The sequence below is a fragment of the Telopea speciosissima genome, chromosome 5 (assembly GCF_018873765.1).
Source record: "Telopea speciosissima isolate NSW1024214 ecotype Mountain lineage chromosome 5, Tspe_v1, whole genome shotgun sequence".
NCBI lineage: Eukaryota > Viridiplantae > Streptophyta > Magnoliopsida > Proteales > Proteaceae > Telopea > Telopea speciosissima.
This window is the reverse complement of record NC_057920.1, coordinates 3948159-4020247: the sequence shown is the minus strand read 5'-3', so window position 1 is coordinate 4020247 and position 72089 is coordinate 3948159. Positions and strand designations below refer to the sequence as shown.

The following is a 72089-nucleotide window of genomic DNA, read 5'->3' as shown; positions in this document are numbered from 1 at the left end:
TGCCTTGTGCATTCAAAGGAGCCATCAAGCCTGCATCACCCACAGAGGTCTTCCCATCAGCAAGCTGCTGCTTGTCTTTCTCCAACGCCTTCTCCTTCTCTTTCTCCTTGGACTTGTCTTTTTCACGATCTTTCAACAGTATAATATATGGCCTTTCACCAACCATTTCAACTTGACATACAGACAGAGCAGCTTGCATGAAAATTACCGGATCTCTAGAGATGACAGATGCCAAATTTATGAGGAAATTACGTGGAGTAAGCCTTCCATTAGAGTGTCTATTTGTGGCAGCCACAAGGCTGTGCTTGATCTCAGATTCCATTGCTTGCTGTAGAGTCTGTGGATCTTCAAGAATATGACGGACTATAGTAGCAGCAACATTGTCAAATCCAGAAAACAGACTAGTTGTTGGTAAAGACAACAGAGATGGCAAACCACCAGCATCAAGAAATGCAACAGCAACAGAATGAGTTCTAGTAAGCGTAGCACATAACTGAAGGACAACATGCATAGTGTCAGAAGGTATCTGATTCTTTATACATCTACAGGCAATCTCAATAAGTCGCTTCTGATCATGCTCATCTATATAGCGTAAAGGGGAGCCCAAGGTGGCTTGCAAATTCTTCTGCTTATCCCCATCAATGGTGACAGCAGCCTCAAGGCTACTAGCATCATCTTTTTTCAGTTGCTCTGAGGTATCTGAATTTAGCTTTGGATCCACCTGCAGCAGTCTATCTATTGCAAGAAAAGCAGTGGTCACCCACTTTGGAACTTGGACTTGCTGTCCATCATGCATGCTAAGATCCCACTGAGCGAGTAAATCTGAAGCAATCTTAACCAGCCCATTTTGGGATGCAGCTTCTCGGGCAGCTGTGTCTTCATGAAGAATTAATGCAAGAACATGAAATAGAGCAGATAGCATGGCACTGTTTCCACTATTCGAAATTGAACTGCAAAGCTTAACATGTTCAATAACAAAGGAAATAACTTTTGACCTGTATTGACCATCATGTTGGGAGCATAACATCACAAGCAGGTCCCGAACTGGAAAAGCTAGTGGTTCCTTCATCTGCAAAAGCCTAGTAGATGTAGCTAACAAATCATCAACCGGGGGAAGCTGGAATATTTCTTCTTCCTGATCCACATTACTTGCATTTCCATCAACATCTTCCTTCTGGGATGTCCCAGAGTTACCTAGAGACATGGCGAGAGCACGAGCAAGTTCATCATCTTCTGGGGCTTCCTCTGGATGTGAAAAAAGCCACTCCATCGCCATCTCTACACTATTGGTTCCCACTTGCCTCAGAGCTTCTTCAGCCCTAGACCTGGAAAAGCCCATCTCCACAATCATAGAAATAGTAGATTCATTTGGAGGAGGGCCTACCATACGGGCTCCAGTGTTAATTATATTTTTCACTTCAACTCCAGAATAGATATGCCGCATGATAGATATAACTGTTGTTATGAACTCGAAACTACATTCAGTAAATTGAGGATGAGTCCAAATCGGAAGCACCGTCTTCAGTACCATGGACTGAAGAACCTTTACAAATGCCTCAGCATCCCGAGGAAAAGGAACATTTCCATTTGTCAGAGGCTGGGCAAGCATGTGTTTCGTAAAAGGAGAGATAATAAAGGATGAGGTCACTAGGTGGTCCATCAGCATACCATAGCTAGCCAAGGGGCCATATATCCATGAATAATGTGTTTCTTCTTTCTCAACTTGCTTTGAACTCCCATCATCTGTGTCCATAGGAGATGCAGGTGCTCTATTAACCGCAAAAAGCAATTGACTGGTAGCTTCAAAAGTGGTCAAGACTGCGTGAATAACTTCATGCCCATAAAAACAATTCAATAATATAGGATTGCAGGAATCAGGTCGCTCCAGTAGAATGCTGTCAATGAAGTCAATGACCTTACCAAAGTACCGACACTTTGATGATATAGAAACCTCTGAACCAGAAGGATCTGCATGCCCCCCAAAATTCAAATGTTCCAATGTAATGGAGGCAAAAGTTGAAACCACTGATTTTGCTGCTGGGGACACATTCAGAGAGTCATCCCGTCGACGTGAAGGAAGCAACATTACTTTTCCCAACTCCAAAAACAGATGGCTGATGTGAAAAGCAAGTGACCTCATCATATCACAGCAGGATGAATAGTAGGTTCTCTGGGTATCGCCTTCCATTGAGCTTGTCGTCCCTGAGGCATCAGAAGAACCAGAACGATGCAACTGCTGACTGGATCCAAGACGTGGGTTTGACGGACCATCCAGAAAAAGTCTCTGCTGAACTCCAGCAGCACGACCAATATCACGGTACAGGCTTATAAGATCAAAAAACTGAGATTCAACACTCCATCCTGTCATCCTTCGTCTCATCAATGGATCAAGAAACTGCCTAAATGAGTTGAACCTTTGCTCTTCAGTTTCACCAGTATTTGTGTCTGATTTCTGTGGCTTTGAACTAGAACAAGAACCGGAACCTTTATCCTCCAGATCCAACTTGGCATTTTCAAGGAGAGCAATCTGCCATAGAACTTCCCGGTGCATACGCCCAATGTCTTCCAAGACTTCCTTACTACCATTTCCAAATTCCGTAAGCAATGCAGTCACCCAACGATTATCTTTAGAGGCAGCAAGAAATAAAAGGAACTCAACAACAAAAAGTGAAGGAAAGATTCCTTTATCTGGTGTCATCCTCGGATCCAGCAAAAATGAACCCGTCACTGAACTGAATCCATCTAAAGCTTTCTTCATGTGGTCCCTTAAAGAAGAACAAAAGGCGCGTGCCAGAACAGCAGAGTGATGCTGAGTAAAACCCTTAAAGACAATTGTGCTATGCAAAGCAACTGACATCCCTTCAGACGATTGTGCAATGCTAGGCCGCAACAGGAGCTTCATTAAAGCTTCAATACCCTTCTTTTCCACAAATAACCTGCAAGTTTCAGAATTTTCCATTGTTCTGTGAACCAGTACCATCACATGAAAGATACACAGTTGAACAAGACGCTCATTACTGATGCCATCAGCTGCCACATCCATAGCACTAACCAGACAACCATGCCCCTCCTGCTCTTTGTCCTCAGAATCAGTTTCCATTGCAGTACTGCTATCCACTTTCCCTGATGACCCCGAGCATGCATCGTCACCCATGGAAGCTAGTTTATTGATAATTTCAATGATTATATCTACACCGGTGCATCTCAATGAGGATACATGTCGCAGAAGCTCCTCCACAGCATTGGCCAAAGGGACAACACCTTCATTCATTGCAACCACGTATTTCCTACTGGTGAAAATGTCTACAAGAAAACGTAAGGCCATGGTTTCCTTAACTGCCTCTAAGCCTTTCGCATTGAGGCAAATGGCACCAAGACCACTGGGAACACATGTAATAGCTTTTGACGAAGGGAGGATTCCAGCCACCACTGACGATAGAAATGCATCTGGAAGACCCAATTCATGCAAAGATAAAAAACAAGTAGGGTCTTTGTGGATAATCTCACTCATGACAGTCACTGCAGAAAAATATATATCACCACCAAACTTCCCTACATTGCCAAATATCAATGACAGAGAAGCAGGTAAGGAATTATCATGGGTGTTCTGGGGCCTTGAAGAATTTGCAGGAGCATAGGTCGCAGATCCAAGTGCCTTCAATAAAGCCTTGATGAGCCGCTTCTGAGAGTGTAACTGATCATCATCGTACCTTGATGGGTCTCCAATGACCATTGAACTGTCATCTGCACCAGCCAGACCAATAACTCTATGAACTTCTGTCTGTAATCTCTGAGCCAAAACTTCCACTCCCCCAAGATCTTTGAATACAGTAACAGCCGCATTACTGTAATCCATGAGTTTCTGTAGGGTTTTTATGGCAAAGCATACAAGATGCATATGGGCTGAATTAACATCCTGTAGCAGAGGTAAGAGGGTTGAAACCATTCCTGATCCCCTAATTGCACTTCCAGAACTTGAAGAAGATATCACATGCAGCAGATAAAACTGTAGTAGAGCTTCAACAAATGAAAGAGAAGATGGATCACTAGAACTATTCAGTGCCGAGACTGCCTTCTGGAGCACATTCAGCAGAATCATACGGTTTCCCCCAGCAGAAATGATGCTTGATCCACTCAAAACACGTGCCCGCTCATGAGATGATGAATATGCAGCCAACTGTGCACTAAGTGCAAGCATTGCAAGTGTTCTAATGCTTCCAGGAATAGATTCTTCGGACCGCACAATCCTAATTAACTCATTCGTGTATTCTGGCTCATTGGAGAAAAAAGAAACAAGTTCATCATGAGCATCATTGGACTGAACAAGCACAATGAAAGCGAGAAGGCAAATTCTGATGTACAGCCTGCAGGTTCTTGGAGAACGGAAGGCACGAGCATATCTAATTCTTGTCAGCAACGAGAACCTGTGCTCTGGAGGTACATCGTATTGCTCAGTGCAATGTTTCAGAAGTAATAGATCATCCTCCTTCCGAAGATGGAGGTCTGGAATGTGTACAACACGTAAGTTGGAAGGTATTGTCCTGGAACTACTTCCCTCTACATTCCGGGAATCGACCCCATGAAATTCAAAATAAAGGGTCGAACCTAACCGATAGAGAGACTTGTCATATTCATTCTTTACATCAGAAGGGAACAAAGATAGCCCTTCATCTTGGATTCTTTCATTAGCCATGACACATGAATATAAACCCAAGCCTTCTTCTTTGCTCCCCCATCCCTGTGCTAGAGACAGCAGACAACTGTTTACTGAGCCACATCCAATCAACTTCCCGCTCACGTGTAACTTGGAAGGATTAATTTTCACTAAAGCAGCAAGGGTTTCTAATGTAGCTATGAGAATCTCAGGATCTGTGGATGCGAATAGGAGTTTGAAATGCTGATGAGAAAATACGATAAAAAGCATATTAGAAAATAAAAAATAGCAAAACCCACTCAAAAAATGAAACAATAAATCAAAGTGTACAAGGAAATGCAAGAAAATAGTTTTAACTTGAGGCAATAGATTCTAATTTACAGATTGGACCATTTATATAGTATTTGCTGCATACCTCCAGGCCACTGAATGAACTCTTGTTATGGCAATTCTCCAATATTATTTGCATTACTCTTAGAATTTGTAGGACAGCATGCTTCGGGAATAAGCCATCATCCTCTGAAATGTTATCTGACAAGAGAAGATCTTTCCTACAAGCAATATACGTCTTGAAATATGTATCAAAATGTAGAAAAAGCGGTCTCCAATGGTTGAAATTTCCCTGAAATCAAGGCAGCAAAAGCATGAATAAATAATAAATAAAATAAAAAGTAAAGAAAATTGCAGGGGAAGTAAGAGTAACATTTTATCACCTTATTGTACTCCCAACGAAAACCTGAAAGGGGGATTGCTATATCATGCAATGGACTCTTGATCACCTTGTCAATAAATGCTTTGACTTTAGGAGGCTGCAACACCCAATAAAGTAATTAGAACTACTAGTAGTCTTCCAAGGTTTAAAATTTCAGATTTCGCCACCACCACCACCCCTCCCCCCATTTCGACCTTTGCCAAAACCAAAATATTTTGGTGAAATCTTGTTAAATTTCGATAGTTTATTTTTTTCAATTTCTTGCGAAACCGAAAATTTTGAACCATCCTTTCAACCCCAACAAACCCCCAAAAAAAAATATAAACTCATAATTATATGCTAAGACAACCCTAATTATACTTGTTAACAGTAAGGATAAGTAACTTATAATATGAAAATAATAATAGAAGACAGCAGTTCAATGTACTTTCACCGTTCATCCTCATACTACCTAAACCTTAATGCAAAAGCACATCTCCAACATTACTACCTCAAATGAAAATGTGGCAGCGATTTTAGATCCTCCAAAATGTCACATTGAACCATAGTTGAAAGAAGTCACCTAGACATCCAGGCATTTTAGTCATCTTGGTCACCAAGGCATATGCCTTGTCAGTATCGCGTTACATTCAAGGCCCCTCCAATGCCTTGGGTTGCCTAGACGCTGTGACAACTATGTGTTAAAGACCTCATCTTCACTCCATATCTTATAGACACAACATGCTTCTGTATCTAACTACAAGAAGCATAGTGAAGACTCTCTACAGATCCTAGGTTCAACACTTTGGCTGTGTGGATAAAAACAATTAATATTTCATTGCTCAGACATTCGACATTCACATGAGAAGAAACGACCACAAGTATATAATTATGAAATGCATTAAAAGGAATTCTAACGCATGGACACCGAAAAAGCAGCAGAAACATGGTGACGTCCTATTAATGCATCCGGGAGTCATTCCAGCTTCTATGACTCCTCACAACAGAATTAGAGCAGACCTCCATCTTAAAATTTGAAAGGAGTCTTCCTCCTCTGATTGACAACTCCAAGAAAAATCCACATCATTTTGATTTAATGGAAATGGCACAAACAAAGTTCTTCTATTCTACGCAACACTCACAAAACACTAGATGAAGCATCTTAAAAGTTTCAGATTTAACTTTTATTGATTGGAACATCTTTGAAGCATGAAAAGATGGTAGCAAAGGCCAATTGATTCTCTGTAAGCTATGAACTACTAAGTCCAAACTAAAGCACTTTGCTACGTCAGATGAGATTCGGCAAACCATCCCAAACCGAAATAATAATATAATATGAAGAAGTTAATACAGACTACTAGATGAACAAATATTCCACATCTTCTTTAGGTCCGAGAACAAAGTAAAACCGGAGGTGATAAACTGAAGCACGTCCGATATTATCCGCAGAAAACCACAGCTAAAGATAGCAGTGGCAGTCGGGTTCAAGTGTTCAACACAGACACTAGTCACTAGTTCTATAAATGTCCACAATCTAGCCATCCAAAACACGGTTACATCTCGATACACAACCATATAGAAGGGATGTGAAAGAGATAAAAGCCTATGCAATGAACAACTGGAAACCTAAGAAAATCAAAATATACTTTAACAAAATACTAAAGTACTACGATAAACCCTAGCGAGCAGATAGAGAAGAATTGCATGCAAATAATGAGAGACTAGGTGGAAATCAAAACTCACAGGTTCAGACTCCAGTTTGAGAGAGGGACCGACGGCTCCTTCCCCGGTCAAGAGATGCCGCAGCCGCAACGGCAAGCTCGATCTTAGGGTTGCCATTTCAACAAAACTTCTCTACTTCAAACTACTGCAAAAGATTATAAACAAATAAGAAGAAAAATCAAAAACACAAATACAAGCTCCGATTGCACAAACAAAACCAAAAACCACTGTAAATGTAATTCTATTTGCGATTGAAAATAGGATTTCTTCGATATAATCAAAAGTTTAGCGTCATACCGAAGAAGGAAAAGAAGGATTGATGGATTCAGAGACATCCGACGTAACGATCATCCGAGAATGAGAAGTGAAACAGAAGATGAGAGAGAAAGAGAAGCGAAACCCCAAAGCGGAACGATTAAATTTTTTTTGTTTTAACCCATCGTAAACGGTATAGAGTCCGACTTTATATAGAGCGAAGGAGAATGCTTTAGATAGAAAGAGCGCTTCACTCTGTGTGTGTCTTCTACTGGGAGTCTTGGGACTCAAGAGATAGAAAGGAAGCTAAAATAGTAAAAAAAAAAATTAATAAAACAATATTACTAAGCCAGGAGGTTTTGACGTTTCGTGCGCGGGGTGCATTTTACGCACTACTCCTTCCGTAAGACGGTAAATCCCTTCAACAGCTTAAGCGTAAACGGACACGTGGCATACATATGATTAATGACGACATTTGATAGGTCCCACCAGGTGAGACGTTTATCAGCGTTTCATATATTTTGGACAAAGTTTTCCTCTACCCACAGCCTTTGAGGACGGTTCACACCTCCATTCTAGGGTTCAAAATCTCACCTAAAATTTTTGTTTATTCTAAAATACCCTCTCGATATCTATTCTCGCTCTCTCTTGCCCCCTTAATGAATGGAATCCCATTCACCATAGGTGGAGGGAAACTCGATCCTTTTTTTTTTTAAATCTTTGTCCAATAGGACTTTGACTACAATTACAACTACTAGGTGAGGAGAGGAGAGGAGAGGAGAAAAAGGGGATGGAAAGGAAGGCCTTAAAGAAACAAGGTGACTATAGAAAAATTTAATCCATGATCTCATGGGAGCCTATACTGTACTAATCAATTGAGCAAGTGGTTGTCTTTGCTTTATTTATTTTGCATACTAGAATGCATTTTTATCCTCTCAAGTGCGGTATACTTGACAAGTCCATCCGACAGTGACCAAGAACATGTTCTTGGATTAAAGGTGAATAGGTACACTACCCATCGTCAGATGTACTTTAAGGTGCACTGGGCAGTACACCGCACTTCAGAGGATAAAGATCTATGCTAGAATGATGATTAACACCCTGATTGTTTTCTGTCTGAAAAACAATTTTGGACTGTTATGCATTTTCGAAATAGATTCTAAATCTATAATGCATTTTGAAACTAGAAAATAGAAGGGAAAAAATCAGATTTTATAATGTGTTTTACTTAGAATCTATTATGAGAATGTATATCAAACACAACCTTATTATTTTTTTTCAAGAGTCTTTATATGATAACACACATAGGCATGAGTAAGGGTGTTAATCAGTTTGGTTTGGGTTTTAATAATTCAATTAAGTTTTTGTTGTAATTGAAAGAAACTGAAATTGAATAAACTATTAATCGGTTTTAAATTCCCAAATAAACTTTACCCAAAAACTTCTCATATAAACAGATTCGGTTGATCATTTGTAATCAATTCTAAGGGAGAAGGTTCCCTCCAACGCCACTGTGTAGTTTCGGGCGAAGGAGGGGGATAAATAGAAAAGTGTAATAGGGGTATTTAGGACTTTTTCTAGCGAGGGTTCTACAATGTTTTGGGTGGTGGCATGGAGTTTGGGCTCAGATACTGGCATCATGGGGATCTTTTTCCCAAATTCCAATTATACAGATATTACCGGTTTGATTTCAATTAGTTTTTTAGTTTATGCTATAAGATTTGTAAACGGTTTGATCGATTTGATTATTCAATTTAATTAGTTTCGATACAATATAGAATTAATGATTTCCTTACCAAAAAAAAATTATTAGTTATAATTCAAGCATAATAAATTATTTTATTAAACGAAAAAGGAATTGCGAGTTTTTAACTCAAGATTCTTCCGCATACATTCACATATACCACATATGGGTTTCATATTTTCCTCCTCATTAAATGCACACCCCTATTGGATGATTCGTCAATCTCCTCTCATATTGGTGCAAAAATGCACTCTGGCATTGTATGAAGCTTCTTTTTTCCTATTATATATTTAGGGAGAATGTTCTCTGTGCCAGGGGTGCAGGCTGTGCCCAAACACATGGGAGTGGGCACAATGACGATCCTGCCCCCCCTGAGTGGCAAGCCCCTATGTCTGAGTGCAACCTGCGTTGCGGCACAGAGAACATGAACCCATATATTTATATGTAAAACCAAAGCTTAATCAAATAATCAAATTACTAGTTCCAATTTAAATTGATTCGATTTGAAATTGACACCCTTGGCCCACAATATTATTCTCTTAGACTTGGATGTCATTTTTTCTCCTTTTTTGATTTACATAATTTTCTTTGTCATTAAAAAATATTAATAATTTACCTTTTACATGAATTGGTTGCCAACTTTAGTGGTTGGCAGGTGTGACCTATGTGGAAACAGCCCTGTTCAGCCATTTGTTTGGCATCTCATTTGTCACAAAGTAGTACCTTTGCATATTCCATTAGTTTTCGTCGTATGTCTGTAGATTCGTGGTTGTTGATATGTCACTCGTTAATTGTTACATTTCACAAATATCAAAGGGTAAGGATGATAAAGAGACATCGGTTTGGATGCAATTTTCGATTTCACTAGGGGTTGAATGATATTTTCACACATAAAGGCATTGGTTTGTGTCTAGGCGTAGGAACCATGCTAACCATGCAATTGGTTAGTGTTCCTTTCCCAAAATAAAACTAGAAGAAAAATTATTTGCGGGGGAGTGTATCACCCATGCCTAGACACAGTGAAGGTGAAATGATCACCCTACCCCTATGAAAGACAAAAATCCCACCTCCTAAGATGCTTCAATGTGTGCTCTCATTGGTCCCCAAGCACGTGCAAGGGCCATGATCCCCTATAAAAACAATAATAAACCAATAAATATAAAAATAAAAATAAAAATCATAAAACTGTGAAGAGATGTTGGGGGTATGATGTCTTGTATTCCGTTGGTTGGTTTATGGGTTGATTCCGAAGTGCCATTGAGAGGTCGTAGGCCTCGAGGCTTGAAGGAATCAACCCACTTGTGTGTTCATCTACTGTTCTAGTGGAATTTCGACAACCTAGTGGTCCATGTAGGGGTTCGGGGGTGGTAACCCTGAGGAAAATTTTTAAGGACTATATGGGTATTTCAGTAAAATTCTGGTATAGGGTTCCAATATAAATATGTAGTGAGGGTCTTTATCTCTAATGAAATCCGAGAGAGATGTGAGGGCGAGCGACTGTAACTCTATTTTCCATTGACAGTGAAACAGATCTCATTTCACTGTGGACGTAAGCAATCTTGTTGAACCATATAATTCATTGTGTTCATTATGCGATTTCCATTATTTTCTACATCATGTTAGGATTTTTTTCTCAACAAAAGATTTCATACATCATTCAATGGTCCCAATCTCTCACCATGCTCTATTGTACGAAGTCTGAAATTGCCCTCAGTGCCCAAGAGTTCCATCCAACCGCCGCAAGATAGTGAGCAAGAGATTCTTGGTTGAAGATGATAAAGGAAAAGTCAATCTTTGTAGTTCGCACAATACCTCTAGTAGGGATGTTGAAAGCTGGCCCGCACCAATAGGCCCAATCAGAATTGACTAGTTAAAGCCCAAAACTGGATCAGCCAGTTAGTAAACGCCTTGGTGCTGAGTCTAAACCAATTATTATCTAATCGTTCACAATGCTTTGTTGTAGCCTGACGGATGCCCAACTAAACCGGTAACCAATTGAACCAACCGTTTAAAGCCCGATTAGCACATTTTATAGTTTGATCAACCTGTTTATTCTCCTTCACGACCCCTTTATATATTGATTAGCCATTTAGCCTGTTTAAAGATCGATTATAGCTCAATAATGAACCAATACTAACCAACAGAATATAAAAGTGTCCATGCCTAACCTATGAGGCCCATTGTTAATTAAATAGTGTGGTAACAATGGGCCTAATTTTATTTTTTTTGGGGTAAATGCAATGGGCCTAAATTGGTGGGAACCGATTGGATGCAATGGAAACCAATCGAGACTGATCAATTGACACCGCAAACGACTAGCACTTGAACTTGGCCAATCACCACTAGGCAATAGTCATCATTAGATTCATGTTGAAATGTGTTAGGGTCTGTGAGGGCTACTGTAAAAGGTTTAGGACCTCTATCTGCTCCATTTTCTGGGCATGTCCATTTTTTCAAGTTCCTCTAATAGAGGGGAGCGTAAATGACCACTCTACCTCTGCCCAAAGCATTGGACACACTGCCTGGGTGGGATCCACCCCCTCTATTAGAGGAATTTGGGGAAATGGAGTGGGCAAGAAATGGAGCAGATAAAAATACAAAAGGTCTACGCATGATTAGGATTTGTCCCACGACAAGAAAGATCTTGGTATTTGGGTTATATTTATGAGAGAAAGAAGGCTACATGGCCGTATAACCCTATGCATAGACATAGGGGCCGGGGGCACAAAATGACTGTCCTGCCTCATGAAAAGGCTAGGTAGCTTTCTCTTGCCATGATTTATGTTTGTGCGTGTGATCCCATTGGCCTCCATGTTGGCGCAAGGGTCACGTGGCTAGGTAGCTTTCTCTTGCCATGATTTATTTTATTGGGAAAAAGAAGGCTGCTTAGTCGCGCCCCCTACACTTAGACACATGCGTGGCGAAATGACCACCCACCCTGCATATTGGATGCTTGAACGTGTGCTCCCATTTGTCCTTGTGCTGGCATAGGGCCACATTTTGGCAAACTCCCTCCCCTTAAAGAGGAAATTTATTCTTCAACAAATAGCCAAAAACTTAGTACAATAGGGATGAGATCCTTCGGAAGAGAAAATCCCAAAAACTCTTCATAGGAAAGCAAAAGGTCCACTTGACAATACACTAAAGGAAAAATTTCTTCTCTACTCTTGGGTCATTATTATACTCTACCCTCTATTGACAAAATCGAAATAATCAATGAGAGGTGATAGTGTGTTTTGGGATTCATAAGAGTGAATAAATGGATACTAGTAAATCCGATCTAACTAGAGATGGGGGGACATTAGTTAAGCATTAATAAGTCTATATTTAAGAACAAAGATTTAGATTTAGTTTTAGTTGTTGAATTTCTATTAAGGGTTCTACCTGGTTGTGGGATCGATTGCACATTAATGCTTCATGAGAGATCAAATCATTAATATGTAATCTTAGATGATGGATGACCAACCAATAATCATGAACTGGTCATTGCAAATAAGATGCTTTCCCTTTTTTCCTTTTTAAGTGGGGACAAAAGCAACATTTGATTTGCTTTATAAAACTTCATTTTTTTTCGGATTGAGTTCTCTGTTTAGGAGCGTAGTGTACACTAGCAATTCCTAAATCTGTCTCTCTTCTTACAATAAAGGATAGATATGTCATTTCATATGAAGAGGAGAGAAGGGTAGACATAGGAAGGCATTAGCGTATGCTACGCTCCTTCACAGTGAACATTATTCTTTTTTGGGGCGCTGTTCTCTGTGCCACAGCACAGGCTGTGCCCAGGCACGTGTGGGTGGGCGCAATAACCACCCTGCCTACTTGAATGGCAAGCCCATGTACCTGGACGCAGCTGGACGCAGCCTGCGCTGCGACACAGAAAACATTCTCCCTTCTTTTTTAAAATGCACACTTTAAAACACGTATAACTAATTAATGATTGTGGATGATCATAAACTTGTCTTGCATATGGATGCCATACTCATGTGGACCCCACGTGATTGTGCTTGCAACAAATATGTTGTTGGATCTGCATCTTGATGTAATCTTTGATTTAGTAAATGTTTTTTAGGCATAATTGTGATTTTAGGGTCTACATGTTGTGGGGTCTACATCTTGTAGGGATTATATGAAAAGGTAAAAGGGTGGGTGGAAAATTATGATCTTTTTAAATGGCTGATGCAGGGTAATCAAGTTAGATGGCCTTGGGACTTACTTTATATTTTGCTAATAATTTCCTATATAATGTCTTTGATAGATGTAATTATAACTTGTAAGAATGATTATGTGATCTTAGTGCTTATTAGTTTAGCTGATAGGGCAAAGATAGATAAGATATATCAGAGCATTGAAAATGAGGTAAATGTTTTTCTATTTTGTTAACTATCTTTCTTTTTTAATAAAAAGAATTAGTGGTTTTAAGGTCATTGCACTAGATTTTACGCCATGTGATGATGATGTAGAAATTCCTGACCATATGGACAGGTAAATTCCATCTTGAATTAATCACATGTCAAATTTGGTAATCTAGTTCAATCATATGAATTCTTAGTCTATTTATTTTTTGGGAAAAAGAATGTTAACCGGTCGCGTGGTTCTTGCACCTAGACACAAGACCATGTGAAATTACCATTCAACCTTCAGTGAACTGAAAAATCCCATTCACTTAAATGCTCCTGTGCGATTGATCCCCACGCTAGAGCAACCGCTACACGATCGGTTAGCATTCTTGTGCCTTTACTTTTTTTTTTTTTTTACTTTATTTTTCTTCGCTGTTAAAATTTGAGATTGAGCTGGAATCTCATAAATATATAGAGATTAGTGAGGCCTATATGTGCACTGAATTTCAGAGCGAAGTGGGCTGCCACGTGGCCAAGATGACATGATGCAATGAGGGGAGGGGGAGAGAAAAAAAAAAGCAACCGTTATACTACTTATGCCACAAAAATGGGACATTGACACAGATGGTTATCATGTCATGAGAGAAAATTTGTTCTTTTTCTGCTTGCATCCAATGAACTAACAAGCAACTCTATTATTAGACAAAGAAATGTGTCTTTCATGCAAATAAGAGCAATTCTATTTCTCATGGAAAAGGAAATTTCAGACAATTCTGTAGTTTCTTGTGCCATTGTGGACTCACTAAGGTTGAACTCTCAAGAACATCTGATATGCTAATCACAAATTGAATTTTTAATCAACATGAGGAGCAGAGATTACAAGATGACCCTTCACTATGCCAAAATTGAGCTTTGAAAAATCAAAGAGTATGGGAGACTGCACAATAGTGATCGGAGTACCAATAAACATGCGAGGACATAAACGAGGCTGCATGCATGTCAGTACACGAGAAGATATTTGATTGAATTAGACTCTGAAATTTAACATGTGACTAATCAATATCATATCCTCTCTATCCAACGGTGGTAATGGTCATATCACCTTACCAATGACACAAATAAGTGCACTAGACCAGGCATTCTTCCTATACCCGCTAGACAGGTGGTTTCACAAAAAGGACATTCTTCCCGAAGAAGAAAACATTATGGGGAGATCCAAAGTAATAATTACTTAAAAGTAAATATTTTATTGCAAAGAAAACAAAAACCATAGAATTAAAAGTTCAATACAAATGCATGAAGCCATGATGCTTAAGTGTACTGGCAATTTATTGGAATTCCCACCTCCCCTGTTATTACAACACTTGATGCTGCTACTACTAGATTTGTGGCCTTGTTTGAACCACATAAACTTCTCCATGCTTCACTACCCCCTCTATGTCCTGGGCAGAACGGTACAAATTTTCAATGATGATTCCCACTTCTGCAATTTTTGAGAACAATGAACGTTGGAAGCTTTTATCAACAATTAGCTGGTCACAAGAGTAATCCAACACGACCTCCTCTTCTTTATCCATTATTACACTGAAGTCAGGCAAATCAAATTAGTATATGAAGGAAGAATATCTAAGCTAACATATTTGTGTAGAAACTGAAACCTATACATTATGAAGAAAACAAAATGAAACAGAAGAAAGTTCAAGCAAACAATCACAACGCAAAGGATGCATGTGGTTTCGCAAGCTGCCTACGTCCACAGTGAGATGAGAGTGTCTTCATTAGCAATGGAGAATAGGGTTACAAGCTCTCTTCCTCACATTTCTTTGTTTACAAAGAATTCCTCTAAACCTAATAACCCCCATCACTATCAATTTAAAGGGAAAATAAAGAGATACAATTTCCAAAATTACCCCCATGTAAACCCTTCGGTGGCGGCCCACAACCCAATCCACAGAACACAAGACATCAATCCTTAACAATCTGGACATCCTTAGTACCCACAAAAAAAAAAAAAAAAAAAAAATAAATCCTGGACATCCTAAATGCCTATTACACTTGTCCAAACTTAGGTTCAAGAGCCACAACTTTACGGTTCCATGGCGCATTTATTCGGTAGCATATCTCACAGTGTTATGTGGAAGTAACAAGATTAGCCAGAGAAAAATGGATTATAGGGTTCAGTTACTAGACCTGGTACTCAGTAGTTTAACCATCTTTGCACCAAGGAAGATGATGGGGTTGGAGTCTCACCACCATCATACCTCTTAGAACTCACTCTAATTAATCATTTAACATGAAAGAAGAGGACTAGCTAGTGAATATATAGCTGTTACACAGGCCACAAGTGAGGGGTTCTTGCGTAGATCAGACAACAGGGATCTCTTGATCCAGACAATTTTGGGACCAAGAGATCTAAGCCAGTCACTCCAATGATACTCTCTTTTTTGGTTTGTTTTCCTTTGGGGGTGAGGGGGGGGGGGGTGTTGTGCCTACTCCAATGATACTCAGTGTAAATGCAGCTGTAGGCATCCTGTAACCAGATTTTATCACTAAGAAATGACCAGCATTGGTTGTTGCCTATTCATCAAATAATAGAATATCTTTTCAGCACAACATATTTCAGTGCATTCGATTTCATTTCAATAATGCAAGACAAATGAGAAGCGAAAACAGAAGAGTGCTATACATATCCACAAACCTGTCATAAAGCCCAGCACCTGCATAACCTTCCAAGTCCTCGCCGTTGGAGTCTGATCTGAATATGAGCGACTGCTTTTTCATAAATAAGCCTATATGCTTGCTTGGATAACCAACAACCTGTGAGTTAGTACCACATTGAAGTGTCAGAACACATTTTATATGGTGCTTTGAACAACTATTGTAGTTCCCTGCTGGTTCAGCTACAATGGAAACAAAGAGCGCATGGTTGCAGCACAGTTGCCAACTAAGAGAAATGAGGGAGTTGATCCCAATTTGGAGTATGTGTTGAATTGGTTCTGCTCATGTGTTCCAGCATAAGTAGCAGATCCAACAGAGCACTTGCATCAAAGTTAATCACGAAATTTGGAGAAATTTCGCTACTTTTGGGATGGCAAAATAAAAATCGAATGGAGTTAAGAGTTACTCCTCAAAAAAAGGGGCGTAGCCAGTGCATGAGGCTCCCACCACTACGGGGTCTGGGGAGGGTCATAATGTACGCAGCCTTACCCCTGCTTTTGCAGAGAGGCTGTTTCTAGACTCGAACCTGTGACCACTTGGTAACAATGGAGCAACCTTACCATTGCACCAAGGCCCGCCCTCTAGTTAGAGTTACTCCTCAATTTCAGTAAAAAAAAAAAAAGGGAAAATCTTGTTGTAACCAAGGTTGGTTACAAGATTGTAACCTTATGTTTTGCCCCTTGTTTGGGATTTGTGTTGTGGACATGTGGAATAGCAAGACTATGGCCGCTTGACTCAGAATGTGATGATGATATTCGGCCCGCACAGAACCTAAATTACTTTCCTATGCCACATACATAAACACCACCAATGTATCATGCTTATTTTATATATATATATTTTGAAGTCTCATAAAAATGTTCTTGTTCCAATATTTTCCTAACTTCATAATTCTTTTCCATTAGTTCAATACATTTAAGCAAAACTTTCCCGAAATTCCCATTACTACGCATGGCAAAATCCATTTTTTTCAAAAAAACTTTGAGGTTAAGATATGAGAATACGAGGATATCTATAAATGCAATGGACTTACAATAGGGGATTTCACATCAGACTTCTTGGTAATGAAGCTCATAGCTCGTCCAGGATAGGCACCCACCAGGGTTTCTCCCAAGCCCTTGACAATCTGTTATCGCAGCAGCGAAGGGGAAATGAGAAATATTGGTTAACAATGATTTAATCAATCCAATAAGCTTACCTCAGTGTAAATCTCTGATGTGTCTCCGGTTAAGGGATTTCTTGTATGGATGACAAAAGCATAGTCGGCACAAATTACTTCTTGAACCAATACAGCCATGCAAAGGTGATCATGATTCACATTAGCTTTTCTACAACTAATATATGCTCTTTCATTCCACTTTGAAGCCCAAACCTGAAATGTATAGATAAAAACATAATGCCTAGACAACACATCACTGTCACTCTTTAGCATAATGAAAGGAAAAACTTTTTGCAAGAATAAAATAAAGATGATTTTGCCCTGCAGAAGGGAATATGTTCTATATGGAAATTTCATGCTTAAAGCTTTCTAACTGAAAGGCAAACAACCAAGCCAGATGCTCAGCAATATTTCTAGGGACACTTGGAATATGAGTTGTCCCTGTATCCTACTACACTTCCCTTTTAATTACAAAATGCTGTATCTGATCCATAGCCACTGTTAAAACAAACACCATGAAACACAACAAACAAAACAGAGCAAACAAAGATGACACAGAGATTTAATGTGGTTCACACACCAATATGATGTGCTATGTCCACGGGCGAAGCTGAAGATGATTCCCTATGTAATGGAAGAAGACTACAGTAGAGATCTCCCAAGAACACCAAAAGACGCAGCAAGAACTCTCACCCAGAAAACCCTAAGTTGAAAATCCCCTTGTTTTACTTGCTTACACAAGAAGACACGAAAACATATAAATACTCCTATCGGCCCAAGCCCTCCGCTACCATCAGACCTCAGAAAAAATCCCATTCGGGTCGCCATAAAAAAATGTCGGAGTGGGTCAATCTTCGAAACGGGTACAAGAATTCGAGACACACATAACAGACACGATGTATCCCACTAGCACAGATATTCAGAAGAGCATAAGGTGCATATTATTAGTTGCAGCAAAGATGCATTTCATTTTGGTACTCATTTTATATCAGATGATTATGCATTTTATTAGTCAGTCTTCGAGTTTCCTGTCTTTGACCTATGGCTACGAGATCATTGATGGGCAAGGTGAAATTTTTGTGGAACCATTAGGTTTATCAAGTCCATCAAATTTCCTTCAGCTTAGACTGAGGAGCTCAAGATTGATGAACATTTCACCTGAGTGTCGTCATCTATCAGGTTCTAGCTGCACAAAACATATAGAAAAGGAGCACTATAGATTCAGGAATAGCCCCTCCATACCCAGTTTTTTTCCTATCACAATGCTTTGTCAAACTTGGGGCTTCAAAGCACCAAAACGAGGTGGTCACGAAAATTCAGTCACCCAGTTTTATTCTGAAGGTCAAATGCTCTCAATACTGACCCAAAATAATTGAGATGCATGGAGCAGCTCTTTCTCTGAACAATCACCACCAATGACCCATTACCCAGGGTTTAAAGCTTTGTTATACCGTGAACTCTCAGTATTGAGAGCATTTTTTTTAAGTTGAGGAAGGCAACTCAAGTACTCAATTATGGCCCCTAGTAAAATGGAACCAATGTTACAGGTGTAGAGGTTGTCGTTTTGTACATATATACACCTAAAAGTGGTAATGACTGTTAAAATTACTGTAAGGGTATTCTGAGAATGCCAATGTAATGTGTAGAATAGGAATTAGTATTATGTATGGGGGTATTACTGAACTTTTCAAATATGGTTTCTTTATGAAAGGCCTGCATAGAGCCACCAGTGGGTCCAGTAGACCATGAAAGGAGCTGAAAATATTAGAGGCAGTGGAGTCTTCTGAGTAGTGTAGAGTCAGATTATGTTTTTATTTTGTGTTCTTTTATTTTCGGTAGCAAGGGAGACATTGAGCGATTATAATTTTGGAGTCTGTTAGACTATGTACTCCAGAATACCGTGGGGGTATTCTGGTCCTTTTGGGGTATTTTTTATATTATTAAGTGTATTAAGTTTATGTCGGCTGTGTGGGTTTTAGTCCCACATCGCCTAGTTTAGTCTATTTGTAATTTTCCCTCTATTATAAATAGAGGGGCTTTCCTATCAATACAACAAGCAATTATTCTCTCTTTCTCTCTTTTCTAGCCCACGATTCTGCCAACATGGTATCAGAGCTGGTCTGATCTAGGTGGAGAGTGAGAAAAAAACCCTAATTCTCCCTACATCTCTTCAATCGACCTCTCCCTTCTCCTCCCTTTCTCGGTTTCTCTTCCTTCTGGTTTTCTTCTTCCTCTCAACCTTGTAAAGGGGCAGCACTAATGAGGTAGACACTGCATATCAATGATTTAGTTGCTGCCCCCCCTTCCTTTCTACCTTTTTTATTGAAAAATTCTGTTCGAAATCTGCTGGAGCCATACCTGCGATATTGGAGCTGTCCAGAATTTTTGGAGCATCCTATGCAGCCTTTTCCAGCCCTCTTCTACTCTATTCCATAGCCTTACTTCCCTTTTTTCTTTCTCTCCATCTTTTATTAAGTTTTCCAGCCTCCATACCCAAATCGATCTCACCTTGTCAGGTTTTTTTTTTTCAAAACCCTGACTCTAATCGATTTTGTGGCTCCTTGTCAGATGCAGCTAATTTTTCAGGGATGATTCCCTACTACTACAAGCCTTAATCAACCTCAGTTTGGACACTTTTTGATGGCTGGATTTGTACCTACAGCAAAACCTTATCTACCTGCTATTTTGGTTAACTGTTCAAACCCTGACTCAAATCGAAATTAGGGTTACAGGTTTCAGTTTTTGCTGCCTTTTGGAGGGATGATTACTCCACCTACAAGGACCAATCGACCTCAGTATTAGCCTCTTTCCAAGTGTTTGAAGACCCCTAACCCCAATCGATCCTCCTTTTCAGGGTTTTTACAAAACCCTGACATATATCGATTTTAGGGTTAGGGTTGATTGCTGCTATTGGAGTTTTTTGGAGGTGTTTCTACCATAAAGAAGGACATTCTACTTCAACTATTCATGGCTTGCAGAAGGTCTATTGCACATGATAGCTGCTGTCCTACTTTTTCTGCAATTTTTGGTGTTTCTCCCACTTGAAGATCAAGTCTCAATTACCAAGGAGATTGGTTATTCGAATTGGAGATCCATTCCAGCAGTTGTGGTCAGCATCTATTACCAGAAGACATCACCTTTGACAAGTCATCATCACTTTTGTTGAAGCCCCCTTCCCTACAATCGATCTTCATTTTTAGGGTTTTTTACAAAACCCTGACTATAATCGATCTAAGGGTTAGGGCAGTCCACTATTGCTGATTTTTTTAGGAGAGTTTTATAACCATCAGAGGAGTATTCAGCCCATATTTCAGTATCATTCATCAGTTCTTTTTGGAAAAAATTCTAGTTCATTCTTATGGCTCGGTTTCTCCAATTATCAACCAGTTTTTTCCTTATTCCTAATTTCCTATATGGCTGGCTGCTTCAACTACCTATGGATCTGTCGGGTTATTTCTCTTATATTTGCTGGTTTTATTGATTGGCTTCTGTAAGCATGACTGGTTGACATGTTACTGCTGCCTTTATGTGGAATACTGCTGCCCTATTATTGAGACTGAATTTCCTACTATTGGAGATCGAATTTCTTTCATTATTGAAGACTCGAATCTGCTACCCTGGAGATCAGCTTATTTGGGACTATAACAGTGTGTTCCACGGTTATTGGTTGCAACTACAAACCTATTCAGTTATGTGAAGCTTTTTTGGTTCATATCCGGCTCACTTTGAGAGCTTGATCCTAGCATTGTTCACAAACTCAGATCTGATCCAAGTTTTTGTTGAAGCTTCTTACATCCATTGCTGTCCAGATATCTTCGTCAGTCCTATTTCGCATGTGGGAGTTTATACATTGGAGTTTTTGCACACTTGTTCTTCCTTGTTTGAAGATTGATTAAGCCTTGAAGATTGGAGCCTTTCCTTACTTCAAATCAGATCTGTATACGTATCAGATTTGAATATTGGAGTTAGGAGTTTCTCCCCTGCAGGAGTTTCCATCAAAAGTGTTTCTTTGATCGTTTGAAGATAGTTGAAAATTTATATGTTGCATTAGTTACTCCGTACTTCAATATCCCACTGCTCTTTTCCCTTCACCACCTCCCAAAGCATACCTTTGGCATATACCCATAACCACTTTGGAAGTTAATGGTATTCTCTTCTTTGCCATTTCTTCTTTTTCCGTTACCCTTGGCACCTCTTGGAAAATTCTGGAATATTATGTTTATGCCCTATCTCTTACATCATCTCTGTTATGTCCACGTGTACTACACGTGAGGGGGGGATTATGTACAGTATACCTGCAGCCATTGCAGAAAGCAGAACTTGTAGGAACACTTGTGGTAAAACATAGAAGATCAGAGTTTTCACCATTGCCAATCGGTATCTACTTTGTTATTGGGTTGAGTTTGCCATAAGGGGGAGATTGGTATTAAAGTTTTGAAGATGTTTGGTTATTGCCTGCCTATATGAGGTTCTACAGTTGGGTTGTTTTTTTTGGAGCAAATTACTCCCCCCTCCCCTCGATTATGCTCTAATGACAAACCCCTCTCCTGGGTATTGAGTAATAACTCTCCCCTCCCTTGCATTAACAAGATTCTATCAACCGTACCCATTCCGTTAAAAATGGTTGTTAAGTGATGGGAAAAGACTATATTACCCTTTCATAGTTTGTCTTAAAACATTCCAACTTCTCTCTCCTTCCTCTATTGTCTCCAACCTTCAGACAAGAGAGAGTGAAGATGAGGAGCTGAAACAGCCCCTGTTCCTTCTTCTTGAATATCCCATGCCCTTCCTCCTTCCTCCTTCAAATCTTAAATATCATAAACCCACCAACCCCAATCAAGATCACAACCGAAGCAACCAACAGAGCTAGACCTCACCTTCCCCAAATCGTTTCCCCAAAACCTGCAAACCCAAAACGAAATTCTTCCAAAATTAAATAAAAAAAATAAGAGATAAAGTGAACAAATTCTGATGGAATCAACTACCTCTCAGAGAACTTGTTTCGTGAGGCTATTTCCATGTTCTTTGATGGATTCAAAGAAGAATCATCCCACTCAACTTCAAGCATTTGCGCACCATAAGCCACTTCAAACGAATCAAACCCCATTGTTGAAATCGTCCACAATGTAAAGGAAAACCCAAGAAGGTTTTCATCAGATAGGGGCAAAGTGTTCAGAATGTAAAGGAAAAACTCTTTGAACGGAAGCAGAGACATTAACCAAAAAATGAAACCACATTCATAAACACAGAGATCGACCTGACCGGTCGTTGAAAACATGAAGAAGAGCACCCGAACCCGGCAGTCCACTAGACAGATGGGTTCTGAGACAATCTCAATTAGACTCAAAATCCCATCTGCCCGATTGAACAGCAGCAACTCAGATCCCAGTGGAGATGAAAGAACCAGAGGGAGAAATGACAAAAAAAGTTGCAATTTTTTGAGATTCAAAAGGAGGGAATCATGGCTTTAACCTCTATCAACATAGGAATCCCAAGTCAAAACATGCAAGAGGTTACTGAATCCAAATTCCTCTTCACCGAATTGGGTTTGAAACCCTAAGAAGGGAAGAAATTACAAAAAAATAGGAGGAATGAGCAGTGATTGTGGTTCTGAGAAGGGTTCATAACCCATTCATCTCTTCCTCCAACACAGATTGTAGTTTTGAGAAGGGTTCAATGAGGATATGGGAGAAATCTTGATTCGCAAATCCCAAAGTCTCTGAGTTTTTGGATCTCTTATGCTCTCACTGTTCCGTTCTCTTTCTTCTTCAAACGAAGAAGAAACCTGATGTCTGAAAACCCTTTTTGTTTTTTGGGCAAAGTTTGAAAACCTTTCTTGCTTTTGAAAACCAGAGAAACTGATCTGAAACCCCTTTGTATCCATCTCTCTTTTTTTCTCTCCCTCCCTCTCTCTGTGTTTTTTGGAAGAATACTGAACAAAGAAGACGATGGAAGAAGAATCGAGAAATGGGGAAGAAGATGATGGTGCTGTGAGCCTGTCCTCTCGCTCAAGGGTATTATTGTGATATCACAAATATAAGGACAGTTTGGGGTTTAAATGAATATATTTAGGGTGATGTCATCACTTAACAGCTATTTTTAACGGAATGGGTACGGTTGATAGAATCTTGTTCATGCAGGGGAGGGGAGAGTTATTATTCAATACCTAGGGGAGGGGTTTGTCATTAGAGCATAATCGAGGGGAGGGGGGAGTAATTTACTCTTTTTTTTTCCGCTGCTTGATCTTTACTGTTGCTTGATTCATCTGCTCGCTACCCTAGTTACTTATCTTCAAGATTATCATTCAGAGATTCATTACTGGACAAAGATTGGTGAAAGCTGCCTTTTATGCTGATCAAGTTTGCCCAAGTTTTGAAGATCTATTTATTCAAGTTCTTGAAGGTTTATTTGGGAACTGCATTCGTCTTGAAGCTGGATTCTGCTACAACTTAGTTTTTTCTCATTTTATTCAAGTTGGGCATTAGTACCTAGTATGCGCCAACTTGAGGGGGAGTGTTAGCATTATTATGGAATTCTTTTTTTCTTTAGTTCAAGCTGGATCTTTCTTTCTTTAATTATTTGTATAATCCAGCTTGAGGGGGAGTGTTAGAATATGTACTCCAGAATACCGTGGGGGTATTCTGGTCCTTTTGGGGTATTTTTTATATTATTAAGTGTATTAAGTTTATGTCGGCTGTGTGGGTTTTAGTCCCACATCGCCTAGTTTAGTCTATTTGTAACTTCCCTTCTATTATAAACAGAGGGGCTTTCCTATCAATACAACAAGCAATTATTCTCTCTTTCTCTCTTTTCTAGCCCACGATTCTGCCAACAGAGTCTAAGTTCAGTAATTCATTGGTTTTAGTCCTTTTATGTTCTGTCCAAGTTCTTCATTTGACTTATTCAAAAAGAGAGAGAATTCTATTTTCAGTCCTAGTCCCCTATCTCCCTTTTGGGCCTTTTCTTTTGGGTCAAGAATCAAAACTTGCCTCTTTCTTGATTTCGGTGCATTTAGAAAAGTTTCAATTACACACCAAATGAATCAAGATCTCATGAACCCATGTGACTTGGGAAGGTTATAGCCAAAATAATCAGTTCATTAAAGAATCTCTATTTCTAGAGTCGTAATTTAGTACAAACTCCAAGAATATATATCATTGAGAACTCGTTCAACATGGACATGAGATTGCTTAGGTATCATGAGATCATGACGCTGGGAATAGAAAATAGTGGGGAAGATTAAAACCAAAAATCATAACATGCCATGTTAGAGATGTATGGTCGTAGAGAGGAACTATACAGAGCTCCATCACTCATAAATGAAGCCTAAAATACAACACTAAAATATATGGACTTCCACTACTGCGACTACTTGATTCTTGTAACTAGGCTCATTCCTACTATAGCTCCTCGTCTCCTACTAGGTAGCTTGGTAAACTCTCATCACCTTTTTCAATACAATGACCACGTCACATAATTCAAAACACTTCTCTCTAGGTTCAGTCAATCACATATAACTACGTTTATCTCATCCTCTCCTCTGCACATACATAATACTTACCTTGAAATCAACAGTCGTTTTATCCCTGTAGTCATGTAGAACAGTAAGTACAACAAAACAAACCAAGATACATGTACTTTGGACCTTCTACACTCATTAATAATACAAATTTCAAATTAATATTATGATGTTGCCTTTTTTCTCTCTTCTTTCTTCTCGTCTATTTTCAATAACAACTTGCTTCTGTTTTGTGCAAGAACATTCACCTCTACTGAAGTGCTCTGAGTTCTGTCATAAATCCCTCAAACCTATTCACACCCTTTTCAAATCCTAGCATTCCACCACCATTAACTAATCCTGGATCACTTGTTACACTGGCTGGCTATTAAAAACCTGAGAAACCTGCTAAACCATGTGAGAAACCTCTTTTAATCCAACAGTTCATCATAAGATCAATTCCAAGTTGAGACCAAACAAAGCCAAGAATCCATATTCTCCACGTATTGTCAGTCTGAATTATTTTAGTTTACATTATAAGCTTGAAACATAAAATCAACAACATCCTTTTCATAAAACACTAACACTGTCTATCTAGGAAGTAAACACTAGTCCTCAAAATACCATAGAACTTGATTTTAATCCTCCCACTCATTGCTATCCATTGAAAGCTTACACATAGTTGATTGATAAGAATTAACAATGGCATGAAATAATGAACTGCAAAATTGATAATACACAGAAGCTCTCTATAAGTTTCGAGTCAACTACTCTTAAGAAGTGCCAAATCCTAAACTAGTCTAGATGCATCTACGAAGAATGATTTCTTTTCATAAATAAAACTCAAAAACTATAAAGAAGACAAATCTTTGGAATGAAAATGGAGAGCACATGGTTCATGCATTATAATATATAATTAGGACGGAAGTAGTGAACCATACCTTCTTTATAGCTTGCCAAGCTTGTTTCCATCTCTGCTCACCTTCATCACCAGGCCAGGGAATCCGTAAACTTTTCATTTTGCTCCTAAGCTCATTGATCTACAAAATTTCTAAAAAGGATAAATAAAATGAAATTGAAAGATAAATAACTACAATAATAATGCGTGATCTGCACAAGGATATATTTATTTTAAGCACGGCAAGCTGCTTTGGATCAAGTCCATCTTCATTGAGTTGAAGTGCTGAACAACTGAAAAGGTGACTTAACAAGGCACCTGTTTCCTCAGAACCAGCAAACATTGATATGTACAGTAAAAAAATGCATCGTCTGCAACAAAACTTTGCATTGAAAAAGCTAGGGTTTTGATAGCAGTAACATAAACAACAAACATCAACATTGATAACTAGCATTGGAATTCTGTGTTTGTACAAGGTGTCGAGTATCGATATTGGTCAACATATCGGGAAGGTGGTTTTAAGAGACGTCTGGAGATGTATCGGAGAGATGCTAAGAGATGCAACAAAAGCTAAAGATACGCATAGAAATGCTCAAGAAATACATGGATATGCTTAGGATACATGTAAAATAAAGTTTTGAAGCATAATACACCATAAATAAGTAGTAATTAAGTCCGACCATAGGATGTTAGGTGTTAGGCCCAATATCCCTCACGTGGCAGATCAGTTTGGGCTCAAATTTTATGTACAAATATGCTCCATATACCCTGATTACCTGTCAATTTTGAACTCAATCAGAGTTGGCCATGGCAGTATAAAGCTTTGAAAAATCCCATTATTTTTTAAAAAACAAATCGATTTTGCATACTTTTGATGTTCATAGCATCATCCGATTTTTTTTTCCCTTTTTTGGGCAGGGTCTGTGAAGGAAGCAAAGGCTTCCAGAAAAGGCTCCTGATGAGTCCTAATTAATGATGACATCGAATTTTTGACATTTTTAATAAAAACTGCTGTGGGCTAACGGTGCTACTGAGTTCTTCTATGCTCTCTCTCTCTCTCATTCTAAGAATTGGCGAGTCTAAGCTTGAAGCCATAGATGACTTTCAGTTCATTCATGTTGTCCATTTTCTTCTGTCTAAACACAATCCTTTCCAGAATCGAACACAATGGGGGTGAGAATAATTGAGATGATGAGGTCAGAATCCCTGCATTGTCATTTCAGTGCTTTAATCCAAGAGCACCAAGATGACACCAGTGTTTTGCAAGAGAAAGCCGGTTTCACCTCAAGCCGTCTTCCGGTCAAGTATTTGGGCTTACCTTTGAACCCTGCCAAGTTGTCTGCTTATCACTGCACTCCCATTCTCGATCTCTTATGCAAGAGACTACAACTTTGGAAGGGCAAGATTCTCTCTTATGCGGGCCGCCTTGAGTTGATTAATTCGGTCCTCCAGTCCTTCTACCTTTATTAGCCTGGTATTTATGGGTTACCCCAGTCCACCATTAAGGAGCTGGAATCCCTCACGTGTGCCTTCCTTTGGAAAGATTCTGAATCCTTCAGATTCCTCCACCCTATCAGTTGGGCTTACGTCTGCCTTCCTAAGATGAGGGGCCCTCGGGTTGAGAAGAATTAAAGAGTTGAACATTGTCAATATCCTCAAGTTGAGCTGGTAGATAGTGGCTAAGAAGAAAAGTATATGGGTGGATTGAATTCACTCCGAGTTGCTTCGAAATGACTCTATTTGGACTGTGCCCATCTCTATTAATGCCTCTTTGGTCTGGAGAAAGATCTTGAAGTCTCTCCCCTTGCTTATTTGGCTGCTACTTCCCCGATTGATGATGATGCCTTTACTAGTCTTTGGCTTGACCATTGGCATCCGAGCGTTGTTCTCCTCCAATCGGTTGGAGCTCGTGCCATTTACAGCATGGGCCTTTGTAAGCAGTCCTTATTTATGGAATCCTTCGGCCAGATGGTTGGGCTCTCCCTCCCCAACCGTCCCCTTGTTGTCTGCTGTTTGAACGCCCTTCCTTCCATCCCCAGGCGGTCTTCTGGTTCTAGAGATGATGTTGTTTTGTCTCCTTCACCTATGGGACTCTTCAGCTCCAAATCAGCATGGGATCTCATAAGATCTCATGGCTCTATGTTCCCTTTGCATAAGTTGGTTTGGTTTAAGGGCTACATTTCCCGCCATAGCTTCTCTGTTTGGCGGGCCTTCTCAAACTGCCTCCCAATACAGTCCTTCCTCATTCACCGGCATACCCTACCCCCCCCCCCCCCCCATCTTGCTGCCTGTGTTGGAATGCTCTTGAAGATGTGGACTGTCTCTTCTTATCCTGTCCGTTCTCCTCCTTGGACTGGAAAGGACTTGCTGGGCTGTGCCTCTTTCCTCTTACTTTCATTTGCCATTTTCCCTTTTTTTCAGTTCTCATCCCATGCCCTATCCCCCTTTTCCCATCTTTTCATTCCCCTGTTTCGTTTGGACCTTGGTTTACCTACTTTGTTTTGTTTGGATCCATGTAGCCGACCTCATTAAGTTGGGATAAGGCTGAGTTTGTTGTTGTTGTTGACTTTTGCCGGCAAGACTATCTGTGACGTGGTGGACAAGTTTGCCATTGGAGCTGTCATCACTACATTTGAATGGAGTGCAACCTTAGAAAATTGACCCAAAGTTCAAGATCTTTCCAGCAAATTTGGGACTCTATAGATTTTGATGTTCACAGCAAGGTCTCTAAGGTCTCCTCTAGTTGTGTTGACACCTCAACGAACATGCTTATTGTTGTATCCTGGGGTCTCCCTATCTCTCTGCTTCAGTCCCCCTCCCCCCCCCCCCCCCTTTTGAGGTTTGGGCTTGGTTCTTCTTCGGGTAGTCTCTCATGTAAAGTTTTTTCCTTTTCCCCCTCTTTTCTGGGGCTCCTTGTTTCCTTCTTTCCTTTTGGTAATGAATTTTTTATTCACCCAAAAAAAAAAAAAAAAAAACAAACAAAAAAACAAAAACCAAAAAACAAGAGGAAAACAGGTATGTCCCGATCCTTCCACGTCGCATCGTCCATCTCCTCCAACAGTGGCGACAAGGGCAGCGGTCACTGCTTCCACCATCTTGTTCTTCCTTCTCCTCTGACCATTGGTGGCGACAATGGTGGCTGCAGCTACTGCTGCTGCAATCTGCTTCTACACAGTTGTATGGGAGTTGCAATCACTCCCTCAAGCTCTGATTGAGCAAAAAATGGAAGCAGAACTCATAGATTTGCTTTCAGTAAGTTGGTTTCCACCTGTTGCAAATACGAAGTCTATCGGTAGGTTTTGAAGAGACATATTGGGTGTCTTGGGTTATTGACCCGTCTCACACACACACACACATATATAATTTTTTTTTCAGTAATGTTTCGGGGTTGTATAGTTTCGAGCCCCCAGTTTCTGATATGCATAGGCCCAATACGGCCAATACGTATCAATACTTGATACACTATTTGTATGCAGTTTCTTTGATTTGTTTCAAGTCCTTTATGTGATACAGATATTTAGGTGACTTGTAACTTTTGTTGAAGTTAATGGAGTTTTTCCTTCACTAACTTCATTGATGAATAATATGGTTGTATTTAACAAACTGCAATGGAACTTTGGGGACTCTCATATGAGCAGACCCTAAGTGCTGTACAGTGTGTACAAGTACAACCACAAACATATAAGCAAGGAATTTCATGTTTTTTGAAGGTTTTTTGCCTTCCCACCCCTTTCCCCCATGTTTACCTCCAGAAGCTTGGACACGTAGCTAGGTTTCGAAAGGGTTCATAAAAAAATGAACTAGTGCAGCGATTATGTTTCTTGCACTCTTTTCATCAAGGCCAAGAGTTCTGGACAATTTCAGGTTTTTGTATGACTAAAATATGACAATTTCAGGTTGGTGCTCGAACAGTGTACTCTTTTGGTATCCCTAAATTTTCCCTTGTTTTCGCTATCATCTCTCGTGGTTCCTGCTCCCCCCCCCCCTCTTTATCCACCCCTGGCCTCTGCCAGGTCTGGGCTTCCTTCCCCCCTCCCAAACCCTAATCCCTCATTATCTGATATGGTTTCCTGGCTTCCCTCCCCAAATGGCCTGTTTAGCTCCTACTCAGCTTGGGACTTTGTTAGGCTTCATGCCCCCTCTGTCCCTTGGCATAACCTTGTTTGGTTTAAAGGTCATATTCCCCATCATAGTTTCACTGCCTGGAGAGCCCTCAACCTTTGCCTTCCCATCCAATCCTTTCTCCTCACCAGCTGTCTGTTTCCCCCTCCTGTATCCTTTTGTTGGTGTGGCCTCGAGCACACTGACCACCTTTTCTTCTCCTGTCCTTTTGCCTCTTCAATTTGGAAAAAAGCTTTGGAAACCTGTTGGCCCCGCAATAGAAGACCCCTTCCTTTCTCTAGGGAGTGGCTTAGGATGGATATGACCTTCTCTGGCTGCTCTATTTGTGACACTGCAGGCAAGCTTACGTTTGGTGCCGTTATTTCTCACATCTGCATGGAGCGGAGTCTTCCAAGATGGACCTCCAACTCTCGTTATTCTGACATGTTTTGGAAAGCCATTTTCTTCAATGTTAGTTCCAGGCTCCACTTGTTGCCTCACGGTCCTCTTGTAGATTCCCTAAGGAACAGGCGCATTGTTGTCTCCTGGGGTTTACCTGTTTCTCCGTTTCAGCCTCCTGACCCTTCTTCTTAGGGCTAGGGGTTATGTATAGCTCTCCCCCCTGTGTATTCCTTCCTCCCCCCTTTTTTCCCTCCTCGTTTTGGGGTTTTGGTATTGAACTATTTGTTCCCCCGGAAAAAAAATGACAAAAAACACTTGTATGGGAAGCATGATTAACTAAATTATGATACTTGTGACTAAAGGAACTGAGATCCATGAAACCACAAGAGTTTGCCTGCATTTGATTTGGACATGTTCAAGTATATGATGCTGGGAACCTGTAAAGCTAGGAATTTCCTTTGACATCATGATAAAGGGGTTTGTGGTTGGGAAATTTAGAAAAATTGCCCCGATTACATTAGAATTATCAAGACTATAGATCAGACTTCAACACTCAACATTTGCTTGATCCAGAGTCCAGACAAATGACAGAGAGGTGCAAATACGTTATGTAGTATGTACGCACATGGGTGCATGAGTGATTATGATATGGTGTTAGTGTGTGTAAGTCAATTGTTGTTCTAAGTAGTTTTAAGTATTGGGTTGGGAGTTATCAATGTAAATTTGAGGCGAGTAGTTATTAGTAAAGTGGTAGGAGTTATTATGGAAGTGGGATACTTAGTTGTACGGGTAGTTATCCTTAGGTTGTATTCTTATTTAAATGCAAGTAGACTTAATGAAAGTCAGACAGGAAAATCTTAATTTAATTTTTGAGTTTATCTTGAGAAGAGGATTGGCGGCCTCCCAATTGCACCAGGACGCCCGGCTTCATCGATAGAGCCAAAATTCCTATTTTTCCTCTATCTCTTCTATCTTCTCTCTTAATTTTTTCTATTTTTCTTATTTTCTTTTTTTAGATTGTCTTGCACGTAACAAAATATTAAGGGAATGTAGATATTTCCTTTTCCAGACTTCCAGCTAGCTTCAATGTCGTAGAGTACTAAACAATCTCGGGAACAGTTCCTGTGGCTCTACGTACATAATATGAACACAGTGGGAAAACACACAAGGCCACCTAAACAGGGGACAATATACAACTCCACCCTTAAGATTTATCCCACCTATTTAGGCTCAGATACATGAATCATGTTTCACCATTGTATTCTACAGAAATTAATGGATTTTCAATAAAGGTCGAACAGAGGATGACAAAGAAAAGAAAAAAAAAGGGCAGCCCAATTAGACATTAATAACAACACACAAATCAGAAAGAAGGTGTTAAGATAAAAAATAAACGACTTAAATAAAACCCAATGAAACATATTGATTGTAGCATTTTTTTTCCCTGCACTAATATGGATAAAAAAATAATAGGGAAAATGAGATTCAATTGTCAACTGCTCCTACTGGAAATAGGATTGACTATGGATTTGAGCCATTGCACATGGTTTCATAAAATCTGTACGATTTTCCTGATCTAAATCAAGCAGGTTTTACATTAATACAGGGGTACAATCTGATAAAAGTTACCAATGTAGGAGTAGCGCTGATTTGTAGGATAGTTTCCTGTATAGCTTGTAGTTTTGAGAGGTCACCAGCACGTACGAGTCTATCAAAACAGGAAACTTTATTCGCTAGATCCTGTAAAAACCAATTTAGCTTTTGTCAAGCTTGAATAAGTTAACATGAGAAAGTAAGCCAATGTCCAATGCAAAAACATTATTAATTCAGAATCAGATTCAATGGGTCTAATTAAATTCCCTAAACATAAGAAATGGTAATACATCGTAAATTAGGAGATATACTCTCACATGCTATTAAAGGATTTGCGTGTTCCCTGAGATGAACCTAAGGCTAGAATTCTCCAAGTATAAAAAGTTACATTTGCATAAAAGATACTTTAGATTGTTGTAAAGATAAAATGTACTTGGCTGGGCCATGCATCACCAGCAGCTTAGGCAATCATAGAGCATCCACAAATTTTAAGGGCATGTTTCTCCAGATTTTGATTACAAAGAAAATGATCCTGGATGGTATACAATCTTTTTGACAGCTGCAAGTTAGTAAGCTATGACCATCAGCAAGAAAAATTCAGACAAGAGATTACGCTTACTAACACCCACAACTTCCTGGATGGAAACCTCAACATGTGAATGTAGGTTGACACAAAACTAAAGCCCCTTCTATGGAACTTTTCCTGAATGTGGGAAGCCATTAAATGATAAAATATTCCTCAGAATAAAAATCACAAAACAGAATTCACAAAATAAAAAACTCAACTCAACTCAGCCTCATCCCAACTAAATGGGGGCCAGCAAAGTGAAATTACGGCATGGGTCAAATAGTCTGGTGGATCTTGATTCTGTGATACAAAGTCACATGATCTTCCCTGAAGAAAATGATAAAAATGTCCTGAGATTGTGATCCAGGCTCACATGGGAGTACATATTGTGTATCTTTAAGGCTCAACATTTGCAACAATATGAAAGCAAAATCAATGTAAAATCTCAATATATGAGAGAAAACCATCTTATGAGTCCAATGTTGATTATCTTGCACGTTACCTCTGCTTTATCAAATTATGATCTACTAAGCTTTGCAAATAATGGAAGAACGACATCCTATTGTATGTCGTCTAACAATTTTCCATCCATGGATAGAAGACTAGATTGCAACATATATTCAATTTAAATCTTCATAGCATGATAGAACATCAGCAAGTAAAATTTCTACCAAAATCAATTTGTCAGATTGCTGAACCTAAATTAGCTACACATGACAGATATCTATGCTTGCCATTGTGTAAGTCAATCCGTTTGGATTCTCATATGCACCTTTTCAATGATTTGGACATTGAGTTAGCTACAGTAAATCCACTTTCAACCTCTAAATTTTAAGAGAACTGATATATTTCCAGATATTAGCAAAATGCGAAAGGCACAAGTGCACAACTATTATGCATGAAAACTGAAAAGAAACCATTAATCAGCACACAGACGAGTCTCCCAAGAAAAGTAATGTAATATGGGCTAGATCATCTGCAATCACCTATGAAAATGAAGAGTACCTTGTTTAGGTCAGTTAAAAGGATATTCTCGAAGACTCCAAATGGTAGGGCAACTGATGTTGGAACTTTTATCCATGATGGCACTTTTCCTCTTAGATATTGAATATTGCGAGATTTTGCACCAACCTGTTTGATTGAAGTTTGTAAGTCACATGAAAATCTTTATCATTTAAGTTAGCTGAGGCAGTCTCACAATTCCAACTCAAAATGATCAAGTTAAGAACAGACTACCTGCAATCAAATCAAAGTGAATACACAAAGTTACTATACTAGGGAATTGTAGCATTTGGTCCTTTTCCCATTGTGATTCCTAATGAGGTACCAAACCTTTGTTGGTTGGTGTTATTGTTGTGTACTAGCCTTGTATTTATTTTTCTCTTTCCTATAATTTTTATCTTTTGGCAGAAAAAAAGGGTTACTGATCTATCAGTTGGTGCAAAGAATGGTTCTTTTATGATTAGTGCTACGAAATTTGCAAGAATAAGAACAAAACAGAAACCATTAAATACTAAGGATTCCAGTTGTATCTTTTAAATGCCTTCTTCTAGATAACTCGCAATAAGTCCTCAAGGTTTATCTACTCAGACCATAACAAAGATATTTTCCATTTTTTGAATAAAATTTAGGATTTAAGAGTTTGGGCAGAAAACAGTTGATCAATGAAATAAAAAAGTATAAAATATTGGTAAAAAATATCTTCCTTGTGATGAAATACAAACAACCAACAGTTAAAAAAACACACTCTTTCTACTAAGCATAATGTGACAAATTGCTCCATTAACATACCAGCTCACTTGAGAACTCCTCAACTGAAGCCGCATATTTACCACCCAAGGTCTTTTTCTTTAAAGTGACTCCACGAGGAATGGAAGACATAACAGTGTGACCGACAGATAAATCTGAGCTACTGATATCACTACAGGTAAAGAGAACAACATATGAATCCAAGGAGAAGAGAAACTGAACATCAAAGATGTCATAATTGATTGAGTAACATACCTAATTTCCAGATTTGAAAATTTCAGTCGCACTGAGATTGCTTTGCCTTCCTTCAGTCTCAGATCTCTAAGAATTCTCTGATCAAAGCATGTGGCAAAGCATACCTATATCATACTACCACAATTAAGTGTCCAGTACTGGTTTCTTTAAGTATGAATTTATGCTTGTTGTTTCTTTAAGTATGAATGCTTGTTGTTTCTTTAAGTATGAATTTATGCTGCTTGTTCGTCTCATATCAAATGAAAAGCATGGAAAGCTTAAATTAAGATGGCAAGTAAATGTCAAAATTATTCAAGTTTTGATAGGGGTTACACCTTACTATTTCTTGCTCTAATGGAAACATGAGACAGAACATCTGGCATATCAGGGGTCAACACACCCACAACTCCATCTGGAATCTCTTCCCCTCCGGTTACCTTATTTGCAATAATAATTGTTGGTTTTCCATAGACTTTGCTCTGCACAGTAATCAGCTCATTGACAGAAGTTACAAAACCACACACCTCCACTGGGCTGATAACCTGCCAACTGCAGCAGAGACACAACTGAGCACCATGTTGTAAAACTCAAAACATTATTTTTTGGCAATAGATGAATGGAATTATGGAATATAAAGGCACAAGGGAAGCAAGTCTCATTAATGGGTTAATTGAACATCACAACAATCGAATAATTCCACCCAATTATTGTTGCTGCAATTAATAGTCCGATTGAACCAAAATCATTACCAGCCAAGGTTTGCAATTTTTCGAAGAATAGGGTCTAGACGGTTGATAAGCATGGAGAGAACAGGTGCTGAGCCTGCCCTAATTAATTCCTCCGTGAAAATCTCTATCTGAAAAAAAGAGGGAAAGAAGGTAATCGGATTAAACATTCCAACATGAAGGCCATGCAGCAATTCTAGCATTATATAGCTGCCCAAGTTGAAGAACATACTGCCCACTTCTCTACACCAAGTAAATGACCAAGATATTGTGCACTTGGCTGGATCATTTTTTGGTAATGCTGGGCCCTATCAGTGAGCACCAACCGAATTCGATCAAGCACAGCTTTTGTTTGTAATGCCCATTGTACATTGTTTGGTTTGTATGATTCACAGACACAATACCAGTCCTTCCATAGCACCATTACGGAAAAAAAAATCCAGTGTTAGCTTTGGAACTCAATTAAGGGGTGAGAGAAACATAGGAGTTCAAAAAACAAATCAAATTGTGCAGTACTGGAAGTCTGGAACATACATAAACCTATTTGGGAAAGAGAAGAGGCCCCACCGCCGGGGGAGGGGGGGGAGGGTAATCCCGACATAGATCTTTATTAATTGCATATTTAAATATGATGATTTTTCATCATGTTTTCATAGATGTTGCCCTTTCTGTGCACCCAATATCTCCAGAAGCATTATGTGAAGTTTTACTTCAAATGTGTTATAGGTCTATTATCCTCAACTGTGGAGGATGCATGGATTTTCTTTGCTTGACTCCATTGATGAAAGGTCAATTTCTGTGGTAACTGTAGCAACACACTGGTTGCTTTTCCTTGCTATTGTTAGGGCTCAAATCTCAATCAGGGATTTGGGAATGTTAGGGGTTTTTACTTCTTTTGTTTTAGGTTTGTTTTTTTTTATTTATAAAAAAAGCAAGTTAGGTTAATGCATATAATATGTTTAGATGCGTATCATACTCTAACCTATAAAAATTGTGTTTTTTCCGAATCGATAGTTCAATACATAAAAAAAAATTCGTATTTTTTCATTTTTTTCATATGGGTGCTAGTCTACTATGTTGGCCAAATGCGCGAGCAAGAGCTAGAAAGAGGCCCTAGCCCGACAGCTATAGAAAGAGCTCAGTAACTAATAGCCAAGGATGGTGGGCGTAGTAAGGAGAAGGCCCTTGATCCGAGAAGGAAGGAAGATGGTTCATCTTTACTTGTTGAAAACCCCATTGGTATCAACGTACAACAGATAGTCCACAAGAAGCTCAAATTGGGTCATTATTCTAAGAAGAAAGAGCCACAGAACTCACTAGCCCCTTTACTAGTAAGGCAAGGTTAAGGGCTTTATGGGTCTCTGCAACAAGAGAAAATATAACATAAGCTTGGGAATTGTGTAAGGACGAGAACATGGCTGGGTTATAAATTCAGATTTGCTAAAACTCTCTTTAAATTTAGATTTGCTAAAACTCTCTTTTCTTCTCCAAGCTAGGAGCAATTTCTTGATAATAGTTGTGCTCAATATAAACAGCATGATGCTACAATCATGAAAGGTGTGAGGACCCGTATTTGTTCATAATCATGTTAATCAACTATTCAACTGTATTTGGTAGATATTGCACATGCTTTGAGTTCTTTAGTTTCAGTGCAGTTGTTCATCATCAAGCCTCCTCAATTCTTCCCCACCTTCCCCCGCCCTTCCTCCCCAAAAAAAAGTCTGACATACCAATGAAACAAATGACAAAAAACTTTCCAAAATAAGAGTGAACAACAGCCCAGCAACCTGAAATTCTTAACGCTACTCAAAAGGTGTCCCACAAGTTGGCAGATGCTACCTTGATGACAATGCCAACTATCACAAACAAAACAATATCGTAGCACCTAAATCTCTTCCCTAGAGGAGCCTGAGAGGATAAGCATTAAATTATTTCTGACCACCTCTTCTGTAGATCCAGATTTTTCTTCACATCATCACATGCATGTTTTTATCAGAACAAGCTCAAGAGTCCATCCAAGAAAGGGAGCCAATACCCTCATCATGGTTCAATAAACAGACCCTCAGATTGGACCAAAAATACCAACTATTTCTAAAATAAATAATTCTTAGATGCATTTAGGGACCTAATGGACAGAGTAAGACAATGCAGTTTGCAACTTTATTTTTGACTTTGCACTCCTTTCTGACCCCTTATTCTCCTTGAAACAATCATGACAAAGAAACTTGCATTCAAGAACTTCATCAAACAGTTGAAAGTTTAACTATTCTAGGCCTGGCAATGAAGCAGTGAAATATTTTGTAGGCAAGGGGGAAGAAGTTCCTTGTTATACTAATACTACTTCAGCAAGGAGTGAAATAAATTCCATCCAAGTCATGCATTCACAGCATAGTTGTCAAAGCGTTGCCTAGGCGATGGCATCCAGGTGCCTTGGTTGCCTCGCGTCCAGGGCTCCTCCAACATTTGGCCTTGTTTTGCTGATCCTACTTCAGCAAGGAGTGAAATAGGGGTCATTACTTGTTTTTTCAGAGAGATTGACCAATTAGCCACTCAAAATGGTATAGCTGATCTAGGTTTTAAGACAAGGCCAAATGTCCTAGTGTGCCTGATGAAGGAGCTAAATATGCTGAGACCAAGAGACCATCAACCCACCATTCTTAGCACATGGGTTGCTTACACCCTGCATAGGAGGCATCAATCGATGCACATTTGTTTAAAAAGAAAACCTCATTCCCCTCACTATTGTATAAAACTGGTGGGTGTAAAGATAGATGCATGGCAATATAGCAGCATTCTTAAGTCCATATAAGTCATGTAGTGTCTTCAGATAGTCAAACTTATCAATCAATCCATTGCAGATATTCTAATATAATGTCACTACTGAATCAACAAAGTACAGTAGCAAGAACTGGGATCACCATTAGCAGAGAGTTAAATATATTGGGGAGACAAAGGCATGCATTTATGTGTGTGTGTGAGAGAGAGAGAGAGAGTTCAAACAATAGATTTCTTAGAATTGTATGGCAAAAAAATAAAAGATAATGTTCCCTCAGAAAGAAAGTCAACTATGTTGGGTACTGACTATCAATTGAATTTCACACTTTACAAAGGAAATACCTTAGTGCAATAAATGACGTCCTCATTGTTGACTGTTGATAGGCATAAATTTTCAAGCATCAAACTAACAAAGAAAAAGATATCCTGTTCAATAATTCCAACAGCATAATCATTACTTTTTTGGTGCAGCAAATATCAATTAATTTTGGAAACTATGTTACAATTTTTGTGAAAAGAATTATTACTGTCAGATGAGAATCGTCAAGATCCTTGAGTCCTCTTTCCATAGTTGTTCTAACAGCCGAAGCCAAGGAAATATCGAGGAAGAGTAAATCTTTAAACCTTTCATGAGACTTAAGCAGAATTGGGTGAAGCTCAATTCGGGATTCTAATAATTTCTGGAAAAATGAAGTTGGTAATTAAACACAAAAATTCTTTATAGTTAAAACAGAGATCTCTTTCAAAGTCAATTCCTTGAGTAAAACAAACCTCCATCACTGGATGAATGCTCTTGTCATTAATATGCACTTTGGCGAAATTCAGGCATTCCTGCCATTAATTGATAAGTTGACAATGAGAGGTTATTTCCAGTCCCAAATGGGAGACTTTGCTGAACAATCTATCTAAGAATTACTGAATAATAAACTAAGAAACATCACTCAAAGTTTTAGAGAGCCAGTACCTGTAACTTTAGTGATAAACCACCAACAGAATTTACTTGGATTCCAGGACGCTATAAACCAAGTTGGAAAAAGTATCTCTTAGCAAGTCATGAAGAGGAAGGGAAAGTTAGCAAGTCAAAAGAACTCATTGAAAATCATTACACAAGAATTACCTTGGAAGAGTAACTCAGCCATGATTCTATCGCAGATTCAAGGTCAACACCTGAATGAACAGCCTGTGGAGGGAAAGAAACAAAAGGGAAGAGAGGCGCAAAAGGATTAAGATTTCAAAAGCACTCTTCTCATATTTGTGACAAAGAGAGGAAAAACAGAAAAATAAAACCTGAAATACAGCACTTGTCAAGAAAATGTTGAGAACAAACTGAAGGCTAGTGTTCTTGTGTTTCTGCCATCCATTTATTGAGAATGGAAAGTTCACCCCATATGCAGTTCATATGGTATTTACAGGTTCAAAACCTTTTTGCTTCGTCTTTCTCCCCTTTTTTTTTGTTTGGGGGGGGGGGGGGAGGGGGGTAGACATCTTTGTGCGATCTTCTACCTTAGCCTAATTAGATGATCTCATGTTTCTTCATCCGATAATGGAGCTTCTCTATAGCTATTCTACTTCCGTAACGTTGTTAATGGAGGACTGGAGTAAGATTGTGTAAATTTTGAATTTGGATGAGAGATCTCCAATGTGAGTTCTACTGAGTTTTCATTGGTTGGACCAGATAGATATGTCATAAGTGTGTCAATGATGTGTATCAGTAAAGATCCAATGGAAATATTGATACAATGGTACGCACTGCAAGTGTCTTTGTGTTCCCCAATAAGTAAATTCTGTGATTTCAATGAAGTGATGAACATTAAGGCTGCACGAGGTAATGAATACCTTCCTTTGAGAGGAGCCATGTACAAGTTGTCAGCCCTATTGGCGAATTAACAACTTATAGGCAAAAGACTGGAAGAAATAAATATACCAAATGATGTACTAGAAGTTCTGTTTGAATATCTACCAGCAATGATCATGGAGGCTCAGTTGTATGTTTCCAGACACTCATAACTGAGCATATTTCTTTTCTTTTTCTTAAATTTACACAAACCTTTAACGTCCTCAAGTACGATGTAAGGTCAAGGATAAGTCCTTCCTTGGTATCAGCCTTGAAACGGGGCTCTGAAACAATTGGATGGTCATAACTTGCAAGGATGTCTCTTGTAAGACCATTTGAATTTAACGTACGCCAATAAACATCAATTTTAAAATTACATCTGGCATAGTCCAATAGAGCCTGCTCCAAAAGAAAACAAACGGGATTAGAATTAAATAAAGTAAAAATTGATAGATTAGTAATTAAGGAATAATTTACCTGGCAAATTATCACATCATCAGGACTGCTGTTATTGTGCAATTTTTGGTGCCACTCCTCCATCATCCCACTCTTACAGTCATTATTTCTCTGACATATTTCCAAATCAAGAACACAATTATCTTCAAGAGTCACAATGGAATTAAAAGAAAGGAGGTAAATAATACCTGGAGCAAAAGTATTTCATCACGGATTCTTTGCCCAACTTCACCTTGACCTCCACGGCCAATGCTTGCCAGCATTAGTCTCACAATTTCTCTATCATTTGGTTGGTTCAAATATATTTTTCCCAGGAAACTTGTAAATTTATCTTGAGCTGCGCTGATCTCACTGCAAAAACAATGTTAACAGACATGCAAGTAATATACAGTCCAGAGCTCCAAATGAATATATATTCTGAACCTTCTGGTTCCACATGTTCATCATTCCAAAGCCTAAATTTTTTTCTGTTGTAGGCCTCAATAGCATTGAAGGCAGATAAAAGGATTGAACAGCAGATTAAGAACAATATGGACTAACAGATGATAGCAATCATGCCAATTAAACCAATCCAAATCAGTCAAAATTTGTTGCTTAGTGTGAATGCACTACATAAGAATTGTTTAGAACAATATCCTCACTAAGTTTTATTGACTTATGAATTTTGATTCCATTTTTTATATTCTCTGACTCACTTTTTCTCTAATTATTCCTTTAACCTTTGCTGAACTCCTACCTTCTGGTGCAATATATGTTTGTAGGATATGAAGTAAAATTGAATTATCCCCTATCATGTGGTATTTATGCAGTTTATGCTTTTGTTGCAGATTCTGTAAGTAAGGCATACAAATGAGAGATCCAAAAGATCTATAACATCATAAATGAATAATCTAGAACTAAGTATCACAAAGAGAGAAATTAAACAAGGATAAGACTGAAATGTTAAAATCTTAAGTGGACTAGGAAATAAAAACTAATGGGTCTGTTTGGTGCTCTTAGTGTGATAGTTTGAGAGAGAAAACATTGAATAAGAGGGGAAACAGTCAATGGGTAGTATGGGTGCTGGCTGTGCATAATTGAAAAGGGAGAATTGGTTGGATGGAGAGAGAGATAGGACTATAGTAGAATTTAATGGTATAGTTGGCGGGTTTTGTGTATCAACAGAAACTGTTGAAACAGCAGGTTGATGGAGGTTTTGGGTTTGAACCAAATGGCTATGTAAATGAACATAGCCAAATTTAGAGATTAGGAGAAGAACAATGAAATTCAAGCTGGTCAATGGAGGGGGTAGTGGTGTTATTGTTGTTACAACAGAAAGTAGAAAAAGAACAAGAGCGCTTAGGAATCCACTTCAACAAGAAGAAATTCACCTTCAATTCCATGAATCCACAGAAGAGAGAGAAGCATTTTACTACTCTACATACAGACCCCAAATGCCAGCTTCACTTCCTGAATGACTCCTTAAATTCCTGTGTTCTGTGTCTTGAATTTTTATTACAATCACTACCAACTCCTCATCCTCAATATCTGAACCTGACACAGTTACTTCCATCTTGCTTCTCTGTTGCACTGGAAACTTCCAACATATATACAACATCCCCATGGTGTACTGCCAATCAACTGCAAATGATGGCCACTAGACACCTGATTTGAGGAAGATCAACAGAATCCCCCAGCCATAGTTCCTCACAATAATTGGTGTAATGAAAATTATATCCAACCAATGCTACTTCTATTGTAAAATTTCTTTTTCTGTTTTTTTTTTTCTTTAATGCATATGTCCACACTATTCTTTTTTTTTTTTTAATAACTATAAGTATTTCCTAAATCTCACCGAGTTAGATTCATAGTGCATTTAACAGAAAAATAATATCCAAGAATAGTCATTAATGTCACTGACAGCACATGCATAAAACTAAGATTTATCAGGATGACTGAATAAAAAATAAGAGAAGAGCAACAAGTAATTCCTAGATTCTATACTTAGGTCAGAAAGTCTCCAATTAAAGTAAAAACATAAACACTAATCTTGATCAGACTCAATGGATATTTCTAGCACCCACAGAAGATTGAGAAAGGAAATAAATTGCACAAGGCAAAAAAGTCTGAACTCTCACAAAGAATCGACAAAATTCAGGAGAATGGAAAAAAAAATAGCGAAGAACAATCTTTTACCGAGGTTTCACATTATAATTTTTATTCCATGTAAGTTGCCTGCATGCCATAAACCTCAACCAAACAAATACACCAATAAGCCCCAACTCTCCTTCACTTTGACAGCGCTCAGTCAACTCTGTTGCAATGTCGAACCTAAGCCAAGCAAATGCACATCATTAGCAGGAAACTATAATAAATTCAATATTGAAAGGTACACGTTACAAAAATTTCAACAAAAATAACTAAGAAAAAAAGGGATCATCTCAGTTTTCTCATGTGGACAAATCTAACACAGTTTATGTACTCCTGCATCATACAATATCCATCGGATACAAAATTACAACAAACTTGGTCCAATGTACGTAAAGATCAATAGCCACTCACATTCAGCTTGAAACAAATACAAATTCAATCTACTGCATAGAATTGTTCACATAAATCAAATATTTATTGTTCATTTCTACCAGATACAATAATTCAGAGGTCACCTGTGCATTAATGATCTCTCAGCGTGCTTCTCCCTCTCAGATATTTCATCAAGTAACCATTTAACAGTACCTTTTCCATCCATATCCCCCTGCAATTTTAATGCTTTAGTCATGCACTGGAAAAACTAACATTATGTCACATGTAAGATTCAAAAACAAAACTGAACAAAACCAAAAAGAGAGAAATACCACAAAATAAGAGATAGAGTACCACGCAGAAAAAGGAAAAGGAAAAGGGTGGAAAAATTTTTTGAGATGCAGTGACCATTTAAAACAGCTAAACTAAGGCACAAAAGCTAATATAATCAAGTAAACACAGAACAGTAAACACATTTAACTACTCAAGAGGGATGCTGAAAATGACCTTTCCAAATTTATGGTCTGTTGGTTTCAGGGAAACAAAAAAATTAGATCCATTGTTTTTTATCCAAGATCCGCCAGACCAGATGACAAACTGAACTCCCAGAAAATCCCTTTGTTGGAGATTGATATCCACAAACTGCATTATTAAGAAATATGCACGTAAAAATGAACACAAGTTGATGTCAAGCATCAACGAAGGAGAAAAAGGATGTAATTTTGTGCAAATATAATCAAATATGCATCACCTGAAAAAACCCTTCTCCAGTGGGCATATCCTTAAAATAAGTCTGACATGCACCATTAAGCAGCTTTGACCTTTCAGGTAATATATCTGATGGAGGGGTCTTCATAAGAAATAAAGGTGGATTACAAAGTGCAGCAGTAAGTCGACTACAGAAAATCATAACTACTTTAATCTATTGCATTTGCATCATTTTGCAGTACTCCATAATGCTTGCTGTCCAATAATTAGGAAATGATAACACTCACCAACCATTCTCCAGAAGATGACTTTGACATACCCCAGTGAAGCACTGTGGTGCCTTTCATGTTAACAGCAACCAACATCCGATGGTCAGCCATGGTAGTTCTCAAAAGAACCTATTTTTGAAAAATTGGAAATAAGATTTTCTATGCAACAAAGAGATTTTAAAATGTGGCCATCAATGTTTGCTCAATGCAGCATAGATACAGAAAACTTTCATAGTGTTTGACATGGACACAAGTTCCAAAAACATGATAACCAGATAAAATGCAGACCACTATTACCATGAACTATGGTTACATGATAAAATAGAATTATGTATTGGATACACATATCAGCAATAGAGTGAAAACAATATGTGTCTTCAACGGCTCAATTATCTGCCATTTGGCATCTCTGTTGGAGCTTAAATTTTGTGGACATGTTATCCACACTATCGTCTATTCATGTGGTGAGTTTCAGCCCAATCCCATTCTCCCATATGGAGACATTAAGCTATGGAAATTGGTTAAAATTTTCAAATTTGGCAACTTTGGAAACCTTGATTTTAAAACCTCGAAAATACAAGGGTAGAAGGCCTAACAAGGTGGACCAGACCAAGGAGATGGGACCCAAGTCTTGAAACTTGGTTAAATCAGGGTGTGGCCTTCCTATCCAATGGTCGATAGGGCCAAAGGAACGCTCCAAATGGCTTAAATGAGGTGGCCCATGAAGAGACTTTGGGACACCTTCATTTTAAACCGTTGAAGTCCCAACACGGTGCGCATTATAGTGGAGATAGGGCCGGGACTTGACATATGGCTAATCCATGGGGGCTTTCCCATCCAAAGGTCAGTTTGACAAGAGGAACCCAATGTCTGGATAAAAGTAGGTGGACCATCAAGGGAAAACTTCCTCAAAGGGCCATCAAAGTTTATCTTTTCCCACATATAGAATTTTGGATTAAACAAAGAATTGAAGTTGACCACTATTTCAAAGTCACCAACACGGAAACTTTGCCGCAGGATCACATTATCTCCTCCCTTATACTTCTCAACAAGATCCAGTAGAACTGATACTGGCAGATGGGTGCCTTTGGATTGTCTTTCCGAATACTTGTGCAACCACTGGCCAACATCACGCCTTTTCTGACAAATGGATGAAATTGGACTGTTAAGACGTTCAGAAAGTGCTCTATTATCATTGATCCTTCTGGTACTTGTTCCCTGAATACCATTCCGCAGTTCATCCAAGGAAATCCCCCTTGAAAATTCCCTGTGGAGCTCTCTTAAAGCATCTTCAGAGTCTTGCTGCATCGGATAAGTGTCATATTAGAATGAGAGATGATAAATGAAAGTAGAATATAAACTAAGCCAAATAATGTTAAGATCCAAACAATAAAAAAGAACAGTAAGGCCTAAATACCAAAAATAACTTTGGTGTCCCAACAAAAAGAGAAATAAAAAATGAATTGCTCCTAAGTTTTCTGTTCCACATGAAAATTCCAGTCATGTGGCATCAATCATTTTATTCCCCATTTGCTTTCCAAAAAAAATCAATTTCTTTCCTAAGAGATTCTGTCATATTTCATAATTTATACAAATCTCAAATACTTATTTGATCATATTGACAAATTAAATTAAGTTTGGTATCGGATTTGTGAAAAGAAGTAGAAAGAATCTTTCTTTTGGTTGTCAATTCAAAAGGAAAAAAAAGAAGGTCAGAGCAAGATTACGGAATTGCTAGTTATAAGACAATTAGGATTACCGACTTGAGGGCAAATCCATAACAAATGCTAATGCTAAAGTTGAGAATGTGATTTTGAGTTGGTCAGTTGACTAAAAAGATGATTCCTTGCTGCAGGTCACAAAAATCAGCAAGGGGCTAGGATTCAAGATGATAAAAATTAGGATTCTTGAAGAATTTGGTAGGGGAAGGGATAGTTAAGAGGTGCAGCCAGGTTTATTTGCCGCTTTAAAATTTTAATGAGATTTCGGTGGTCTTGAATTTTCTCCTAGCCATATGTATCATTGTATCTAAATTAGGTAGTCAAGTGGTCATTTGGTCAGGAATTCAAGTAACGTTTGTAGGTTCCTTCTAAGAGCTCTGATCATTGGAGACGAAATCCAGATTCAAAACAGCAATGGAATTAGAGTAGAATCCAAAGAACTACAAATCCATTAGTAGGGGACATTTTTCCTACTCAGTGTAGCGGAGATGAGGATGTTGAGATGGATGTGTGGCAAAACAAGGAAGGATAAAATAAGGAATGATTATATTAGAGCTGATTTGGGAGTAGCTCCAATACATGATAAGCTGCGAGAAAGTCGTTTGAGTTGGCATGGCCATGTTCAACGGAGGCCTTTGGATGCTCCAGGACGGAGGAGTGATTTCATTCAGATTGAAGGAACAAAAAGTGTTGGGGGCAGACCTAAAATGGCCCTAGGAGCATGGTTTAAAGTATCGATCGCAGCGATACGATATGGACCGATACGTATCGGTATCAGTCGATACCGATACGATACATACCGATATGTCTCTTTTTTTTAAAACAAAAATGGACTGTCTCTAATTGTATCAAAATGTATCGACCGATACGGACTGATACGGACCGATACGATACGTATCAATGGTATCAATACGACCTGGAAAGGGTTCTGTGGGTGGTTTAATACATATCGATATCGGCCGATACAGCTCTATACATACTGATATATACCGATATCATCGATACATTCCATAAAAAACCAATTTCACTCACAGACTCGATACAACTCCTAATCTAACGAAAAAAATGAAGGATAACTCTCAACCAAAAATCTAAAATCTTGCATTTAATCTTGTTTTTTCACACTTTTAGATTAAAAAACAAATCAAGAAGTGCTACAACATCATCCTTTGCATCATCCAATACTCTTCATGGCTATAGACGATTACAACATGTAAGAAACCTCATCTTTTATAACAATTTCAATTTAATGCACTTGTTTGGTTATACATTGTTCACCATTTTAGTGTTTATGCATGACACTTGTTATATATTGGTTATTTATATTGTTTTTTGTTCCAAAAAGTGTATTTACATGTGTATCTTGACCATATCTATGCGTATTTGTATTGTTTGATATGTATATCCGATACGATACGATACGATACGATACGTCTCTTAAAATCACCCGACTGATACGATACCTAATACTGATACTTTAAACCTTACCCAGGAGAAGTGGTGAGGAAAGACATGCACAATTTAGGCCTTGCATCAAGTATGACCTCGAATAGAGTTGATTGGAGGGCAAGGATCCATGTAGCCGACCCCATTTAGTTGGGATAAGGCCGAGTTGTTGTTGTTGTATTTTTCCTACACGGTTTTGTTTTAGAAATTAGAAGCCTTTCCGAAACAGCTCTAAAAATCTGTCGTGTTAGTTAGATCGCAAAATTGGTGTCCATAATAATCACCCTTCACTCATGTGGTAAGTTTCAGCCCTAAGGAATTACACTACATGCCACAATCAACACATTAATCTTAGTCAAGAAATGAATAGTTTGGGAAAAGACCAAAGATATGATGGGCCATATGATTGATTTTGGCCTTGAAACTTTACAGTTTGCCAATTAATGTGGTCCTCTATCTATCTAATGGGTAGAATTGCCATATCAGCCATATATTAATTTGACCTTGATTTTATGGCTTAAAATGCACAGGATAAAATCAACTAGATGGCATGCCATATAATTGAGATAGGCCACAAAATTTGACATTGAGACTACCCAATGGGTGCTCTATAGAGCCAATGGTTGGAATCATCAAGATCAGCCATCCTTGTGGCTTAAAAATGGTGTACCGTGTAGGAAAGCCTCCCTAAATGGGGCCATGTAAAACACTTTCCTTCATATAAGTAAATTCTACTAACTAGTACATACTAGCACACCTTGAATCTTTAAAGCCTAATGGATTGGCCACCATCAACAAGCAAACCAGAGTTTCCAGTGGCAAAACTAATTTATTCTCATGAAGAAAGCCTCCAATGGAATAGGCTACTGTGCCTTCGTGTATACTTGAGCATTACCACTTCTATACCCATTAGACTCATAGTGAGAACTGAGAACCCACTTTGAGAAGTCAAATTTTAAAAACTAACTACTATAGACCAGATCAATAGTGTCCTGCACATCAATGTTTTATTTCCATTGTTATTGCAGAGTTTTCTTCAAGTTTTCCAGCCTTCGATCTCAGCAAACCCCCTATTCTGGACTCAGATTTTGACCATAGTTTTGTTAAGAATAGTGAATAGTTGTATCAGGGGTATATATGTACATAACCCCTCTGTTGTGTATTCTTTTTGTCATTTGTATGAGGCCAAGGGCCTATGTGTAATTACTTATTCTTTTCAATATAAACATGTTAGTCTCTTGTTTTGAGACATAACACACCAAACCAAAACCGTGGAGCACTTTCTATCTCTTTCTTCTCTTCTCCTTCTTCCACCCTAAAAGCTAACATGGTATCAGAGCAAAAAGTTTTTGGAACATGCATGGTAAACCAAAGGGATCTAGCCACTTCAAAGAGATGGCGATTTTTCCTTTCAACCACCCCATTTTGTTGGGGGGTATCAACACAGGCCACCTGATGAATAATGCCATGGTCAGAAAAAAAGGTTTCCAAACCACTATACATATACTCCCCACCTTTGTCAGAGCGGACAATTTGGATCCGAGTGTGAAATTGGGTAGACACTAACTCATAAAACTGTTTAAATGCAACATAGACATCACTCTTATGTTTCAAAAGGTAAACCCAAGTAACCTTAGAAAAATCATCAATGAAAGAAACAAAGTAGAGGAAGCCACGCAAAGAAGTAACAGGGGAAGGCCCCCAAACATCAGTATGGATAAGATGAAAAGGTGAAGTAGATCTATTACCATTAGATGCATAAATTGTTTTACAACTTTTGGCAAATAGACAAGGTTCACAATGAAAAACATGAGTGACAGGAAAAGAAGTAAATAAATGTGGCAACAGTTTCCTCATAACAGAAAAGGAAGGGTGCCCCAAACGACGATGCCAGAGCAAAATATCCTCCTGAGTACGTCCATCTTCTTGCCCACAAACATAAGACTGAGCTTGCACAACAGGGGAAGCACCAGTCTCCAAAACATACAAGCCATTAGCTTCACCACCACTGCCAATCACCCTCCTCGTCACCAAATCCTGAAAAAGACAATGGGTAGGAAAGAAGGTGACAAAGCAGTTCAAAGATTTAGTCAATTGGCTAACTGAAAGAAGGTTAGTGGCAAAGTTGGGAACATGAAAAACAGACTTCAAAGGTAAAAGTGGGGCGACCTGGATATCTCCCTTACCAGAAATAGAAGAGAAGGAACCATCAGCAATTTTTACCTTATCTTTCCCATAACAAACAGAATAGGAATTATACAGCTGAGACCTACCAGTCAAAGGAAGGACAGCACCATTACGGCTCTCATTATTTATGTTGATGACATTGTGGTCACAGGAAACAGTGAAACTGAGATCTCAAAGCTTAAGCTTTATTTGGCTCGGCAGTTTGAGATCAAAGATCTCGGTCTATTGAAGTATTTTCTGGGGATTGAGGTTTCACGATCCAAGCAAGGGATCAATGTTTGCTAAAGGAAGTTTGTTCTTGATCTACTTACAGAGACAGGCTACTTAGGATGCAAACCAATCTCCTCCCCTATTGAGCGAGAACCACAAACTAGGGGAAGATTGTGGTGAACCTCTTGTGGATGCTTGAAAAGTATCGAGGTTAGTAGGTAAGCTAATCTACCTCTCACTCACCCGGCCGACATCACCTATGTTGTTGGAGTGGTGAGTCGGTTTATCATGCACCCAGATGAGACATCTGATGCGATCTCGTTTAAGTCATGCCTTGGAAAAGGTCTTCTCTTCTCTAGGAATGGTCACTGAGAATTGAAGTATATACGAGATGCTGATTGGGCCGGGTCTATTTCTGATAGAAGATCCACCTCTGGATACTGTACCTTTGTCGGGGGAAATTTAGTCACCTGGAGAAGTCAGAAGCAACCTGTGGTAGCTAGGTCAAGTGCTGAAGCAGAGTTTAGAGCCATGGCTCATGGTGTGTGTGAAATCTCGTGGTTGAAGAAACTTGTCCAAGAATTAGGATTTGAGATGACTGAATCTATGAGTCTATATTGAGATAACAAGGCAGCCATTAGTATTGCTCACAACCCAATTCAACATGACAGGACAGAGCATGTTGAGGTTGACAGACACTTTATCAAGGAGAAGATAGACTCTAAGGCTATTTGTACTCCTTTTGTGAAAACAAATGAACAAGTGACAGATATCTTCACCAAAGGACTTGGCTCTAATCACTTTAGTTTTATGTTAGACAACCTGGGTATGTATGACATATACCACCCAGCTTGAGGGGGAGTGTTAAGAATAGTGAATAGTTGTATCAGGGGTATATATGTACATAACCCCTCTATTGTGTATTCTTTTTGTCATTTGTATGAGGCCAAGGGCCTATGTGTAATTACTTATTCTTTTCAATATAAACATGTTAGTCTCTTGTTTTGAGACATAACACACCAAACCAAAACCGTGGAGCACTCTCTATCTCTTTCTTCTCTTCTCCTTCTTCCACCCTAAAAGCTAACAAGTTTCTGGCCTATTCAGACCTTGGATTGGGTTCAGATTTTGAGGTCTCAATCCTCTCTAAAGACCCTCCACTTGACCAGGGCTTGAGACCCATCTAATCAGTCAATCTGCAGAAATACTAATTCTCTCTTCCTATTTTGTTGACTTTATACTTTCTAATTCTGTTTGTGAGTTTTCTACAGATCTGTCCATTGGATTATTCTCATCTTTGGAGCACTTGTTCAGCAGGACATTAACCTTACTCAACTTGATTTCCAGCCTCATCCTATTGCCTGATATTTAAGTTATTGATTCAGTTATCTTCTGCCCTTATGTTTTGTGTGTTAGTTCATTGTGATCCTGATTTTCTGTGTGAGCATTAGTGTTGTTCTCTTGCAGCCTAGCCCCCCTACATTACACTCAGAAGGATGAAACTAAGAGTTCAACCACTTCCACCCCCCAACCTTTTAGTGCTCGAGTTGTTTTGTGTAGAAGATAACCAAAAACTAACAAACTTCACTTTCTCCAACATAAGTAAGGGGCCAAGGGGGAACCTCGATGGGGCCTCTAGCAACTTTTGAAAATTCAAAATAACTCTTTCCTGACACTTCAACATCACTTTAAGTGTCTCATTAGGGTTTCACAATAACAAAAAATGTGAATATTGGCCCTGTTTTGGGCTATTGAAGCATTGATTTGAGTGACTTATAAAAAATTTTAGAATGCAATTGACCTTAACATCTAACTATACAAACATATCATAACTCGTAAGGCCTAAACCTATAACAAGTCTATAGCAGCATTTAAATCCTTTAAAAGCATAGGAGTTCAGCAACAACACTATTCACCATCATGCAAATCAGTCACATGCTTCAGATTCATTGATAAATATTCAGACATCTTGACAAATGATTATTAATTTTAATTGCATTTATTCTTAAAAAGTTGCGAAAGAATCAGCATAAGCTTAGCTCTTTAAAGCACATTTATTGTTAGTACAATGTTTGAAAGATGATAATCTTTCAATCAAATTATTGAAAAAAGGAAAAGATGTACAAGCATGATAATGTTTTTTTTTTTTTTGGATGAATAAAAAAATTCATTACCAAAGGGAGAGAAAAGGGGGGGGGGAAGGAAACATACAATCATAAGCCAATTACAAGGCCCTGCAAAAGAGAAGGGGAGGAACCCCAACCAACCACAACAACAACAGGCAAAGAGGGGGGGGGGGGGGGGTGGAACCGACAACCACAACAAAGCGACCTATACAGGGTCTAAAATCCAGCAACAGAGGGCATGATCTCTGATTTCCATACTTAACGACAAAATCTTCTCACTGCTGGGAAAGGAGTAGGCAATGTAGGGCCTTTTCTGGGATGGGGAGGGATGTTGGAGTCACACTGGCGGAAGACGTGAAGGGGGGGGGGGGAGGGTGTTGGGCTGGGAGGGATCAGAGAGAGAGGGAAGGGCGTTAGGGGGGTCAGTCCAAGGGCAGGGTGGGCCCAAAATTTGATGGGCCAAGGAGGAAGGGCAAGAAGTGGCTGGCCCAAAAAGGCCACCAGGATCAGGGGTTGGGTTCGACCCAAGAGGAGGGAGAAGGCCCAAAAGAATGTGGGCCAAGGAGGGAGGGTGAGATGGATAAGGCCCATAAAGGCAGTCAGGGGAGGGGATGATAGGAGAAGGGGTAGGGACAGACGTGGGGCCCACCAAAGCAGAAGGAAGGGGCAAAAGGGGGGAGAGAGGATCGAGGGAATAAAGGGGCTTTGAACCCCGAGTTGAAGAGTCAAGACTAGACGCCGAGAGATGGAGAGAGGAGGAGAAAGATGAGATAGGGCACTGACTAGGCATCAAACAGAGGGGAGGAGGATCGACTGTAGAGGGCAATGCCTTGGGAGGAGGAACGGCTGTAGAGGACAGCGCCTCAGGAGGAGGAATAGCAGCGCAATTGAAGGTGAGAGAGGCATCAGAGTTTTGCATGGAAGAAGACTGGTTGTAACCATTGGTTCGAGCATTGTCAATGACCAGAGGTTCGATGGAAAAGTTGTCAGACATCGCAGAACCAGTATTGTCCTTGACAGAACCCAAGGACAGAAAGCGGTTGTTACTGAAGGTTCCAGGACGACGGAACAACAGTCCAGAGGGGTTAGCTGGCTCATGCCCTCGAGACGAAGTAGAAGCCGAGGCCCGCTGACGTTCTTTCTTGCGCAACCGGCTGTGGCAGCAGCCACAGAGGGGGGGGGGATGGGTTAGTGGAAGGGAGAGTAGCGGTGGTGGGAGGAAGGGGAGGGCGTAGAGGGAAGTGATGGGGCCTTGAGAGCTAGGCACAAAATTACCAGCACAGGGGTTGGGTTGTAGAGGAGGGGAGGGGGGAAGGGAATCAGAAGCCAGGGCCGGAGGATGTGTGGGGTAAGAAGAGGAGTTTACAGGGCATTTACCAGAGGGGCGGCCGAATAACTTACAGGAGGTGCAGTGGGGCGGAAGCCAGTCAAAACAGACGGCTTGCCTGAAGGAGAATCCTTTGTCATCTTCAACCAAAATAGAGGAAGGGAGAGGGGAATCAGCAGAGAATTCAACGCATATCCTGGCAAAGGCCAGTCGATCTTGTAACTTTGTCCTCCCATCAGAGAAGAGAGGTTTGCCTAGAACTAATCCCACGATCTCAGCCCATCCTCGCACCAGAAATGCAGTGGAAGACCAGGCAGAGAGGCCCAGAGTGGGATGGAGCGAAGATCAAGACAATTGAGTTGGAGAAGATGGTTCCATTGTCGCAAAAGAATCGGTTTCCACCAAACCATCCAAGGGCCACATTCAAGAGCATGAACTTTATCTCCGACATCTGAGAACTTGAAGATGAAGATGCCATTGCCCAAAAGGTAAACTTCTAAACCTCCCTACAGTATCCATTGTTTAGAAAGAGAGGATTTGACAAAGGGGAAAGGAGGGAGGCTTCCTACGAAGTACCCAACAAGGCAGTTTTCCCACTACTTTTCCTCATTCACAAGGAGATCAAAATCATACCAGGCAACTTTAGAGGAGCCGGAAGTGAAAGGAGGCACGAAGTGAAGGGGGAGGCCCTCTTCCAAGGGAGATATAGGTTGACTAAAGAGGGAAGACCAGGCAAAGCTTCCCAGGGGAGGAGAAGGGGTAATGAGAGAGGTAGCAGAGGAGTTGGGAGGGGGACAAGGATCCTCGGGTGGTGGCGGCACCACTCCAAGGCGGTCGGACATGGGAGAGGATCAGAAATTCCTGTCTTTTGTTATCATCAAAACTTAGTTGTGAACACTCGGGAATGTATGATAATGTATTTAGTATAAAAAATTCCTGTCTTTTTTTTTGTGGATTGTAGGTTTTGCACTGATAATGTGTTTAGTATAAGTGCAAAACCTACAATCCGCCAAAAAAAAAAAAAAAAAAGGCTTCTCACTGTTGTTCCTTGGATAATCAGCATCCACTGGACATCCCTCAGGAAGCCCTCCATACCTTGACATAATTAGTCCTCTCCTAATAAAAACCCAAATACTCCCATAAAGTAATTTTCATAAATTCAATGTCTTTGGAGCAGAACCAAATCTAAACCATTTTTTTGACAGTCAATTTGAGCTGTCAACTGTGACAGGAAAATTATCCATCCCAAACCGACCAATCTCAGACACTGGAGACGAGTCCAAGATCACTTGAAAATTCTTATTGTCACATTCTTAAACAATAGTAAGTAACCCCAATCTTGACCAAAGTCCAGTTAAAATATGAAAAGAAACATAGAAATTTTTTACCAAGAGAAATCAACAACTGTTACATGACCTTACCCCAACTCACGACACCGCCACCCAAACTTCCTTGAACCGGTACAACACCCAATTAGTCATAATTGACTCCCAGCTATTGAAAACCAAACTGAAGTCCAACTCAGATATAGTGATGTTGACATAAACCAACCCCAATCCCGCAGACCCCGTAAAAGAAACTAACAGAACATAGTACAGGATATCACCAAGCCTTAAAATTCCAAAGAGGAAACTTCAAGAGTGAGATGGACACCCCACCCCCTTTGCTCTGGAGTTTTCCCCCATTGTCAGGAGTGAAAAAAGGGCGTACCAGTGCACGAGGCTCCCGCCACTGCAGGGTCTGGGGAGGATCATAATGTACACAGCCTTACCCCCGCTTCTTGGAGAGGCTGTTTCCCAACTCGAACCCGCGACCACTAGGTCGCAATGGAGCAACCTTACCGTTGCACTGAGGTCTGCCCTCTGTCGGGAGTGCCTCACTGAAATACTTTTCTAACTTCCTTAGATTGTTTAGCAGCTGATCTTTTGTCAGACCTTTCATAATAGCATGAACTTAAAATATGTTTTCCTTCAAGTAAAGAAGAAGATTAACCTTTTGTTGTTGTGGTGAGCTTATTGGCTTTCCCTTACTTTCCCAGAGTAAATATGCCTTCTGGTCTACCAAATCCTTTGGTATAGATAGATGAGAAGTAACAGACTCATTCTCATGTATCTCAATTCGAAAATTTTCTTGGTTCAGTTTCAACCTAGAAAACAAAGCCATATGACATTAGTGAAGGTCTAGAATGCTTGATTCAACGTCAATGTACAATAGTATATAGCTCAAGCAAAAGGATCAGCTAGAGGAAAAGGCCAACCATCTATCACGACTGCCATCTTTTAAAACAAATTCAATAGCGTGTATCTTAGGATCCCGCAGCTCAATGACGATCAAGTAGATGTCTCCACTCTGCAAATTAATGAAATATATAAATTTAGGAGACTTTTCCCTTTTGGATAGATAACTTTCATCAAAGAAGTGTATTGACAGGAACAGTCAGAAGGTCTTGTTTCAAGTTAAAAATAAAGTCCACAGAGCATGAAAAATGGGAAGGCAAACCCTCATAAAAGGTGTCTGCAGCGCAATCTGCTTATAGGTTTTTGTTCCACAAGGATGATCAGCCGGAATGACCCAGTTCCTGTAGGAGGATTCAAACACAAAAAATTCTTGTCATTGCAAATGAGATTGGAGATGATACCAAAATGAAAGGAAATTTTGGTGCAGTTCTGGCTTCACTTTTGCCCACGGTCAAGGCCACCCCAATGAAGAATCCATGTCCTTGAACAGTTCTTAAGTTGAAGTTCAACCCTTGAGTTGCATCCATTGGAAGACCCAAACACATAAACCTATAAGAATGAAGAGAACCCATATAAATAACTTAATCTTCTAAATATGTTTCCATCTTTTACTGTCAAAACTACTACCTGAAGCTGCATTCCCTCCTCAAGATTAAAATGCCAAACTTGAGGATGATTAGTAGACTTTGGGGTTGCCATCGTAACTGTTTAATGCCAAAACCCAGATGAAGCTCTTTCTGTTGCATTGCACATCTCATATATAACATGTAGCTCCTATTACGTGACTTCTTGAAGAATGCACATGCTCATTGAAGTAGAATCTAACAGCTGGTTCCATTAGGAAATCAAGTGTTCACATTTTGGTAGGAATCAAAATTTTCATCTGTGGGGTTCAAAGCTCATTACTTGGCATATCGTTCACCGGTTGATTTAGACAAGGTCTGCATGAGAAAAGACAAGTCAGTAAGGAATCTCTATTCATCAATGCATCAACCAAAGTACAATAATCTTATGAATTGAATTTCTTCCCTAGTTGCAAGTTGAATATTCATCAACATAAATACCCAAATTTCCTACGAGTGCTTTGGTGGAGGGGGGGGGGAGATAAGTAAGGTGGATGTTGATGGTTACCATTTTTTAACAGTTGTAATAGCCATTGTATAGCGTGTTCAATTCTTGGTTCTATAGTAGTCTTCACTCCATGAAAATTGAAACCCGGTTATCAGGTCAAATTTGCCGCCCCAATCTCATTGAATTTCCTTTGATGCATGAAATACAAATCGAACTCGCACAAAACTCATAGAAGCCTATTTTGAGATGGGTCACACTAACATAAATGACAATAATCAGTTTTTTCTATGGATGCTAGTGATTTGATACGTTAGAAAGTTTAAAATATTTGCATTGCCGTTAATCAGTTAGGAGATCCTAATGCTACCAAACACCAACCAAATAGCCAAGGAATAACAGTGTTTGTGACAGGGTAATGGTCATTAAGAGTTCACTTAGGACAGACAATTTCCACATATGATGTAACACATGATCAATTATTCAAGATTTTCTTCTTTTATTTTGGTGTGTGGATATATTCAAAGCCGTCAGAACAAAACATATTTAAAGTGCAACAAGGAATTGAAGATGTCTATATGAACTGGAGAATTCGAGAAGCTAATTAGGGTTCCTTACCATCGGTGAAAGGATAAACCACGTCAAAATCTGAAGTTGAAAACTAAAAACATCGAAATAGATTGCCCAACTAAAGTTTCCAAATAAAGAATTTTAGGAAGGGAAAAAGGCGCGTATCAGATGCTGCCTCCCCACGGAAGTTGAAAACAACGGGATTTATAAAGCTTTGCACTTTCCGACTCCGAGAGAATAAAGTGGAATCCGCCATTTTCGAAGATATCATAGTCGCAATGAGAGGTGCGATTCCTATCTTCCACTGAGAGAAAATTAAAGGCTCTGACGTTGCCATTAACGATAGAAAGGGCAGCTATAGCTTGATGTCGCATATGCGAAAGACAGCAGAGAGGATTTTAACTTTCTTCACTTTATCAGGGTTTCTCTTCGGCAATTGTAGGGTTTCGGAAGCTCTGCCGTGGAAACTGAAGTGAGCCTGTTTACCCAAAAAAAAGGGAAGTGAGCAATTTGATCCAAATCCAGAACGGAAAGGAACTCCATCTCGAACATATGAATCCACAGTGTAACTGTCATAACTGACGTGGACTTTGCCGAGCTGGTAGGGTTGTGAATCGGTTGGGCTGAACCGGTTTTGGTCTGATAATATAGACCAGACATAAACCAAACCGTTAAGCTCAAGCTTTGATTTCATTTGGTTTCGTCTATCAGGTTGGTTTATCGGATACCTCTATTTGTTATCTGTTCATTTCGGTTTTTCAAGTATCGGTTGGTGTAAAATACCCAACTTATTTTCTAGGGAAATAGAATGCCACATGGTCGTGCAGCGCATGCCGCCCTTGCGCCCAAATATAGGGGCATGTGAATGGGACATTTTTTTTGGGGGGGGATGTTAATAGAATAAGATAAAAATCACTCAAGGGAATCAAAAGATAAGAGTATTTTTTTTTTTTGAATTATAAGATGTTCTAGGATCCAATTCTGCAATCATAGGAATCTGCAAAGGTGATGCCCGCTATTGGAAAAGTAAAAACTAAGCCTGTGGAGTAAGAGGAGATAGAGAGGGACAACGAGGGATCAGGCTCCTCTCTAGCGAGCACCCAGCCTAGGGAGTGTTAGTGAGCATCCACCGGCTGGGCTGGCATGATCCGCACCCAAGGACAAATGTAAAAAGTAGGAATACATAGAAGGAGATACTATTTTGAGTAGTTTTGTAACACTCATTCTTAGTTTGGGTAATCTAGTTAAACAAAAGATTGGGTGGATAATTTGATTAACTGAAACACAATCTTGATTAATTTTGTAATCTTCTCTAGAATTTATTTCAATAATAGTTGATATTTGTTGAATGACAATATAGAGAGTGTACATCAAACATTTTAGTCGGTGACATTCTTATTATTAGAACAGATGCAACTGCAAAAAAAGCCACCACGCCTGTCACATTTTCCCTGAATAATTTTGCCGCAAAACGTGTTGCATTTGGCAATAAATTTTTATTTTTATTTTTTTATAAAATTTTTTTATTAACGATGGAATAGAGTTCCAGAAGAGTCAGCATACAAATAAAGAAAGATACAACGGGGCGGGGCCTCCAACCATAAATTTGAAACTTGAGTGGTTGCACCTAAAGTAGCTAAACGATCAACTACATAATTGCCTTCTCTTAAGGTGTTCTTGAAGACGATGGCAGTGAAGCTTGAGGCGAGAAGACGACAGTCCTTTATAATCGGAACAATTCTCCAAGGAATCAAGAGAGAAGCATTGCCAAGAATGTTCATAACCAAAAGGACTTTCTTTTTGCAAGCACTTTCATTGTCCTCTCCAATCATATTTCCTGTAATATATGCAGACAAGGATCAAATATAACGGTCCTATTGCAAGCACTTTCGCTGCCCTGTCCAATCATATTTCCTGTAACATGTACAGACAAGACTCAATATATGCTAAAAGGAAGACTTTAAGAAGGGAAAAAAAAAAAAAGATAGTAGTGGGAAAAAGATCTCTATTTGGTGGTGTTTCCTATGCCACAAAGTATGGACCATTGTGTGAGGCCGCTTGGGTATCTATCTAGGAGGTAGAGGCGTTATCTCATGGTGCCCTGTGAGAAGGCGTAGAAAACACCACCAAGTATATAATTGACTGATTTGACTAATTCTGACCAATTTATTTCGAAATTAAAAGTGATTGATTCAATCCTCGATTCCGATTTTCATAACCTGACCATCAAGAAGAAAAATTAAAAGAAGTGAATGAAAGATTGATTACCTTCAACAAAGAGAAGAAAAAGAACAATGATGCAGGGGAGGGACGAAGAGAGAACCTCATGCTTCTAGCCTTGGGTATTACTTAGGTAGTAATGTGATGTTTGTGAATAAGATTTACTTGTTATTTGTAAAAGATGGCTTTATATATGGAATTTCATTCCCAAAATGATTTAAAGGACCAGATTTGCTATATTTGATTGGATCGGTCTAATCGTATGTACGTGTGAATGCAAAGATTGAATTCCAGATCATTGAGATTTCAGATTTGAGTTTGTGATATGGATGGAATTGAGAGGGAAGAAAGTGTCCAATTCAAAATCTTACAGATGCTTGATAAACTTTGAAATCATGGATATAAACAAATCCCTAAATGAGTGCTCATTATATTACATGGATAAATTTAGATATGAGTTCAATTGGTCGGTTTGGTCTAGTATTGATCGGGGTTGAATCGGTTTTTTGGCTTATTATTGGGGCTAACAAAAAACCAAACAAATAAGGAAATTCTGGTTTGGGTTTCAGTCCGGTTTTGTCTGATTTCTTAAATCTTTTTGTAATCTGTTTTGGCTGAAACTCTTAGATAGATTGTAATAAGATGAGAGATTAAATAAAAGTTATATTATTTGGGTAAAGTGCTTTAGTCCCATATCGAAAAACTACAAGAGTTATAAATGGTATTTATTATATTACCTTCTTTATCTAGAGTTAAATTGAAAAAGGGAGACAATCTACGGTGTATATACGAGAACGACGTAGCCATTCGAGCACGCACGTGTGGCGTGGGCAATGGACTGTAGAAGCAGTGTTCAGAAGAGGTGCTTCACTTCTATTTTTGTAGTGTTCAAACCAATTATCTCTCTCTCTTACAATTGTTTCTCAGAGAAATTCTCTATTTCGTTTTTATTGTTTTGTTGAGTCTTGAAGGTGTAATTTGACGTGTGGGGGAAAATATCTTCTTTAAGATAGCGAGTACGCGTTCAAAACAGATTACATTTTTCTTCATGATTTGGTTTTTTCCATCAGAAACTATGTTGATTTTTACATGTATACATATCAATAGGAAAATCCATTTTTGGGGGGGTTTTCAGTTTCTTATCGAGTTCTTATGGTCTCGAATTTTTTTTTCAACTTCGGTCCACTTTTTTTATTTCGGTTTCTACTGGTCCCATAAACACTACTCGAAACCAATAATTTAAGGGTTTCGTTTGATTCAATCCAGGTTGAACCTTTCAATTTTGATCGATTTAACTGTTTCGGGCTGAACTTTGACTCCCATTTCAGTACTAACTTTGCAATACTTACTATGTGGAACTTCATTTATTCCTATCCCAAAATGTTTTGGAAAATCAGATTTCCAGTATTTGATTGGATTGGCCTAGTCCTAAAATATGGTAACTTTGGATTGTAAACAATTTGCTCTCTATATTTCATGGCCACATTTAGTTTATGAGCTGTACCCGTTTCAGCAAAGATTTTGCAATACCTAAAATATGGAAATTCATTTATTCTTCTCCCAAATGGATTAGAAAATCAGATTTTCCTTATTTGCTTGGCCTGATTTTATATGATTTCGAAATCAAATCCGAAATTAAAATCAAAATCATAATGGGAGTTAAAATCAAAATCCCTTATTTGCTTGAGCTAATCCTTGACGATTCCTTAACAATTCCAGCCCTAAGGGGTTAGATCTTAACTCTCATGACCTCGAGTCTAAAGAATTATACTTTACCAAAAAATAGTCTTAAGAATTATATAATATATAAGGTTAGGATGTGCATTTGTTTCGGTTCCACCGATTCCTAATCGATAGATCAACCAATAAGTTATTGGGTGGATCGGTTCCTAGTGGGTTGATTCCAATTCGATCCCTAGTTGTAGTCCAAAATTAACACCCTTATAGGGAAAAATCAATACTGCACCAAATTCTACATCATGAAGAAATCAGACAAATATACACTGGTAAAAATTTGATTCGTACTTGTATCTGTTTAGGAGAATCCATATTCAATAATTAGGTTTAATGAAACTATCCAATTTTATTCGAAAGCTAATCGAAGTGAATCAATCCTGGCTTGCCTTGGCTTGGAACAACCCCGGAATCGATATATTAATGTCATCTAAGGATTTTTCATAAAAGGATCAAACAAACGAAATCAACCAGAATCAGGATCAATCGCCACCAATTTCGAACCGATACCGATTCTTGAAACCATGTTCCACAACTATCAGATCTCATCTAAATTCCTTAAAAATAAAAATAAAAAATGGAAAACTGAAGGTTGCTTAATAAAGCTTCTATTATTATAAATCTCTCTCTTTGAGTTTGGAACAGAATTTATTCAATAATAGTTGATATTTGGCGAACAGAAATATAGAGAGGTTGAGAGGCTGAGAGGGTAAATTAATAAAGCTTTTAAGCCTTTTAATCGGTGACATTCTTAGTATCGAGACAGATGCAAAGGCACATACGGTGGCGATATCCGCTACATCTCCCAAACGCGTATTCATCACCAGTTTTGTCGACGCAAAACGTGTTGCATTTGTCATTATCGCAAGGATCCATTACAGTGACCGAAGAGCAATCCCTTCTGCTGCCCTCTCCAATCATGTTCCCTAAAACGCATCAAGGCAAGCATCAATATAGGATTGAGCTCCTCTCTAGGGTGCCCGACGCCCAGGGGGCATTCTACTGTAGGGCTGTGTCGCACACATCTCAATGATTGACTGGGTACACGCCAAGATGTCCCATCGGCATAGGTCTCCCAAGAGAGAAGCCGAATCCCTCAATATATACTAAAAGAAAAACTTAAAGAGAACAAAAGATATTGAAAACTAATGTTTCAAAAAATCAGAATCGAATCAGTGATCCATCCACCCGACTCAGCTCCAGTCAATTTAGATCGGAATCAGAATTTTCGGAATTAATCTCTGATTTTGAATTCGTAACCCCATAGAAGATCAATACAGAGATAAATTAAAAAGAGTGAATGAAAGATTATTTACCTTCAGAGAAAAGAAGGAGAAGAACAAGGATGCAAGGAAGGGACAAAGAGAACTTCATGCTTCTAATCTTTAGGTATTACTCGCGTAGTAATGTGATTTATGTGAATACAATTTTCTTGTTATTTATAATAAAACTATTCTCTTTACATATGGAAATTATTTACATACCAAAAGGGTTAGTTGGGAATGCAAAAGATTGAGTTATGAGCTGTAAGGGTGTTAATTGGTCCGTTTGGTCTAGTATCGATCGAGTTGAATTGGTTTTGGTTTATTATGGGTTAACCAAAACCAAGCAGTTTCAGTTTTGGTCTGATTTCTTAATCTTTTTTTGTAATCGGGTTTGGTTCAGTATCTACATTGTGAATACAATAAACTTAAATACAGAATTCTAAATTAATGGGAATATTCTACTTTTTGGGTTTCCGGTTTCTTAATGGGTTCATATCGGTTTAGTCTAGATTTTTTATTGCATTAAGCCAACTGTTCTGTTTCGATCAGTCAAGTTTGGTTTCAGTTTCTACCGGTTTTATAAAACCTCCTTGACTGGTTCCATAAAACCTCAATTCATAATCAAATCGTTAAGAGTTTGGTTTAATTCAATCGGAGCTGAACCTGTCGATATCTGTTGGAGAATCAAATTTGCCATATTTGATAGGATCAGCCAGTAACTCGGATTGGAAATGCCATGTACAGTTACAGTAAATTTAGAGGACTGCCAACTTACCATATTGTATGGCCACAAGATAGGCAGTTCTAGAGACAATTATACTATTTAGTTCCCGGTCTAGAAAGGAAATCTTAATTTGCTAGCTGGTGGAGGGACTACATGACTAAATAGTGATCTCTTACACTATATATTTATATGAATATAGGGTCAAGCTCAACCTGATGCCTCAGCCTATGCCCGTTCGGACCCTATACTAGGCCTGGAAATCTAAACCTTGGCCCAATTTACGAGCTGCCCAACCCAGATCTGTTAGGATCAGAACAGGCTCAGACTCACCGGACCAAACTTCTTCCGCTTATTACAATTCCATGAAATCGAATCAACGGTAAAAAAGAATCTACACATTACAACCAATGAGGAGTTGGAAAACGGTATCTATATGAGGCTTACTTTTTTTGGTAATGATATGAGGCTTACTTGGGACCAACATGGTTAAAATAAGAGAGACATATCAGTGTAGGTTCCACTCTTTATTATCCGAGGAGGGTATAAAGAAATTCCTTAAGATTAAATAGCATTGAATAAGTTTTTTTTTTTGGTACGACATTGAATAAGTTCAACGTGGAACAAATTTGTCCAAACTTAAAATAATTATTCAAGAATAGGATTATTAAGATCATGGTTTTAGTGCACGGTATTGGAACGGGTATCGGTTAACTAGAAAATTGATATGGTATCGGATCAGTATCGACAAGGATTGACTGTATTGAACAAATATTCCCTTTATCCTCCTTTAAAAATACGTTTTTGTACGATTTACCCCTTGTCCATACTGTGTCACCGATACAATATCGGGATCAATAAGATGCAAAACCGATACAAATCGGCATATCAGGCAATCCAATACCAATACTTAGAACCATGATTAAGATGCCAAATGTCGATAATTTGTTGAGACTGTTAGGGTTTATTTGGGAAACGTTTCTATTCTGAAAAAATACTATTTCTGAAGGATTTTCTTTATATTCACTTACTTATTCAAGGTTTCTCATCTCTGGGCTGTGCAAGGTTTTTCTTTATTAGGTTCATATACTTAATTTTTTTTTTTTCTTTAGAATACTTTGTTGAAAATATATTGACAGATAATGTGTTTAGAGTAGCAATTGGGAAGGCAAAATGATCACATCAGATTGCTTTGAAGGTGAGCTGTAACCCAAATATGCAAGTAAATATACAGAGAATAAGATTACTACATTGTCCTTGTACAAATTCGTTTATACTATTCACATATAATAAACAGTGGGGAGAGGGTTCTCTACACTCCCTTAATGCAGTTTTGAGCGAATGAGGGAACCCCCTTTGTAATCTAAGTCTTTGACAATAAGGGGAGGATCAGTTATGACATGTCACCATCTCATATGAAAAGTGATATGAGAGGGGGTGTGCGATTTTATTTTTGAGCTGAAATTGTGCAAATCTTTTTCCTAGCCCTCATTGTTTTTTTTTTTTTGGGGTAAGTCCCTCATTGGTTGTATTGTGTGGATTATTTCTTACATTGCCTGTGTAGGGAACCCTCTCTAAAAAATTGGTTTTTAGAAATTATCCAAATTCGTTTGAAAGCTAATACGAATAGAAATAGTGTTACATTGATGAAATTGGGATCAAAATTAGTCCAAACCTTGGTATGAAATAACCACGTACAAAATCAGTATATTAATGCCATGTAATGTTTTTCTGTTCAAGGATCAAACGAACCGAATCAAACAAAATCGGGTTTAGCCTCTATCGATTCTGATCTGATCCGATCCCAATTCTTAAAAAAATTTGAAGTTGCTTACGCCTCTCTCTCTCTCTCTCTCTCACACACACACACACACACACACAGCCTTGCCTGCAATAGAATTTATTCAATAAAGATAATAGGGAAGCAGTTTTCAGTACGGACTCCCAAGTGTCTATCTCTGTCCTCCTTAAAATAAGAGGGCAGAGGAGGTGTCTTTTCACATAGGGAGGAGAGAGATAGACTCATGGGAGTGCTGGCGTAGGCCACACTCCCCGACAGAGAACTTTTTCCCAAGATAATAATAGTTGATATTTGCCAGAAGGCAATATAGAGAGGATACATCAAACATTATTTATTCAATAAACATAATAATAGTTGATATTAGTTGATATTTGCCAAACGGCAATATAGAGAGGGTACATCAAACATTTTAATTGATGACACTATTAGGAATTTTAGCTGGACTGGGACAATTGCAAACGCAATCCTGGCCCTGGGGATTCCCCCTATTCTCGCAATACCCATCTGCGTGTCTACCAAAATTCTCCTTGGTGCAAAAGGCGGTGCATTTCTTTGCGGTGCATGAACTCATTATGGCGCCCGAAAAGCAACCTTGTTGGCCCTCTCCAATAATGTTACCTATAACATATGAAGAAAAGGCTCAATATAAACTAAAAAGAAAGATTTTAAGAAGAGAAAAAGAAGATGATTGAAAATTAGTATTTCAAAATCGGAATCGAATCGGTCAAATCTGTTAGAATCAAAATTGAATACTTGAATCTCCGATTTTGATTTACATAATTTTGTTGAAGATCATTGAAAAGAAGAATTGAAAAGAATGAATGAAAAATTGTTTACCTTCAGAGAAGAGAAGTAAAAGAACAAGGATGCAAGGAAGGGACAAAGAGAGCTTCATGGTTCTAATCTTAAGGTATTACTTGCGTGGTAATGTGATGCATGTGAAGACGTTTTGCTTGTTATTTATAATAAAACTACACCCTTTATATATGGAAATTTATTTATTTCACAAAAGGATTTGGACGATCAAACTTGCTGGACCGATATAGTTGCAAAACTGCATAAACAATTATAGTAAATACCCGTATGTGTGAATGCAAAATCAGTTTTTCCCTTTTTTCACACTAAAAATTAGGAAAGAAATTAACCTCCATGGTATTTTGATTGATTTATTTCCTTATTTTGGTTTATTTTGTTTAACTGTTCGATCCCCCTTGATGTATTTCCTTATTTTTTTTGCCCTTTTGCAAATTTCAGAAAAAGAAGTTAATAAGATATACGGCTGTGAGTAATAAAATTCAAATGCTTGGTTAATTGATTTTTTTTTTTTTTTTTTTGAAACAGAACGACTGAGCTTGATTATCAAGAATAGGCTATATCCAAGAAATTACCCCCATGGTATTTTGATTGATTTATTTCCTTATTTTGTTTGACTGTTCGGTCCCCCCTTGATTTATTTCCTTGTTTTGATTTATTTGTTTGGGTCCCCCTTGATTTTTTTCCCCCTTTTTTCAAACTAAAATTTAAGACAAAAATTACAGCCCTTAGAATTTTGATGTATTTCCTTGCTTTCTTTTGATTTAGTTGTTTGAGTCCTCCCCTTGATTAGCTTGACGGGCTTATGAGCTGCATGGGAGTCAATTGGTCGGTTCGATCTGGTATCAACCGGCCTGAATTGGTTTCGTTGTGTTATACGTTAACCAAAAACCAAATAGTTAAAGAAGTTTCGTTTTGGCCGGTTTCAGTTTTGGTCCAATTTCTTAATCTCCTTTTGTAATTGGGTTTGGTTTGATCTGTTTTGATTTTTTATGTATGCATAAAGAAATCAATTTGAATATTCTACTTTTTTGGGTTTTCGATTTCTCTAATCTCGATTTTTTATCGCATTCAACCTGATTTTAGTTCTACCAGTTCCATAAAACCTCAATTCAAAACTAAATAGTTAAAAGTTTGGTTCAATTCGATCTGGACTGAACCTGTCGATATTGGTTGGAGAATTAGATTCACCATATTTGATTGGATACGCCTAGTCCTAATATTGGTAACTTCGGTTGGACATGCCATGAGAAATTAAGGTAACTACCAACTTACCATAGTGTATGGCCACAAGATAGGCAGTTCTAGATACAATTATACTATTTAGTTCTCGGTCTAGAAAGGAAATCTTAATTTGCTAGCTGGTGCAGGGACTACATGACTAAATAACGATCTCTTACGCTATATATTTATGAATATAAAGTGAAGTTCAACCAAATCCCTCAACCTATGCCCGTTCGGACTCTATACCAGGATTAGAAATCTCAACCCTAGCCCAACTTATGAGCTACCCAACCCAGACCTATCAGGATCAAAACAGGCTCAGACTCGTCGGACCAAACTTCTTCCAGTTATTACAATTCCATGAAATCAAATCAGCGGTAAAAAGGAATCTGAACACTACAACCAATGAAGAGTTGGAAAACAATATCTATATGAGGCTTACTTGGGACCCACATGATTAAAATAAGAAAGAAATATCAGTGTAGGTTCCACTATTTATTATCCTAGGAGGGTATAAAGAAATTCCCTAAGATTAAATAGCATTGAATAAGTTTTTTTATTTTTTTTTTCTATTTTTTGGTACGACATTGAATAAGTTCAAAGTGGAACAAATTTATCCAAGCTTAAAATAGGATATGTTAAAAATCAGATCATCCCGGGAAGAGGTTTATTAAGATCATGGTTTTAGTGCATGGTATCGGAACGGGTATTGGTCAACTCGGAGATTGATATGGTATCGGATCAGTATCGACAAGGATCGGTTGTATCGGACAAATTTGCCCTTTATCTTTCTTTAAAAATAGATTTTTTGTCCGATTTACCCCTTGTCCATATCGTGTCACCACTACAGTATCGACAAAGTATCGGGATCAATAAAATGTAAAACCGATACAAATCGCCATATCGGGCAATCCAATACGATACCCCTTAGAACCATGATTAAGATACCAAATGTCGATAATTTATTGAGACCGGTTTATTTGGGTAACGTTTCTATTCTAAAAAAATACTATTTCTGAAGGATTTTCTTTATTAGGTTCATATACTTGAATTTTTTTTTTTAGAATACTTTGTTGAAAATATTTTGCTAGATAATGTGTTTAGAGTAGCAATTGGGAAGGCAAAATGATCACATCAGATTGCTTTGAAGGTGAGCTGCAACCCAAAGATTGCTACACCGTTCTTGTACAGATTCGTTTATACCATTCACATATAATAAACAGTGGGGAGGGTTCTCTACACTCCCTGCATGCTGTTTCGAACAAATGAGGGAATCCCCTTTGTAATCTAAATCTTTGACAATAAAGGGAGGGTCATTTATGACATGTCACCACCTCATATGAAAAGTGATATGCGAGGGGGTTTGCAATTTTATTTTCGAACTGAAATTGTGCAAATCTTTTTCCTAGCCCTCATTGTTTTTTTTTTTTTTTTTTGGGTAAGTCCCTCATTGGTTATATTGTGTAGATTCCTTCTTACATTGCCCTTGTAGGGAACCCTCTCTAAAAAATTGGATTTCAGAAACTATCCAAACTCATTTGAAAGCTAATGCGAATAGAAATAGTGTTACATTGATTTGAATTCTCAATTGAAAACACGAAATTGGGATCAAAATTAGTCCTGATCTTCGTTTGAATTTTGAAACAATCACAGAATCAGTATATTAATGCCATCTAAGGTTTTTCCATTCAAAGATCAAACGAACCAAATCAAACAAAATCGGGATTGACCTCTACTGATTCCAATCTGATCCGATCCCGATTCTTGAAAAAAATTGAAGTTGCTTACCCCTCTCTCTCTCTCTCTCACACACACACACACATCCTGCAATAGAATTTATTCAATAAAGATAATGATAGTTGGTATTTGCCAAACGGCAATATAGAGAGGGTACATCAGACATTTTAATTGATGACACTATTAGGATTTTTAGGTGGACTGGGACAGCTGCAAACGCAATCCAGGCCCTGCGGATTCCCCCTATCTTCGCAATGCCCATCTGCGTGTCTACCAAAATTCTCCTTGGTGCAAAAGGCGGTGCATTTCTGTGCGGTGCATGAAGTCATTATGGCGCCCGAAAAGCAACCTTGTTGGCCCTCGCCAATAATATTACCTGTAACATATAAAGAAAAGGCTCAATATAAACTAAAAAGAAAGATTTTAAGAAGAGAAAAAGAAGATGATTGAAAACTAGTGTTTCAAAAATCGGAATTGAATCGGTCAAATCTGTTAGAATCGAATTCCCGATTTTGATTTTACATAATTTTGTTGAAGATCATTAAAAAGTAAAATTGAAAAGAATGAATGATACATTGTTTACCTTCAGAGAAGAGAAGTAGAAGAACAAGGATGCAAGGAAGGGACAAAGAGAGCTTCATACTTCTAATCTTAATGTATTACTTGCGTAGTAATGTGATACATGTGAAGACGTTTTGCTTGTTATTTATAATAAAACTACACCATTTACATATGGAAATTTATTTACTTCCCAAAAGGGTTTGGACGATCAAAGTGGCTGGATCGATATAGTCTCAATATATGGTAACTTAGTTGGAATTGCATAAACAATTACAGTAAATACACGTATGTGTGAATGCAATATCATTTTTCCCCTTCTTTTAAACTAAAAATTAGGAAAGAAATTACCCCCATAGTATTTTGATTGATTTATTTCCTTATTTTGTTTAACTGTTCAGTCTCCCCTTGATTTATTTGTTTGGGTCCCCCTTGATGTCTTTCCTTTTTTTTTTTAATTCCCATTTGCATATTTCAAGAAAAGAAATTATTGAGATATGTCAATAATAAAAATTGATCTTTTTTTTCCTGTTTTTTCAAACTAAAATTTAAGACAAAAATTACCTCCCTTAGAATTTTGATGTATTTCCTTGCTTTCTTTTGATTTAGTTGTTTGAGTCTTCCCCTTGATTAGCTTGATGGGCTTATGAGCTGCATGGGAGTCAATTGGTCGGTTCGGTCTAGTATCAATCGTCCCGAATTAGTTTCGTTGTATTATAGGTTAACCAAAAACCAAATAGTTAAAGAATTTTCGTTTTGGCCAGTTTCAGTTTTGGTCAAATTTCTTAATCTTCTAATCGGGTTTGGTTTGATCTGTTTCGATTTTACATGTATGCATAAGGAAATCAATGTAAATATTCTACTTTTTAGGGTTTCAGGTTCTCTAATCTCAATTTTTTATCGCATTCAACCTGATTTCAATTCTACCGGTTCCATAAAACCTCAATTCAAAACTAAATCGTTAAAAGTTTGGTTCAATTCGATCTGGCCTGAACTTGTCGATATCGGTTGGAGAATTAGATTCCCCATATTTGATTGGATACACATAGTCCTAATATTGGTAACTTGGGTTGGCATCATGGATATTTTGTTATGTATCCAGCTGTTCTGATGGTTGTGTCCACAATTTTTCTTTTTTTCTGGGCTTGCCCAAAACCTTGCTGATGCTTACGTCAGCTCCGATTCCCTTGCTACAGTTCTACTCGGCACATATGGGGACCCCTTTATTGGCACATATGTGCATGCGCTTAAACCAAGTTGTGTTTACCCGGGTTAATTTCCACTCCTTGGTTTTGGATATCGTATATATAAACCTCATTTATCATGTTATCTATCATTGTTATGTATTTTGTTTTCCTGTATTTGGCGTTGGGCTCGCATGAATGAATAGTCTTGGTTTCTACCCGAACTAAAAAAAGATAGACAGTTCTAGATTCAATTATACTAATTAGTTTTTAGTGTAGAAAGGAAATTTTAATATTTAATTGAATCTTCTTAATGAAAGGGAAATCCGATATTAATTAATAAGGAAACAATCCTAATTATAATTGAGGTAAACAAATAAAAAGGAAAGATATATGATAATCAACATGCAATAAAAAAATCCTATTCAAGTATTCGAAGAACCCATTATGAGCTGTGAAGTTCTATTTACTATTATAATAAATAATTCTAATAAGGAAAGAACGATTAATAGTTAGACTTGCTTCATATAGAGCCTGATTCATGGAAATTTAAGAGATTATGAAGCTGCAAGAGAGAAAACTTATCTGTAGGATGATTGGAAATGATCTCATCGATGCTCTTATCCCTTTAATCCTACATATAGTAGTATTATTACGTGTTTGGATAAGGGTAGCAATGAGAGATATTATTATGTGCTTATTTGTTATTCGTTATTACGTAGTTATTGATGCAGTTAATTTATTAATCATGGGAAGTTATTATTAGACGATAATAGTGGAGGAGAAGATATAGGGAGAAGTGGTAGAGTTACGTAATTATTTGTATACTTAAATATAAAAGTATTGGATGAATGAAGGGACTTTTGGAAAATTAAAACTAATCGGACTTTTGAAAAATTAAAACTAATCTTAGGTTTATCTTGAGAGAGGCCAACTACCTCCCAACAAGTCAGACGCCATTGCTTCGGCTGTAAAACATATTTTCTCTCTCTTCCTATTATTTCACTATTTTATTTTATTTTATTTTTATATATATATTTTTTTGGAGACATGAGGGGTATCCGACTTTAGGCCGACAAAATCCCCCTTGGGCTCGTACAAGACCCCCACGCCACGCACGAATCGGGAGCTTCTGAACCCTAGTGAGCCTCAGGCGGGTGGCCCCAAGACATTATGCAGCGGCGAAGGATTAATTTTTACTTTGCATGTGACAAGTATTAAGTTACGTACAATAGTCCCACATCGGTCCCATAAAAGGGTGGATGTGGGCAAATATAATATTGGGTTCCCTTCCCTTTTAGACCAGTTTATGAGGGTGAGTTCTTCCAATCGTATCATTTTAACAGAGCCTGATCGTGAGGGATTATTATCCAGGAATTGGAGAGGATAATTTTCCGATCGTGAGTGCTGTGCTGACAAGGAGAGGCAGAGCCTAAGTTACCTTAAACCAGCCAATGCCAACCACATACATTTGAGAGCCTTCATGTACAACTTCTTACAGCATTCTTCGCTGCCCAACTGGTGAGTGTGAGGGTGTGTGATCGAATTTCTCTTCACCCTTCTCTATTGAATAACTACTAGAATCGATGGGTCTAACACTAGATATTGTTCCCTTGGAAGTTGGCCACAGTGATTACTGTGTATGGACCGAGGCCAATCCTGGTTAGGAAACAGGTATCTGTACTTGGATCGGTAAAACCCAATAACACTACTGGACGGACTAGAGGAGCATTTTAGGAATTTGAGGTAATGATTTGTGAGTTGGATGAAGTCTAATTCATAATACAGTTGTAGTCAGGAACTATATTAAGATTATGATTTTGCTAATGATTACGCCTTTATACACCATCGAACAAGGATTATGGAAGAGGAGAGAGGGAAGCACAATGGGCATTGGCTCTACACACCTTTCATGGCCTCCAACTGGCCTGTTGAATCATCTGGGGCTATTCAATGAAAAGGCCAACTATAGAGAGGTGGGTGTCTGAGATCACAGAGCAAGCTAATTACGAAACGTGCAGAGAAGGCTCCTCTGATTATTAGTTTCCACCACATCTCCAGCTTAAAGAAATACATGGTATATATCATCCCCACTTGAATCAGATTCTCAGAACTAATAGATTTAATTTGACACAGAAATGTCGGAGTTCACAGAGACTAATATGGAGTGATTTTGCCACGTGTGGACCTATTTTTATTAAAGTGAAATCACTTTACACTTGCTGAATACTGGCAGTTGGCAGCCTCTTGATGATTCTGACTTGGTCACAGATCTCAACACTTTCTTCTCCACTTAGGTTTTATTCAAGAGAGAAACGTTGCCAGAGACATTCTCTTTCAAATTCTGA

The 72089-nt window shown here is 38.5% G+C and overlaps 2 protein-coding genes across 8 annotated transcripts in view; both read right to left on the bottom strand.

Moving 5' to 3' along the window:
• Nucleotides 1-7212, bottom strand: part of LOC122660974 (E3 ubiquitin-protein ligase UPL1-like) — a 16877-nt gene extending 9665 nt beyond the window's left edge. For 2 of the 4 annotated variants that reach the window (XM_043856239.1, XM_043856240.1), the window contains exons 1-4: nt 7089-7212; nt 5368-5463; nt 5070-5276; nt 1-4897 (exon numbers count right to left, since the gene is read on the bottom strand). The exon at nt 1-4897 is cut by the window's left edge and continues 1677 nt beyond it. In XM_043856239.1, the coding sequence (XP_043712174.1) occupies nt 1-4897; nt 5070-5276; nt 5368-5463; nt 7089-7184 (5296 nt within the window). In that variant the 5' untranslated portion in view covers nt 7185-7212. Of the gene's footprint in view, nt 4898-5069; nt 5277-5361; nt 5464-7088 lie in introns of all 4 variants that reach the window. The other 2 variants (XM_043856241.1, XM_043856243.1) reach the window with 2 other exon arrangements.
• Nucleotides 7213-14663: 7451 nt separating this feature from the next.
• LOC122660975 (alpha-glucan water dikinase 2) lies at nt 14664-55794 on the bottom strand. Of its 4 annotated transcripts, none has more exons than XM_043856245.1 (31): nt 55474-55793; nt 55286-55395; nt 55109-55187; nt 54867-54958; nt 54602-54755; nt 44571-44894; nt 43611-43721; nt 43367-43465; nt 43123-43257; nt 42759-42847; nt 42289-42423; nt 40302-40464; nt 40135-40224; nt 39871-40056; nt 38941-39003; nt 38788-38838; nt 38595-38654; nt 38351-38503; nt 38166-38249; nt 35281-35457; nt 35073-35179; nt 34659-34872; nt 34345-34448; nt 34132-34252; nt 33346-33471; nt 31809-31919; nt 25720-25818; nt 17320-17493; nt 17155-17247; nt 16102-16220; nt 14665-14987 (listed from the first exon to the last, which is right to left on the bottom strand). In XM_043856245.1, exons 1-31 carry the CDS (start codon nt 55543-55545, stop codon nt 14783-14785), a joined length of 3900 nt encoding a protein of 1299 aa, XP_043712180.1. In that variant the 5' UTR covers nt 55546-55793; the 3' UTR covers nt 14665-14782. The 4 variants fall into 4 exon arrangements, with proteins under 4 accessions (XP_043712182.1, XP_043712180.1, XP_043712181.1 ...); XM_043856244.1 differs by having other exon boundaries at nt 14666-14987; nt 34132-34261; XM_043856247.1 differs by lacking the exon at nt 17155-17247 and having other exon boundaries at nt 14664-14987; nt 34132-34261; nt 55474-55794.
• Between the last annotated feature and the right edge of the window lie 16295 nt (nt 55795-72089).

Excerpts from the sequence above, each read along its gene's own strand:
- LOC122660975 (XM_043856244.1), bottom strand. The coding sequence starts at position 55,545 with ATGGCAACCCCAAAGTCTACTAATCATCCTCAAGTTTGGCATTTTAAT. Across the intron at positions 38,250-38,350 it reads TTGACGATTCTCATCTGACA|GATATCTTTTTCTTTGTTAG; the intron begins GTAATAATTCTT and ends ATTATTGAACAG. Across the intron at positions 14,988-16,101 it reads GGTGCTGGGCTTTATGACAG|TGTAATAATGGATAAAGAAG; the intron begins GTTTGTGGATAT and ends GCCTGACTTCAG.